Source organism: Desarmillaria tabescens (genome assembly GCF_030435595.1).
Source record: "Desarmillaria tabescens strain CCBAS 213 chromosome Unknown EV420scaffold_61, whole genome shotgun sequence".
In the NCBI taxonomy this organism is placed as follows: domain Eukaryota; kingdom Fungi; phylum Basidiomycota; class Agaricomycetes; order Agaricales; family Physalacriaceae; genus Desarmillaria; species Desarmillaria tabescens.
In genome coordinates this window covers 157,275-228,603 of record NW_026848360.1, presented here as the reverse complement: position 1 = coordinate 228,603, position 71,329 = coordinate 157,275, and the positions used below count along the sequence as shown (strand labels likewise).

Here is a 71,329-nt window from a genome sequence, read left to right as displayed (position 1 = left end):
GAGGATGATATGTGGTGGAGGGATTCCCCTGAACTCAGAGGAGGGCATAGAAGTCCTTCATAAATTTGGAGACGAATACTGATCCTCGATCTGAAATGACCTTCTCCGGCATTACCCTGTAGGGTATGTAGACATAATCCCTTAGGATCTTGGCGAAGCCCAAGGAAGTGAGTTCTTCAGTGCACGTGATGGGGATAATGGTTTTTGAAAAGTGATCCACAATAACCAGAATGGAATTGTATCCCCTGGAGTCTGGAAGTTTGGTGATCATATCAACCGAAATGTGGGTCCATGGACAAGTCAGGATTTCGTTGGGGTGGAGAGAAGCCTTTCTATGGCGATGATCTGCTTTAGTGCATTGGCAGGTCTCGCATCCTTTTACGTAGGCTTCGACATCTCTTCGCATTTGGGGCCACCAGTAATCACGAAGGATGAGCTCCTTGGTTTTCTCGATACCAGGATGCCCCGCCATGATATGGTCATGCTTGAGGGCAATGATTTCCCTGTGAAGTTGTCAGTCCTGGGGGATGTAGATGTGTCCATTGTACCAGAGCAACTCCTGCTCCTGTGAAACTCCTTTCTCGTGATTGAGGGAGTTGGAGATTCCGCGATCCCATTTTCAAGGATCATGAATGGCCAGTTTGATCCTTTCATGGAGTTCTTCCACAGTGGGCATTACCAACGCTCGGAAGTGTTCTGCCTTGAGGATGGTTACATCTCGATTATCTCCCTTTCCTTGGTCATGATCTGCCCACCTGGACAGAAGGTCCACCTTGCGATTTTGAGCCCCTGGCTTATAGTGTAGAGTGAATCGGTATTCTGCTAGTTCCATTACCCACCAGGCTTGTCTTTGATTGAGTTTCTGTGGCTTGCGAAAGTATTGCAGATTGGAATGGTCCGTCCAAATCTTGAAGTCCTCCCACGCCCCCATCAAATATTGATGCCATTCTTCCAAGGCGATCATAATAGCGAGGAGCTCTTTGTCATATATTTCATAGTTGTGCTCTGTCACGGATAGTGCCTTTGAGAGGAACGCTACTGGTCTCCATTTACCATCTTGCTCTCGTGACAGTACCGCTCCTACCGCCCCCTTGCTTGAGTCCGCTTCCACTCTGAACCTCCCTTCGTCGAGAGGGATAGCTAGCACCACATCTTTGCAGAATAACTCCTTCAACTTCTCGAATGCTTTCTGTTGTGCTTCTCCCCATTTCCACTCCTGTTTCCCTGTGAGGGAGGTCAAGGGTTTGACGTGTTTGCTATAGTCCTGAATGAATCGTCGGTAAAAGTTACAGAAGCCCAAGAAGGACTGCAACTCCTGTTTTCTTCGGGGGACTGGCCAGTCCAGTAACCCTGCGATTTTTACAGGGTCCATTCGAATCTTCCCTTCACTGATGATTACCCCTAGGTACTCGGTTTCTTCCACCTCAAATTCGCATTTTTCCACTTTGAGGAATAGCTTGTTTTCACATAATACCTGGAGCACTTTTCATACAATGCACTTGTGCTCGGCCTTCGTCTTGGAGGCAATTAGGATGTCGTCCAAATACACGGATACCTCCCCTGCTGCTATAAGATCTTTGAATATGTCGTTCATCATCCACTGGAATGTGGTGGGAGAGTTGGTAAGTCCGAAGAACATTACTAAAGGTTCATAGAGGCCGCGGTTAGTCCGAAATGCAGCCTTCCACTCATCCCCTTGTTTGATTCTGACATTGTTATAGCCCCATCATACATCCAGTTTAGTGAAGTACTTGGCTTTCTTTAGCCTGTCCATCAACTCCCTGATGAGCGGTAGCGGATAACGGTTTTTAATCGTCATCTCGTTCAGCTTGCGATAATCCTGCACTGGGCAGAGTTTCCCATCCTTCTTTTTGACAAAGAAAAAGGGGGAAGCCATAGGGGATTTCGAGGCTTGGATGTGACCGGTGGATAGATTCTCGTTGAGGAATTTATCCAACTCCTCCTGTTCCATCAGGTTGAGGGGGTAGACCTTACAGTCTAGATTGGCATTAGCATTGGGAGTTAGTTCGATAGCGTGGTCCCAGGGTTTTCTTGGAGGTAGTTCATCAAAATTCTCCTTGTCGAAGACATCTTTGAACTCCCGGTACTCTTCGGGTACTATCTCCTCAAAGGACTTTGCAGTCTTTTTAGCGTGAGCTTGGGCTGCCAGTTCGTTCGCTTTGGTTCCCATGGCTTGCACATGGAAGGCCTCTTCAAAATCTATTACCAGGATTGTGTCCCCTTCCTCGTATTCTTCCCATCAAGATGAGGGGTCAGTGTCTGGCAAGGAGAAGGGTATTTTCCTGCAGGTACACCGGGCTAACATCACTGCTCTGGTGTTCCAGTCGATCAAGGGATTATGTCACTGTAACCAGTCATGCCCCAAGAAAAGGGGGGTTGTGCCCAGGTCGACCACAGCTAACTTGATCCGTTCCACGTGGTCACCGATTCGTAGCTGTACCTCGGCATACTCCATGATATCTCCCCCCTTATTCCTAGTGCTGTCGGCATTATAGACCGGTATGGGTCAGGCCGCCTTTTTAAGGTTGAGGGCATGTTGGGCCGCCCAAGTACGGTCGATAGAACTACCCGTCGCCCCGCTATCCACTAGGGCCTTTACTGCATGTGTCTCTCGAGTATCCAGAGTTTCCAGCTGCACATTAATAGATACATTTCACCCCTTCCTTCCTCATATGTACATGGGAGGTTTCTTTAAGTCCTCCATCCATTCCCACCTATCCCTGGACTCCACAGCCATCTCTGGCTGTTCCTTCAGGGTGGCACACAGATCCTCAGTTACTTCCCCTTGTCAATGTGGGTGAACCCAACGATTTAGGATGGCACAGGCGGCAGACTCAGTGGTAGCTAGTCGCAACGCTCGTCGGGTCCAATGGGTTCCAAACAGCTCATAGTACATGTTGAGGACAGCCCACCTGGTTTTGGGGGTTATTTCAGGGTCAGGGGTTGCGACAGAGTTCTTCTTGGGGGTCATGATCGGAATGTCGGACCGTAAGTATGCTTCTTCATCTGGTACTTCTTTGACCGTGACCTTGGAACATTTTGCTTGTCCTCGTGGTGGCATTTGGTCACCGGGCTGAAAAGGGTCCTTGGGCGGCATTTGGTCGCTGTTCAACGAGGTGGTGGAGGAGGGCTCTCTGCCCCGTGTTCGGCCCTGGCCAAGGGCGCTTGTGCTTGGCGTTGTAACCTCCATGGTTAATCCTGGCTCATCCTCTCTGGACCTGACTGTACTCTCAGTAACCCTTCGCGGACGCACACATATCGGCTCGCCCGTAGGGTTGTCACCTTTTGCTGCTGCATTCTGCGTTCATGTGGCTACTGAGTGATGGTGGTCCTCTGGGTTCCCAGCCTCAGCTGCTTTTCCAATGCTGGCTGATAGAACAATTGGGGTAGGCCTATCAGTCTGGGTTGTCAGCCGATTCTCCTTGTCGGGGCAGCTGTGACCACGTCTGGCCCCAGCCTGAACTTGACATGAGGGCCTCTCCGGTACTGCCAGAACTTTCCCCATGCTGTCAAGCAGGGGTTCCTGAGGTAGGATGGCCCCTCAGGGTTCATTGCTAGACGCGGGCTGTGTGGAGCGGCGGAAATCCCCTCCTATGCCATACGTGCTGGGCGATTCTTCTTCCTTAGTTTCTTCTATTGGTAATGCGGCGAAAAAATTGGTATATTGATCATACAGAGTACCTACATACATAGTATAAGTCCGACCAGCAACAGGAGAGCGCGTACCGATAGAAACTAAGTCCAGGGCCGATGTTGTGGAATCGCTTAGTGCGATGCCGGCTCATCTTTTGATGACTTATCATCCTTCACCTCTTCGATCTTTGTATCCTTCTCATTTTCCTCTTTCTCTGCCTCAGCGAGCAACTGGCGTAGTCGTTGAGCGGGTATCTTCTTGCGTGGGGGGAGTTTGATGGGGATCCATTTCGATTTGTCCGTTGGACATTTATGGTCCCAGTTCCACCCGGTATTTCTGCACTTGAAGCATCTCTTCTCGCTTCGCAGCTTATCAATTTCCATCGGCTGCCTGGCACCCCCATAAGTCACCCCCATGGCATCCTTCTTGTCGCTAGAACCTCCCAAAGCTCCTGCCTTTGCGGAGGGTTGATTTTGATTGCCTCGACCAGAACTGCTATTCGGGTTCTGGGAGGACTTATTGCCCTGATTTTGGGCCATGCTATACCGATAATTGGCATCAATCCTCTTGATGCGCCACTTCCACTCCGCGTATGTGGTGGGACGCATATTGTCCCCGTGCATGATGGTATTGTGGACCGTCGGGTGTACAGCGGCTTCGACGGCCTTGAACATCTGCTTCTCATCTCCGAACTCCTCGCACTTGTGAGCCAGCCTTTCAAACTCTGCGAAGAACTCAATGGCCGACTTGAAGTTGGCTTGACGAAGCTTCTTCCACTGTTGCTTCCAGATTGCTAGTTCTGCCACTTCTCAGAACTGCTTCGTCAGATCGTCAGTAAATTCTTGCCACGAGAGCAACCTCCAGTGCCCATTGGCATCCCGATATCAATAGTATTGGTCATTCCACCACTTTTGGGCCTTCCCTCGCAAGTAGGATTGGGCGAACATAATCCGGTATGGGTTCTGCCCAGCCATGTTGAGGGTGTAGTACATAGGGAATACCTGGAAATACAACTTGCAATGGTGTAAGTAGCGAGTGATGTCTGAGGACTCCCCGACAAAGTACTCGGGCTGTGTGATCAACTTGGGCTTCATGTCATTCCAGGGATTATTCGTTGCTCCGGGGGCCAACTGCCATTCGGGAATGGGGGGCGAGGTTGGCAGCACTGGCAGGATTGGCAGATTTGGCGGCCGGGGTAGCGACCTTAGCCTTGGGTTGGACCCCGGAGAGGGATATCCTCCTGGCCTGGGTGGTATTGGGGGCAGCAGTCCTGCTGGCGGCCTCGGGGGGACCGTGGACCCTTTCCCCTTGTCTGTGGTCGACGGTCCTGCTCCTTCATCCTCCATAAATCCCTGGTCCGTGCCCCCACCTCCCATGATGATCCTCGTTGTTTCCAGTGGGTGTGGCATTGGTACCAGTCGTTGGTAGGCCGCGCACCCTTGTCATGGGTATTCCGGGTTGCAAATATTCCAGACGATGGCAGCCTGGTGCCAAGTGTCCACTTTGAGGATATTCCTCATTAGGTATTCATCTCCCGAGAGTCTCGCGTCGAGGTAGTCTTCGCCCGCTGAAGAGGCTGGCTGTGGGCACCTGTGGAATAGTGAGTGGGCTAAAGGGTGAACCTCAAAAACCCACACACACACTCACACAACTACACAAACTACAATCACCCTCGTAAGTTCTAGGGGGAGCGATTATTTCTAATGCGATCCAACTATACTTCAATATCTCGAAGAGTTTCTCTTGTTCTCAGTGCTCTTAGCAAAGCTAAGCTTTCTCTAATGACTTCCTAAGTCTAGGAACTTTTTACAGGAAGGTCGTTCACTGGTGCGACGCAACCTTCAAGGCAGATTTGAGTTATAATACACAAGGGACACTGATCCCAACAGAAACAGAGGCAATACACGCTGAAACTTTAGTGAGCTCACTAAAAGAACACCACAGGCAAGCACTGACTTAGCCTGCTTGCTACACAACTGTATGTAGGGGTTCTCCAACTAACTCCAGCAGGTTATCTCGACTCAAGAACACTTCAGAAGTGCTCGGAAAACAGATTCAGAAATGGAACTTCGAACAGAACTGACACGGAACAGACTGAAACAGAACAGAACAGAACAGAACAGATCTCAGATTTCCACTTCAACACATTCTCTGAACAGACTTATCACACTTAACAGAACAGAAACAGCGTCACTGATTCGTATTCACTCTGACTAAGTTCTCAAAAGTCTTATCAAAAGGGTATCTCGTATTTCTCTGAGTGAGCTCGCTAATTCTATGCACAGCTTGAAGTCACAAACTGATCCTTTGTTACAGTACCGCCTTCAACGCGTGCACGGGAACTCGGGGGCTCAAAACTTTCCTCTACCTACTGTAACCAGTCTACTTATACTACAGGGGAATTAGAATTACAAACATCGCGCAGTACCCAGACTCCTACATGCGTAGCACGTTGCCACCGCCACCTTACTGAGCATCCGAGTCAGACTTCCCAGTTTTAGTCTCATTTCTATAGCGAGCTCACTAAACACGTGCCAAGAGGTGCTCTCCCGACACCCGCAGGCTTGTTCTCTAGCGACCAACAGGTCTAGGTGCACGGAACTATCAGTTCTGGCATATGTCATTCAAGACTTCTTTCTTAGATTCACAGAGGCTTCTCATAGACACGGCAACAAGTGAGTCTTCGAACAATGGGACTCAGAACAATGGAACGTGGGCTCGCAGACTTCGGCTGAAGCCCATTGCCCAAGCTCGTGCCAGTGATATCTGTCATCTCGCATAAGGATTTCCCCGGATTTTCAGGTACGGCGCATCACAGTTAGCGAGCACGCTAAGTATTCTCAGTGTCAGTGCAATCTTCAAGGTTTTATCTAGCTCCCACGAGTGTGCTTGTAAGTTAGAGCCTAAGGCATTGGGTATAGGGTTTGGCCTTCTCATCATGCATGTCCGTCAGGTACAGTGCTGTGACTAAGTCCTGTTTAGAATCCTGTTGCTTCTTATGCCATAAGTTATATTCCATATCATTGCACCGCATAGCATTAGTGTCGACACGTAGTTTTAGTCTGCTCGCTCACTATATCTCAGTATGCATGTAAAACACATTAGATTGCAAAATTACACGCGTAAATAGGCTGCAGTCGCAACAACGGTCAACTGTTCGAACTCCTCAAAGGACTCGATAGTTGGTCTTCTGATTTTTAAAGGTTTTCTCCTTCCTTGTACGATCGTGACAAAGAGATTTATTGTCCACATTCGTATGACAAATTTGTCCATAGTGGTACCTACAGATACGATTTTAATATGACAATTCTTGGATAAATGTTTACTGAAGAATTTGCGAGTCTTGGTGTACAAGGGCAGATTGCCTAGTCCTTCGTTGACACCTTCCCCTCAGCATTCGTTGTTGAGGGGTTTTTGCTCTGCCCTTTAAGCAGAGCGCTCTTTGGACCTGTCTGATGGGCATTTGTCATCCCATCTGACATGTCCATTGAATCCACAGCAGGGACATCGCTCCTTTGTGAATTCTCGCTGCTCCCCTCCTCCCGATACAGTTTCTGGGCATTCATGAAATGGCGTCGATATCGGCCCTTGCCTTTTTATCTTATGCCATTTCCATTTGTCAGTGGGACACCTTTGGTCTCGACTGAAGTGCCCTGTGTTTCCGCATCAGAAGCACCTTCTCTCCTTCTTGAGACGATCCATATCCATCCCTTCAGGGCACGGCGCGTCCTTGTACTTGGAAAGAGAAGGAATTCTCTTTCCTAGTTCGGGGTCAAGCAACGTGGTCCAAAATACCTTAGTTGGTAGGCATGGTTTGGTCCAGTTTCCCCCAGGTTTCCTTGTGTCGAGGGCGTCTTCAGTGCTGAAATTCAGCACCAAAGATGCGGATGGTCTCGTCATTATCCGAGGAGGTGTTGGTAAGGGTATTGCTGCCTTTCTCTGTCTCTGGGACTGTTCGGTATTCTTCCCCCACGAATAAGGGGGTAGAGAGTGAGTCCCATAGGTTCTCATTGATGTGTGTCCTGGCCATTGGGTTGGGCCATATGGCCTCGTATGAGGTGTCCGGCCAGGGTGATTCCCAACCATCCCCAGCTGTGGAATGCCAGGTGTCGCTGGCGGTTGAGTCAGATGACATGAGGGGTAGATCCCAGGATCCCTCCTCGGGGGTGATCCAGGAATCCACTGGAATGAGCGATCCCCTATCCAGTATCCCTTTTTCCTCGGCCACTCCTCTTTCTTTCCTGGCCAACTGGTGGATCCTACATGCAAGTCTGAGAGCGACCTGGTGATACCATTGATATACCTGGCTACAGAGGTAGTCAGATCTTTTTGAGGCGACTTCGGATTCGAATCGGATGACTTCCATTTTGTAGGAGGAGTCGGTGCCTGGGCTCCACCTGGAGACTTCTCCCTTGAGGGATTGTTCCCATGAGGAGGTACTGGGTCCGGTGTGGACTCCCCATGCCTCTCTTGAAATCTCAGTGGGGGAGTGAATTCCCCCTCCGAGTTCTGAGGCCTGGAGCATTGGTCCAGCATTTCTGGTCAACCCTGGAGGTTCATCTCTTCGATGTCCTCCTGTGTCGGTTCTACCGACTGTGGTACATCCTCCCTTTTGACCGACTCCCTGGGTAAGGAGGAAAGGGTTGTTGATTCCTTCAAAGGTGGTTCCTCGCCATTCTGCTTTATTAGCGGCGTTTCCATCATCTTTCTCCAGAGTTCGTACACTGATGAGTCGGCTGTACTCGTCGGTGTAGAACTGTTGAACGTCGGTGGTGACGGAGGTATTGGGATCATCCCAGGATCCGCTGATATCTTCCCAGTATCCGGTCGTGAATTGCGAATTTCCGGAGTACTGGGTCTGAAGGTGGTCGCCTCCTGCGATGGGGTGAACGGGAGTTGATCCATCTTGTGGGTAGGGTCGGGCCTTGCGATACGAAGGGTACCTTACTAGAGATGTAAGGGTTTCCAGGATGTGAGTGATGGTGGCACTTGTAGGATTCATACGGTCACCGTCGTTTAAACAATGGGGAGCGTATAAAATATTTCTGTAGGGGTGAGCAACCCCAAGAATTCGTTGTATAATGACAAGGGTTCCTTATTTAAATGCTCCAGATACTGTGATCATTCTGTTAAGGAAAACGACGAGGGCAGTCAAGGTAGAGTCTGTTACTTGCCCACTGAATGGGGGTCGGTGCTCTCGAGGGATACGGGTAATATGGATAACTGCAACTGCAGTTCGTAGTGTCAAGGTACTGAAGGTACTTCTGAAGATAACGGTGATGTAGGGGGAGAGGCACAGAGCTCGTTGTGCTTCAACGAATATCTATGGCTTCGAGGTATGGTGGGTGTCGTTTTTCGAATAATGGGCTGAAGGTTTCTTTTTCTTTGGAAGTATAACAGTGACTGCCTTGAAGCGGTACAGTTACCATTGACGACGGTAAGGGTAGTGAGGGCAAGCTTCGGCTAATTGTTAAGCACTAACTCGAACCTTCGCCAAGGCTGGTCTCTATCCTGTCACTCGCATTCGGTGATTCAGTGTTAGAGAGGCATTGGTAGATTGTGAGAAGTTAGGCATCACTTTATAGCGAAAGCAAGGAGCTTGTAAGAGTTAGGAGTATATAACCTTAGCCGAAGCTGGGGTCTAAGGCCACAGCATAGGCTAGCTTAAATACATGTTGGACTCGTACTAAGAATAGTGTCTACAAGGGCACATGCAGCGAGAAGTACGTCTTTCAATGAATGAGGAGTGGGGATACTAAAAGAAGTGTACTCCTGATGAATGAGAGTAAAGAGCGCATATCACCTGCATCTGTGTGGGACTCCGTCTGAATAGGCTGCATCCCGTAGACCACCCTTGACTGGCGGTCGACTCTCGTCCAACTACTAAGAAGCATGATGCCATCAAGAGAAGCATGATGGTGCATGCGGGTCATTGGTCACCTGGGAGGCGGCAACATGAACTGGGGTGACAGCAGCCAGGTAACCGGGTAAGGAGTGTGCCAGCAGAATATCATGGGTCCGAGAGATAAGATAGGTAGGTCCAGGGTTCCGATGGATAAGGATAAGATAAGATAAGGAAAATAGGGGTAAAACCGTAATAAACACCTGGTCCTTGGAAATGCGAGAATCCAGTGAGCCATAGAAGTGTCATTGGTTATTGTCTTGGCTGATCTGTCTTTCCACAAATAAATCATTACCCTTTGATGGAAATGATACTTCTATGGGTACCTTTGTGCTTGATTCTTGGGGTATCACAACTCGTTCTCGTGCATGTACCTCTCCCTAAGTGATGGCCTGTTTCCTTCTTTATCAGATTTTCTGGGACCAGTGGTGCATTCTTTGCTTTGCAAGACAGGATGTTGCTTCTGGAAGTACTCGCACCTGGAAAGTTCTGCCTTGAAAATCTACAATAGATGGCACTGTTGAACTTTCAACTTCTAATTCTCTTCCTGTGTCTCCAAAGACAAGGTAACTCGAGCCATCCCTTCATAGAATTGAGATTGAATATTGATCTGCAAAGTCATTTCCTAGTATGAAGGGGGTTGTCATCCTGTTCACTACATATGCATCAACATTGATTTTGACAGGCCCTTCCTGAGTTTCAAAGAAAAGATTGATGTTGACATAACCAGATATCATTGAATTCCCTGTTACTTGTACAAGATTTATTTTCTGACCAACATGGATTTTAGGTTTCAATGATAGGGTTTGCAAGGCTTCCTTTGAAATCAGTGTGATGTCTGATCCAGAGTTGATAATGACCTTCAAGACATTTAGTTTCTCACTATTAATTCCTGTGTAAGTTGCTGTTACTTTACTTCCAAGGAAAGTGCAACCTGGTGGTCTTTCCATGCACTTCTTTAGCTCAACTAGGCTTGGCTTACCTGACAATTTGGAGAAATGGTGAGAAATATGGAAGGTGCATTTAAATCTTCTCTGCAACCTTTCTAGATGTCACCATTCCTTCCTAGCAAAAGGAGGAAATCTAGGGTGGTCCTCATAGGCTGTACAGGCTGTTTCAGTCTTTATGTTGAGGGTGGTGACACTTGGTGGAGTTGTGGTAGATGGAGAGTCCACCTCTATGCTGCCAATGTTGGATGATATTCCCTCCAGGGCTGAAAGGTCATCGGTATCATTTTTGCATGGAGTAATGAATCTGCATGAGCTGTCAGTAGTCTGGAGGGATGAGTCAAAATCCTGCTCATCACCAAGCTCATAGTACAGGTCCTCATATTCATCCTGGGCTTGGAGATCCACAATATCTGTCTCAGCTAGCCGGGTTCTTGCGGTGCACATTCCTTCATAACAATGTTTGCATTCTGCATCCCAGTGCTCCCCGCTTCCACAGTTCCTACATGGCTGGGCTCTGATGTCTTTAGGAGCTTTCTTACATCTTGTCTTGTTAGCATTGTCTTTAGGGAATGGAGGATTGAAGGGAGTGTTCATAGCACTGATTAGGCGAGCATGAGAAGTATGATAAGGTGAGTTATACTTGTCTTGACTCTGACGAAGCTCATACATGTTCAGAGTACATGCCCGGTAGTTGGGATCAAGTCGTAGGTGTTAATCCTCATGGAAACGTATGCTTGCCTGAAATTCCACTGCAGTCTCATACAATTGGACAGTCAGTACTGTGTTCCAGTTCAATGGTGCTCTATCCATTACTTGACTGATTAACTCAGAGTCAGTAAGAGTAAATGCCATATTCAGCAACTCAGATTTCCAAATGTAGTATTCACTCAGTGACTCATGTGTATGTCCTGGTTGTCGGTATGTTGTCTGTCTTGCTCAATCTTTCTGTCATTCCCACCAATGCCAATTCATGTAGTAGTCAGTTATTCCTTCATGCAGCATGGCCCAATTCATTTCAAGGTCTAAATGATAACAAAGAAGCAACAAATAATACTATTGGTCAGCATCTCCTTGAAGTCTCTTCGGTGCAATATGGCCAAAGTCTTTGAAGACTGAATCACTCAGAGAGGTGAGGTCATTGATCTTCAATATCCAGGCTACAATGGTGTCAGGGTTTCCATCCCAGGTAGGGACATTGCCCATCTTGAGTTTGGTGTCAAAATGAATCCCAGAATTTTCAGAACATGTTGATCAAGGAGTGGTCTGTGGATGATGCAGTGATTGACGAGGGTGACTGTGATGACTGCAGCAGCTATGATGACTGTTGCCACCATCGCTCAGATCTGGGTCTAGATCAATGTTGTTCAGATTCTGAGTCTCCTCTTCTGATGATTCTTTATTGCTTTCCATATCAGATTGGGGTTGGTATGATGAAGCATGCATGCTCTTGTGGGCTCGAGGACTGAAACCATGCAACTTATTGATCTTGGAATTAGTGCAAAGTGATGAATGTCCCAGAATTTCAGCAGCTCTGGTGGAGAGTTGGGATGCATGTCGGGTACCATGTTATGGTTCTTCCTCCCCCACAGCAGCATGTCATACTGATTCCCATTCCCAAGTTGTGGGCAAATTTTTGGTTGCAGATTTATGATGTTTAGATGAGGTGAGGTTTGCAGTCATCTCTTCCTCTTCTAAATTAATACAAGCCTAATCCACATCACACTGTGCTGCCATAAGATCTTTATGCAGAATCTGGCATACCCCTAGATTGACCCAGTCATGGCACTCATCCAGCATGCAGAGGAAGTTCTTGACACGAATACAGAGATGTAATGTGTAGATTTCAAAATCATTGATGGTCAAACCTTTTGTAATGTCCACACCTCAGATTGGAATCTTTAAGTTGGAATATCTGAATGAGGCAAGGGACTTAGAGGCCATCCCATGATGAGTTGTGAGCCTGGTACATAGGTCCCAATACAGATTATTCCTCAGCTTATAGTTGGTCTCCCCCTGTGTGGTGGTACACATCCAAACATATGTGAGAAGTGTATCCATCATTGCTGTTTCTTCATGGAAGGACTTTGTGTACTGATTATGTGTTAGCACATGGGCTGCACATAAGCTATTTCCTACATTTGTGCTAATTTTGAGAATATGAAGGGCATGATATCTGTGCTCCTTGAGGTTTGAATGCCTTGCAAAGGTGGACAATGGAACACAAGTCAGCCAAGGACAAATGACTTCATGTATGCTTTCATCATCTATATGCTCAGCATCTGTAGGCACTATTAGAGGGACAAGATTTTCTGGGAAGGTGAAATCTTCATCTTGTGAGGCATGGATTGGTGAGGATGCTCTAGAGTTGAGGAGTGAAGTATCATCAGCCATTCAGACAATGATCCACCAGGAGAAGGATGAGCAATAGGTTGTTGGAAGAGGTCAGAAGAGTAATACAATGAATTCCTTCTACAAGGTAAAGACAATGTGTCCACCAATGTTAAGAATGTGGCTAATTCTTTGAAGTACGATTGCATAGTACTTAATCAAAGTCTAAGCTGAGAGCAAGTGTAGAATGTCAATGGGTTCAATTTTACCAAGAAGGCTCTGACCAAGAGTTTAGCAAGCACTAGGCATAGCTAAGAAGATCTGAAAAGTGCTTGGTATAGTTGGTAAGTGAGACATTTGGCAAGTGCTTGGCATAACTGACCTCTTTCACTTAGGTTCACACTAGGTTGGGGAGTCAAGAAGGTAAAATTAAGATGCCCCTCAGGCGTACTACGATACTCAATATATATTGTACTAAGTGAAGGTTCTGGAAGAAGATGGTAAAGAGAATATACTAGAAGAGTATCAAAAGAAATGAAAAGGAAAAGGAAAGAAAACCGAGGAAAATTCTATAACATTTGCGATGATTAGCACAGTAAGCAGTTGGTGACTGTTGACTAATATTACCTGACTGACATTCATAACAGGTTGCAAGGTCTTGTTGGTACCAAAACTAGATCACAGTGCTTAGGAAGAATCAAAGAACAAATGATGGCAGCTTCAAAATTTGGATTTGGCTCCAAAACACTCTGACCATGCAACTTTCAATGCATCAATAATTGGAGAGTCACATTATCACTTTCAGGGCTTAGCATATGAGTATGATCTTCCCACTCACCACCTCTTCTTCTCCCAGATTGTGATTGCCAGCAAGATCAGCAATCAAATATTCACACTTTTTAGTCTGTCACAACATCCTCAAGTCTATAGGCACTTACAAGGGCATCCAAGAATCTCTAAATGGTGCTTTCAGATGGGAGAAAAGGTGACTCAAGTAGGGATGGGTCAAGCTGGACCATTCATACTGTTAGCAAAGACAGATTGGAGGTTCAATTTGCAGAAGGAATATTCCCAGTCCAATGGGCTGACATTTGCAAAGAGTTTGAAGCAGGACAGTACATTCAGATCACAGAGGGTGCATCTGCAGAAAGATGGTGTGGATGGATACACACATTTGAGGAGAGCCTCTTATAGTTGATTTCTGGCTTCAACAGTTGTGAAATCCAAGTACTTCATATATTGTGAGGTTGTCTATTCAAAACTGACAGCAATTGTAGATGTGCTGCATACACCCAAACACTGTCATTGCCAACAGTCTGCCCCACAGTGGAATGAGCTTCACTCCATCAACTCAATCTTCGATTCCCACATTGATGCCTGTCATGCCATGGAAAGGGACAAGAGTTTTGGTGATTGCACAAGGCCATCCCTGGCATACAAAGACCATAGATGTAATGGACATCAGCATTATGACAGATCCACATTATCCTGAACCAATCTTACAGGTATTGGTTTAGCTTGCTCACTATGATGCTAATGCTCCTTTCCTGTCTTGCTGGTTCCCCTACCTTGATATAATCAAAGCCAACTCATGGCTGCCTCTCAATGAGGTGCAACCATTATCAGATGCCCATAGTTTCTTTCATACCTGGGTGTTTTATACCAACATCTTGCAGAAGAAGGGGAGGTGTATTCCTTCAGAACCCATTATGGTAGAAGAACCTGGCAATGCTACTCTCAGGCCTGATCCCACCAAACAATGTCTCTCTCCAGCCTGGGATCCATCTTCTTCTGATCCCATCCACTGGTGCCTCGATTCACAGCTCTTCAGCACAAGGTTTCATGTGCAATACAACAGGTGCCAAATTGTCACCTTGGTGAAGCATGACAATGATAGAAAGATCAATTGCATCTGGGTCAATACACTATTGAAAGAAGTTTTCCACCCCACCAGAATGCTTCCAATTCATCCAAAGGCATGACATTATGATATGTTTCTGATAACCTTGGGTGAGCATCATGGAAAATGGGTTAGAAGCATCCAATTCACAAAGTGCTCACCTAGTGATAGCATGGATCTGGATTGGAATGTGGCTGTGGTGACACCATGAGCTCCCTTCCTTGAGGACAAAGTAATGGATGACAGGATTGTTTTGCATAGCTCCATGATGACCCTTGCAGCAGAGATGGACAATTCCAAGCAATTGAATTTGAATGTGAAAAAGCAGTGACAACAGCCTGTGTGAGACTATTAATATATCTATACTATCTTATATAATATCTGTTTTTACATTGCATCATGTGTAGTAATACCAATATAATACCACTGTATTTATCATTCACAATCAGATATACTTTTATTCAGAACATTTATGGGCAACAGTGAGGAAATCCATCATGATAATATCTACCACAGCCTGAGCACTTCACTATAAGCATAGAAAGCTCCTCTCCTGTTATCCCATGATGATCCAAAGATAAGTGATTCCAGAGAATGACTTTCTGCCCTACCAGAGTGGTCTGTCACATAAGAGATGGTGCACCTGGTATTATAACCTTACTCTTATTTATCTTATCTTATCTTATCCTTATCTCCATCTTATCTTATCTAAAACATCATCAACCCTATCTCATCTCCTGGATCTACAATGTTCCCCTGGCACATTCTCTACCCATTTACCCAGTTGCCACATCCTGGATGACCAACATTCCTCATGTGCCATTATGCTTCTCTTGATGGCATTGTGCTTCTTAGTGGTTTGACAGTATAGACTGCTAGTCAAGGGTGGTCTACAGAATAAGGACTATTCAGATGGAGTCCTGCTGCCATGCAGGAGACATGCATTCTTTACACTTATTCACTGAAGGCTGCACTTCTCCATGCAAGAATCGTGGCCAGGACTTATTATTAGTAGAAGCAAATGTGTATTTAAGCTAGCCTATACTGTGGCCTTAAGCCTCAGCTTTGGCTAAGGTTATATACTCCCAACTCTTACTGATCTCCCTGTTTTGTGACTCAATTGTCTCTCACCACCATTCATGAGAACTGGCAAAACTGTCCTCACTATGAATCACTGAACATGAGTGAGACATAGGACTCACATCTTGCATAGTTTTGAGTTGGTGCATTAACAATTAGCTGAAGCTTATAACCACTTGCCCTTACCATTGTTTTACAATGGTAACTGCATTATTCAGAGCTTCATAAACACTCATTGTTGCATGATGAGCTTTATACTGCTTAGCCCTGAAGAAACACTGCAATCTTTCTCAGCACCTTTGGCTCCTTCATTCTTCTGTTAGGAGCAGTTGCTGTTCATTACACCTAACCTCACTAACACCAATGCCATAGAGTATCAACCTCCAGAAGAGGGCAAGTAAATGGACTCGATGGCTTCTCCACAGGAATATCCTGAGCAAGCAGTATCATCAGGCTCAGGACTAGCATATTATGGCCCAACAGAAGAACAGGGCTTTGAACTCCCTTACCCAATGGCTCAGACCACACCATCCCACTCAAGCCTCAGATTGAGGATCAGCCAGACCATGAAGGTGGGTCTTCCCTTCAGGAAGAAGACCTTGGATGACTCAGCATCTCTCCAGACAATAGAGATGCCTCAAGCAACCTCTGGTCAGCTAAGTACTGGACTGACACTAGGGGATCCTAGGATGACAATGACAGCTCCAGGAAGCTGTCAGTCTCTTCCATGGAGCTATCAGCTACTATACCAAGAGTTAACTCTAATGGAGAGTGGCTCTATTGTAGAGAAACCCAAAGATTCTACATTGATGTATTCAATCAATTCATCAATGAACAAACTGGAGGGAACTACACAAATGACTGGAGGGTGGCAGATAGAGCATGGCAGTGAAGAGCCACCTTCAAAGTGGTCGAAGACCTGTTCCTCCCTATCTGGGAACAAGGACTGGGAGGAGACATACAAATAATGGCTGGAGAGAACAAGGCAGAAGAAGAATGGCAGGATCCTATCCAGAGTGGGACGATGATTCCCTCTATGAGTTGGAGTTCATCCGGCCCTCTCCCTGACCCAAATCTGAAATTCTCCCTCAGAACATTGTCACCATTGCTGACCTCAGAAATTCTGCCAAGCTTCAGTTTGTCCACATCTCTGACACATCCACCATCGATGGGTCCAATGACATCATCACAACCAACTGTTGGATAACATGTGCACCATGTGCTCAGGCACATTTACCTAGCAAGTAGATCATGTTTGCTTAGAAGGCAAACAAGCACAGAATACTATGAAAATTAGCTACTTAAATGCCTTTCTGTATCTTCTAGTAATTTCTATCTCTTAGTAAACCTTTACTCAGCAAGACTCAGGCTAACTGGACATTGCGCCAGCTCACACAGCCACAGGATCACCATTATTCCACACCAACTACTCTGACTCCAATAGTGAGAAGCTCTTCAAGTACTACACCTACCCTGACTTCCCAAACAATAATGTACAGTAGGTTGTCTTCCTAAGAGATACCTCCAAAGGAGACAGAATTCTCAAGTGGTTCATGAGAGACCAACCCTTTCTGAGTCCTATTATTCTCCCAAACTGCATTCCAGAGAAGCTCAATATGACAGTACACCCCTACCTCTACTGCAATTGTGCCATCTGTCAGTGACTAAGGATCCTAGCCAGTGCCAGGTTCAATGGAGCAAGACATTCTCCAGAGCTTGAACCCTTCCTCTCTCCAGAGAGAGGGTTCCTACCCAATGGATATGACAGAGGCTTTGTTTCCCTCCGAGGGTTATAGCCCTGAGTCTGAGAATGAGCAGACATTGTTGAGATCTGAAAAGAGTACTGCTGATACTTCACAGATGTGTGGGACTGGAATGAGACCTGGTATGCTAGAGACATGATTTCTCCTGATACCAGGTCATTGGTTACCCAGTTAACTATGACAATCAGTCTGACTCCTGGACCCAAGCCGGGATGGCCATCGATCAGCAAACCCAGGAGAGAGAATACAATAGACCACCTGACAGCAAACCCTCCATTGATGAGTGAGACAAGTTTGTCCAGGGCTCCAGTACTGGGGCTCACAGACTAAGAAATCTATAATCTAACATGGCAGCAAATGTTAGATTGAATGTGGAGGTGTCTACCATATGAGATGACCTGGACCACATCCTACCAAGGACAGGCCTATCAGAAAGCACCTATAGGCTCAAATATGGAGGACAAGATCCTCCATATCAAAACATTGTATCACACCACCAGACATTGAAACATGATACACCCCAACCATCCTGTAGCACCAAGAAAGTAATACTACAGACCTACTGACATGCACTCCTCTGACATGGAGTCCCCAACAATCATGAGCCAGGAAAACCTGATCGGCAACCCTGCTTAGGTACCTTTGGGTGCCCTGGAGCTTGAGGCTGAGGGAGGAGGTGGTGATTTCCATGCTCAAAATCTGAGTGGAGGCCCCATAGAGGGCAGACCCACACCTGCTGCATCTGGCAGCAGAGGTGGTGGACCAGGTGCACCCAGAGGTGGAGGCAGAGGTGGAGGAGGTGGTAGCAGACCCCCACCAGGACCCCCTCCAGTTCCAGCAGGACTACCCTCACCTTGCAGTGATTCAAATCTATGATCACTGCCTTGCTCTGAAAATTCCCCTTTGCTACCTGATCCACTGGGTTCTTGGAAAATTGCCACCAGGGATTCCAACTCTTGGGAAGATGTGAAGCCCACATTGATACAGGTTCCCACCAAAGTTTTATAGGAAGGCCAGCAACCTCAATCGCTTCTTCATGAACTGTGAATACTACTTTGAGACATTTGGCAGATACTTCATGCTCAATGAAGCACACAGGTATAGCCCAAGTCAGGTAGTCTTTGCAGCCTCTTTATTCAAAGGGAATGTGATGCAATGGTAGATCCACCAGCAGCATCACTACTGGGATGAGCACAACCAGAGGCATTGTGTTCCCATCTGGAAGGAATTCCAGAAGAGCATTTGGCAATGATTCCGAGAGGTAGCAGAGGTCCAGATTAAGCATGTCCAGTGAAAGAACCTGTAACAATTGCAGTTCAAGATGGCTGTAGAATTCTTCAAAAAGTTTGAAGAAATAGCAGTGGAAGCTGAATGCTTCCACAACAACAAGGAAATGGAGGAAGTCATTGCCCTCACAATTCAATGACACATGCACAATGTGTTCATGTATGTAATTTTGCGAATTCTACAAATGCAAGCATGTGTCAACCCATTAAGTAATTTTATAATGCATACCTAGCATAGAGCAGCACATACTGAGGCAGAGGCAGCATACAATAAAATAATCCAAGTGGAGTGCATGGCTTAGACTTAGAGCAGCACACTGGTGTCATTTAAGTGTGAAGTCACAGTGTTCTAACTCACACCCTATGCATCTCTCAGCAGTGCGTTGCTCAACTAAATACACTGAGAAGATAATATATTAATGGAGCTTCACACAACACTGATCTATGATACACAAACCCTGCTAATCCAGCAATCACTGGGAGATGTCATTCAGAACTGAGGACCACCCAGTCTGAGCCTCCTGAGAGGGTTTCAGCTGACACAAGAGAAACCCTGTACCTAGAATGAAATATTGAACTAAGAAAAGATGGTGCAGCAACCAAATAAAAATACCAACTTGCTAGTGATGTGCACGACAGAGGAATTAAAAACAAGGAGCCAATTAGGAGAAATATTCCGCATGATGTGGCAACTCTAGACCTTGCCAAGAAGAAAGAGCAGCATGTTACTGAGCACTAACTCAGATGACTGATTCAGAATATTAATTAGTGACCATGCATTTGACGTGTCATGGAGGGGAAATGACTCTATGGGATGGGGCATATCTATTCTTGATTATTTCTATTTATACATTTAGCTGTAAATAAAAGTGTGGTAGTTAGGAGTAGGTAGCAAGCTTTCAGACCCCCACAGTTGTGACACAAAGCAGAGAGCCTAGTGTGCAACCAAAGGACTTGTGTTTATAGCTTTGAGTGAGAGAATATTATTGGATCTAGAATTATCTTGAAATGCTTGAGAGGTCATGAGGCATGCCTTGCTCATGTGTGACCACATAGCTTGATTCTGAACAGTAATTGATTGTGCTCAATTCAGAGAAATATTGTGTTGTGATAACTTGAGTGTGCATTCATATTTGTGGAATGTGTTTGTGAATTCTGAGTTGTTGCAAGTGGCAGAGGTTCAAACCCTTTGACTTGTTAATACTCTTTGAGGGTTTTTGGTTTATCCCCAAGTGGCATAGGTTCAAATCCTGTGGCTTGTGGACATGTTTCTGTGTTTCTGTGTCTCTGGATCACATAGGTTTGAACCATGTAGGTCTACAAAAAGTTTCTGAAGTGTTTCTGCTTAGAGTGCAAGGCTTTAAATCATGTTTAGTTTGTTTGATGGGTTGTGGCCACCTGTGTGTCACATGCAACATCATTTGAGGGTTGTACATTCTTGTGAAACATTTGTGGACTTGCAGAGTATTACTTTTGCCTTGAGACCAAGTGATACATATTGCTCACCTCCTGTCCTAAAAGCATTTAGACTTAGAGAATTCTTTTGAGCTAGCACACTATTATATCTTGACAAGTGCAAGAGATCTTTTAATTCTATTGTTATTGTGTGCTTGTATCACACATCTCTCCTGAACTACTGAGATTTTGTATATGTGTGAGTGTGTGAGTGTGAGAGTGGGTGTGTTTAGTGTTTCTATACTATCACATTTCTAGCTTGGCATACACAGAGCCTCTTCATTGGCCTAATGTCAAGCAGGTCATTATGGCCAGAGATAATATGCACCCTACCATCTACTGGGAGTGGAAGCACAGAGTCGGCCAGATGGATGAGAACTATCAAGTTCATATTGCACAAGGTGGCAGATATCCTAGCAGTATCACAGGCTCCAGGCCTGGAGCAATGGGAGGCTTCTCGACAAGTTTGAGGAGCAATAGAAGGGATGTCACTGGAACCACATATGGCAGTGAAGGCAAGCTCATGTCTATTGACCATCTCAGGAAAGAGAGATGATGCTTCTAATGTGGACACATCAGACACCTTGGACAGGATAATAAGTGCCTGTCCAACAAGTTAAAATGGTTAATCAAGCTGAGAAAACCATTGACATGACCCCTTATAGCTTGCCTCAGAGCTATCCTGGCTAAGGTGGAAGAGGAAGACCTCGCTGACTCAACAGGAGTCAAAGAGGTAAAAGAGATGCTGGCATAGGAATAAGTGATTCTACTTCGCTGGCTAGGATTTATCATGGTGTGCTTCATGTTACAAATAATGATGCTTATGCTGTATCTGTAGGTACTTGTAACAATATATTGCTTTTGTCTCATACCATGATGGAATTGCAAGAACATGGCATAGAAGGGGATTTTCACTGCTCAACAACAAGCACTGAACCCTACCCACCAAGTCCTAGTGTGGGTGGCACTGTTGGAGGCACACACTCCCAGCAAGTACCAACTATCTGCCTCTCTACTGCCAGTTCAACAGGCATTCTAGAAGACAAAAATGTGTCCTCACATGAATTTATCTTTGAGGAACCAATCTCAGTGAAACAAGGACATCTAGGTGAGTCGAGGGCTAATCAGCACAAGAAGGATGGGATACAACAGGCCAAGGAATTTAGGATGAGCATTCCCAGTCCAGGCTAGAGAGGCAAGGAGGGCCCCATATTGAACCATTTTAAAGCAGAAGAGAGACCCACAATACTGACCATGGATGCCCAAGGAGTAAACCAGGAAAAGCTCAGTCTTCCCCTGATAGAAGGAAACTCAATTGACCCTGAGAAACCAAGGACTCAAGAAAGGCATGGCACAGGTGGGTTAAGAAAAGCAGGTGAGCTCATGAACCAAAGAGATTCAAGACTGAGAGATGGCCCCAACTCTAATCCCAGAGGAGAGGCAAGATCTATGCACTGTCCCATTCTGGCCAGACCTTCTGAGTCAGGAGCAGCCACCTCCATAGAGGACACTGGCCAAAAAGCTCAATCACCCACAAGGATCAAGAGGGCCAAACAGGGGACAGCAAGTCCCCATTAAAGATACATGTCACATTAGAGGAAGTCACTGATAAGGAAGATGACTTTAGTTATTTAAAGAGTTTACAGAACTCTCCAAAATCCAGTAAAGTCCTGACTAACCTGAGTGGGTGTCTGCACTGAGGTGAAAGGGCAAATGGCTCAGTAACTGTGGAGGCAGGGGTCTTGGGACCCATGGCAAATGGTGACAAGAGGAAGATCTCAACACCAAAGGTATCAGTGGAGTACCCTTACAACTCCATATAGCTGAAGCCCTTTAGAGCTGCCTGGACTCAGTGAGCAATTAGGCTTGCCAAGACCCCAGAAGAGAAAGTATCTCTTCTCAAACAGTGGGTTCACCCTCAATGAAGAACAGAGGTTGACACCGAACTAGTTGCTGACTTGGAAAACTAAGTCAGGGAGTCCTATCTGGATGAATATAACAAGCTGGAGCATATGGACCAGCTTACCAAACCACTCCAGTATGTCCATAGAGGACAAGGACAAAATGTCACCATCACCCTACAGTTGGAGACCTTCAACACTATAGCCCATCACTCTGTGAAGGCCCTGATTGACAGTGGCTGTACAAGAAGCACTATTGATCAGCAGTGGACCCATGATCACAGTATTACTGTACATAAAGCAGCTCATCCCACTCTGGTTTATAATATGGATGGTACTCATAACAAAGAGGGTGACATCATCGAGTTTGCTGAAGTCTGACTTAAAATCAAGGACCACAGTGAATGAATTGAGTTAGCTGTTGTTGATCTAAGAATGATGCCTATCTTTCTGGGCCATGACTGGCTACAAAGGCATAACTCACTCATCAACTGGAATACTGGTTCAGCAACCCTCACATGCTGTGACTGTCAGAAAGTATCCTTCCAACTTCCAGACATGAATCTTGAACAGCAGTGAGGGGCTGAAGTCAAAGACAGACACCATTCTTGTCATAGATTTTGAAAAAGCCTTTCACCTGTGGACTATAGGACATAAAGCCAATGAACTGGCAACCAAGGCCAGTGAGGAAAAAAAAGTAAAGTCATTCAAGGAAATTGTCCTCAAACACTATCGAGATTTCATCAACATTTTCACCAAGAAAAACTTCAATGAACTCCCCTCTCACAAGCTTTGAGATCATGCTATTGAGCTTATCCCAAATGCCAATGCCAGTCTGGATTGCAAGGTATATTCCTTGAATTCCAAGGAACAGGAGGAACTGGACAAATTCCTCAATGAAAATTTGAAGACTGGATGAATCTGACCTTCAGAGTCACCCATAGCATCTCCCTTTTTCTTCATCAAGAAAAAGGATGGCAAGCTGCAACCCATCCAGGACTACTGAAAGCTCAATGAAATGACCATCAAGAACTACTACCCCTTACTGCTTATCTCAGACCTTATAGATAAGCTCAAGGGCACAAAGTATTTCACTAAGCTTGACATCTGGTGGGGATATAATAACATCTGTATCAAGGATGGGGACAAGTTCAAAGCAGCATTCTGCACTAACCAGAGTCTCTATGAGCTCTTGGTTATGTTCTTCAGCCTCACCAATTCACCCATCACTTTCCAATGGATGATGAATGATATCTTTAAAAATCTCATCACCTAAGGAAAGGTCACTGTTTACTATCTACCTTGATGACATCCTTATCTTTACTAAGAATAAGACTGAACATTGAAGAATTGTGTGGGAGGTTCTGAAGATCCTGTGAAAGAACAAATTGTTCTTGAAAGTAGAAAAGTGTGAGTTCGAGGTACTTGAAATGGAGTATCTCAGAGTCATCATTAGCAAAGGCTTCATTAAGATGGACTCCGTCAAAATCACAGAGATCATGGGCTGGCTGAAACCCACCAAGAAACAAGAACTACAATCATTCTTTGGGTTCACAAATTTCTACTGACGATTTATCTGGCACTACAGCACAATCATCAAACTAATGACAAAACTCACAGAGAAGGTCCCATGGACCTGGGGAGAGGAGCAAAGGAAGATGTTTGAGGAACTCAAATGCCAATTTACAATAGGAGTCATACTGGCAATGCCAGATGACAACAACCCATTTTGCATGGAGGGAGACTCTAGCAAAGGAGTGATTAGCACTGTCCTGTTGCAGGAGCAGGAAGGAAAATGGTGTCCAGTTGCATTCCTGTCAAAATCTCTTTCTGTGATGAAACAGAATTATGAGATTTATAACAAGGAATTACTCACAATAATGATCACCCTGGAAGAATGATGATATTATCTCATGAGTGCCTATCAAGATTTCAAAATCTGGACAGATCACTTGAATCTACAATACTTCCACAAACCTCAGAAACTCAACTGCAGACAAGCACAGTGAGTTACTGAGTTGGCAGAGTACCACTTTATGCTCCATCATAAACTGGGAGCATCCAATAGGAAAGCCAACCATGACTAAGGCAAGCAGGACAATGATGACATTATCCTCTTGAAACCAGAGTTTTTCTGAGCCCTGATAATGCCAGCAGAGGAAGAAATTCATGGCAAAATCAGAAGGGCAACAGGAGACCAACAATGCTAAGACTGGGAAATTGCAACAAGTTTCAACTATGAAAAGAGGGTCACCAAAAGGGATCACCTACTACTCTATAATGGACATATCTACATCCCCTGTGACCATGCATTACAGGGAGAACTCATCTTCCACTACCATGATCATGTCTCTGCAGGACATCTAGGTATTGAAAAGACCAAAGAGTTGGTTTTAAGAGAATACTGGTGGCCCAGGCTGTGAAGGGATGTGGAAACCTACATACAAGGATGTGAAGTGTGTCAAAGGATGAAGACTGACATGCAGCAGAAGGCAGCACCGTTACATCTAGTGTTACTGCAGCTCAGCTTAAAGTTGCTTGAGCTGGTGAGCCAAGTCTTAATAAGCCGAGCTTGAGCCTCTATTGGCTCAGACTCATTCTAGGCTCAAGCCCACCTAGGAGATGGCTAAAGCTGGGCTTGAGTCACTTTAGCCAGATGATGATGCCTGATTTGGCCAGTGTTTTCTTGACTTTTATTATCCCCTAAGACACATAAAATCATGCCCTGTGGTGCATACAATAAGTTTCCAACATGAATCAAGTTGACTACACATACAAGATGCTGATTTAACTGTAAAACAGAGAGTTGAAGTTTGAGCCATCAATGCCCTTACAGATGCTGAGGTAAAGGTGAAGATTTTCCTAAAAAAGTGAAGTGGCTGGAATTTATAGCAGTATTGAAGATATTTTACATAGCTGCAAGCTGAGTACCTATGTATCACCAGATATTGATTCTATAGGATTTACAAGCCCTCTCATCCTTGGAAAGTGCATCTTAACCCAATGACTTCCTTTTTAGATCATTAGTCTGAGCTCAAGCTGACTTAAGCCAAAGTCTAGCTTAGCTGACAAATGGTTATACACTCAAGCTAACTTGGCTCATGATAATTACCAAAGTTGGCATAAGTCTAGCTGAGCTGAATCTAGCCAAGTTGCAGCAACACTAGTTACATCCCAACACTATACCATCTTGACCGTGAAAACACATTTCAGTCAATATGATCACTGGATTTCCAGAATCCAAAGGCTATGATGCTATATTAGTCATCATAGACTGATTCTCAAAATACATCATGATGATTCCATGCATGAAGGAACTCTTGTCAAGTGGGTGGGCTAAAATCCTATGCAATGAGATCATTTGCTGATTTGGGGTCACCCCCTCCAAAGTCATCTTTGACCAAGGATCCCAATTCATTTCGAAATTCATCACCAAATTATATGCAATGATGAACATCCAAGGAAATCCATCAATGGCTTATCACCCACAGATGGATGGACAAACAGAATGGGTTAACCAAGAACTCAAAAAATATCTTTGAGTCTTTGTTAACCACAAACAGGATGATTGGAGCAAATGGCTGCAGTAGGCAGCCTTTGCTCACAATGACTGCCAACACTCTGCAATGGGTTTTTCCCTCATCAAACTCATCTTTGGATGAGATGGGGAGATATGCTCAACTGCAGTGAGGCCATCAGAAACACCATTGGTAACTGACTTCATCACAAGCCTTCAGGAGATCCATAAAATAGCAGAAAAGTCTCTGCACAAGGCTGCCAAAGTTATGAGAAAGGCTTACAACAAACACACTTGTCCTGCACAGGAGTACCAACCAGGCAATAAAGTCTGGTTGGACTCAACTAACCTTCACCTCCCATGACCAGAAAAAAAGCTAGACAACAAGCATGTCAGACCCTTTGAGATAATCACTAAGAAGGGACCCTCTGCCTATGAACTAAAGCTGCTGTCAGGTTGGAGAATCCACAACAAGTTCAACAAATGATACCTAACTCCATATGTCCCTCTAGAGTTTCCAAACCAGGAGAAACCACTGCCACCCAAGCCAGAGCTTGTGGATGGTGAAGAAGAATACAAAGTAGAGAAACTACCTCAGGACCACAACCAGATTATTGGCTGAGGACGCAGCCAGAGGACTATAATGGAATACTTGGTCAAATGGAAGGGGTATCCAGTGGAGGAAACCACCTGGGTCAAGAAAAGTGACCTCACCAATGCTGAAGAACTTGTCAATCACTATAAGAACAAGGAAGACCACATAGGGACTCACAATTTGTGACACTTAAAGAATCAATCAGAGAACTCCATATCATCTCCTGGCTCTTCAATAACTGAGAGCTCAACAGTCTTTCCAGTCTCAAATGGTGGCAAAGGTTTATTTACTCTAGAACCTCAATACACTACATCTCTGGATGACCAAGAAATGTCTGAATGTGGCTTCACTTCAGAATCTACTAACTCCCTTGACTCGGGGAGTGAGTATGTCTAATGACTGTCAGGATGACAGTCTTAGTCAGAGAGTATTATTATGACCTTATCTCTATTTATCTTATCTTATCTTATCCTTATCTCCATCTTATCTTATCTAAAACATCATCAACCCTATCTCATCTCCTGGATCTACAATGTTCCCCTGGCATATTCTCTACCCATTTACCTAGTTGCCACATCCTAGATGACCAACATTCCTCATGTGCCATCATGCTTCTCTTGATGACATTGTGCTTCTTAGTGGTTTAACAGCATAGACCACTAGTCGAGGGCAGTCTACAGAATAAAGACTAATCAGATGGAGTCCCACTGTCATGTGAGAGACATGCATTCTTTACACTCATTTGCTGAAAGCTACACTTCTCCATGCAAGAATTGCAGCCAGGACTTATTATTAATAGAAGCAAATGTGTATTTAAGCTCACCTACACTGACCGACAAAAATAAAGAAACACATGGTTTTTTTGATTGGAGTCACAATAGCTCCTCAATGCTGCGATATTTTTTCAGACTTTCAGTGAGAGAAATGTAGCTTAATTGATGTAGTTTATTGTTAGAAAAAGAATGAGGTACATACATGAAAAAAATGATGAGATATAAATATATTAGCCGAGAGTGTCATTTTTAGCAGTGTAAGTAAAATGAGAAAACAAGATAATTGACCTGACGAAAAGTCCAACAACCTAATATCTAGTATGCCTGCCCTTTGCCAATATCAAGGACCTCACCCGTGATGGGATACTACCATATAACGCATTGCAATACTCTTTTCCAAGTGCAGCCCACTCCTCCTGCAGAATGGCAAATAATGTGGCAGTCATTGTCGGGTGATGTGGTCTGTTGTTCAGACAATGTTCGAGAGTAGCCCAAGCATTCTCTATGATGCTTTGGTCAGGGCTGTTTGGTGGCCAGTCCATTACAGAGATGTTTTGGTTGGCGAGCCACTTTTTCGTAAGCCAAGCTGTGTGCTTGGGGTCATTATCCTGCTGAAAAAGGACATCGTCGACTGAGAGTTCATAGTCCTGGAGGGTGCCGAGAAGTCCTTCATTAAGTATCTGGCAGTACTGGACAGCATTCATAGTGCCTTCCACCAAAATCAGCCGTCCGAAGCCCAAACTCATCATGCATCTCCAGACCATCACCCCCCCACCTCCATGCTTCAACCGGGGCAACACGTTATGCACATCTAGTGCCTCACCAGGACCCCTACGACACCACTGCACTCCATCTGACCCAAAGAAGTTGAATTTGGACTCATCTGAGTAGAGCACAGTACCCCATTTTTCTGCTCCCCATTCTGCATGTGCCTCTGCCCACACCCTTCGCTTTCTAACATGAGCCTTTGTGAGCATTGGTACCTTCCACCTCTTGTAACCCTTCAGGCCCTCATCTGAAAGCCTGTGCTGCACAGTGCGCTCCGAAAGATGGTCGAAATACCCCTGTTGAACGTCAACTGCTGTCTGGCAGTCATGACTACAGATTTTTCGCACGGCAAATTTAATATCTGCATCATCCATCTTGCACGGGCGGCCTCACCCTTCAATGTGAGCATAGTAGTTCTCCTTCCCTTCATATTTGTGGCCAGTTTTGCAGACGGTAGAGCGCGAACATCCAATGACATTGCTGATTTCAGTGCAGGTGTGGCCTTCATTGAGGAGAGTGCAAATACAGACTGCTTTCATAGGGGTAATAGGCACATTTGGTTTGCGAGGAGGAGGTGAATACATGATAGGAATTTCAGTGCAATTGGCCCAGGTGGTGGTTCAGATTCAAGTTGGTTCTGACATTGATGTGATGCCATTACATCATCAAAATTGGCATGTGGTTTTGCAGCCCTCTTACTTTGCTCACTGACTGGTATTTTTGCCTCATTCTTTTCATAATATTAAACTACAGATATCAAGCTACATTACACTCACTGGAAGTCCAAAAAAATATCACAGTGTTGAGGAGCTATTGCGACTCTGATCAAAAAAACCATGTGTTTCTTTATTTTTGTCGGTCAGTGTATGCTGTGGCCTTAAGCCCCAGCTTTGGCTAAGATTATATACTCCCAACTCTTACTGATCTCCCTGTTTTATGACTCAATTGTCTCTCACCACCATCCATGAGAACTGGCAACACTGTCCTCACAGTGAATCACTAAACATGAGTGCCACATAGGACTCATATCTTGCATAGTTTTGAGTTGGTGCATTAACACCTCACCCATTCTTGTCAATCTCAGCTGAATGAGTAGGAGGGAACTGATGTCACTCACCAGTACTCATGACTGCTGCCATCTGCATGCTCACCTCTTGGCATGTGGAACCTTGAGTACTAGCAGGACCTTGAGTAGTGAGAGCCATTGTCAAGGCTTTGACTTGGACTGACATCTCTGGGGCTGGAGGTGCCAGCAATGGCTTGGCTTTGATGATCCTACCTAAAAGTTTCTAGACTTAGGAATTTATTTGAGAAAACTTAGTTTGCTAAGAGCATTGAGAATACAAAGAAACTCTACTTGATATTGAAGTACTATTGGGTTGCATTAGAAATAATTGCTCCTCCTAGAACTTACAAGTGTGATTGTATTTTGTATAGTTTGTGTGAGTATGTGTGTGGGTTTTGAGGTTTGTCTCTTAGCCTGCCCACTATTCCACAGGTGCCCACAGCCAGTCTCTTCAGTGGATTTACTTGTTGGAGGTGTGCCATTTTCTGATCCACTTGTTGCTTAAGGAGTGTGTGCAATTTTTAGTACAGATTATCACAAGCAATCACACTCACCAGATTTACTATCAGAATTGATAAGTATTACTCAACTATGTTTCTTTTCTCTGCACAAAATTTCTAATAGTTTCTTTTACAAGTAGTATAAAAGTCTGTATGTAAAGCTGGACACTCTTGTGTGTTTGCCTTCAAGGGTTCCCTGTCACTTGGTAATCTACCCCCTTATCCAACATACCTCTTGAATGATCTCTCTGAGTTCATTGAGGACAGTGTTAGATCAATAGATGTGGATGGAGATCCAGATTTTAATCACAGAAAAGACATTAACACCAACAAGGATGGTTTGCTTTACTATGTTGATACAGAAGATGAAAAAACAGACACAAATAGAGATTCCACTATAAAGACCATAAAAATTTGATTTTGTGATGTTCCTTTTACTTTATACATCCTTTCATTAACTTTTCTTTTTTTATTCAAAGATATTACACTCATTTATTTCTTACTCTACCTATAGTGCCCAACTTTGTTGGATAGAAGGGTATATATAATGAGCTAGCCTTTGGCCCAGTCCTCCTCCTTCATTCCTTCCCCTCATTGTCACTCCACATGCTCCACTATTCTTGACATTTTCAATAGTACCTATTGAATGTTAGTTAGTAGTATATAAAGAGCTACATACTGCTGTAGTAGCTTGGTTTTTTATAATAACCAGCCTTTATACCTGTCACACGTTGCATTAAACTTTTTTATAAGAGTACATGACTTTCACCACCCTCTCACAGGTGCAGGTGAACTTGATCACACAGGCATTGGAAAGGCAATTGTGAATATTGCTCTTCCAATTCTAGAGCTGGCTCAGACCTTCTAATTTTAGTCTCTTTTCCTTAGTGAGCTCATTAAACTCATATCAAGGGATGCTTATCATAAGTCCATAAGCTTTTGGCCTAATAATCAACAGGCCTAAACACCCAGAACTGTCAATTTTGTCATATGTTTCTAAAGGCTTCTTATAAATATGGCAACAAATGAGTCTTCAGGATGATAGTATTCAGGCTTACAGGTTTTTGCCAAATCCCACTGCCAAAGGCTGTATCTCTTATAAATATTATCTTGTGTAAGAAATTCTCTGGATTTTCAGATATGATACATCATAGTTAGTGAGCTTACTACATATTATTAATATTAATGTAATCTTCATAGTTTTATTTAACTCCCATGAGTGCTAGTGTAAGTTATAGCATATAGCATTGGGGTTTAGGGTTTGGCCTTCTCATCAAGCATGCCTATTAGATACAGTGCTATGACTAAGTCCTGTTTAATGTTCCACTGCTTCTTATACCATAAGTCAGTTTCATGTCAGTGCATCATGCAGTATTGGTGTTGACATGTAGTTTTAGTCCACTTGCCCACTATATCTCAGTATGCATATAAAATACATCAGATTGCAAAATTACATATGTAAACAGGTTGTAGACACAACATTGGATAACCTTTCCACTTCATGAGATACTCAATGATTTCCTTGTGCCTTTAACTGCAACCAACAGTACAAGTATGACCATCTAAAATTTTCTCAACCTTGTATTCTTTTTGTCCATTAACAAGATTGGGTTTGGGCAGTGGTGGTTGCTGCTGATTGGGGAACTTGGGTGGATAGCATAAGGTAAGAAGAACTTCATTGAAAGTGTTATGGATTTTTCACCTAGTTGGCAGTTTAAGCTTGTAGGCAGATCATCCATTCTTGGTGATTACTTCAAAGGGTCCAACTTACCTGTTATTAAGCTATTTCATGCATTGCAAAAGATGTAGATTGGTAGCATCAAGCCAAATCTTATCACTGGAGAAGTACTTGATGGCTTCTTGTCTGTACTTATTATAGTTTTTCTTTATAGTTTCAGCAGCTTGTTCCAAGGCACATTTTGCTTGTTCATAGATGCGTTTCATGTTGTCAATGAATGTAGTGATCACATGCACTCTTTTGTGCTTGACTATCATCAGAGCAACTAGGATTAGAAGTGCAGATAAAATCAAGAAAGGGTTTAGAAGGCTTGAGTAATATAGGTTATATTATATAACATATGCATCTTGTGATCAGGTATGTTTGCTTAAAAAAAGGCAATCAAGTACAGAATATTATGAAAGCTAGCAATTTAAATATCTTTATGTATTTTTTAGTACTTTTTTTCTCTTAATAAACTTTTACTCAGCAAAACTCAGACTAACTAGACACTACATCAGCTTCTACAGCCACAGGCTAATTAACATTCCACAGCTTGATTATTCTTAAGCTTAAGTTGTGTTACTTCTAGTCTGGCACAGATCTAAATTTTAAGGTTACAGAGTATAAGCAGAAGAGAAGATATTCTATTCATAGTTAGGCTTTCTTATGTACTAACTAATTACTTGTACATGAGTCATAATGAATACCAGCTAACTTATACTTAGTCCATAGTAGTCATGTATGCTAAGAATACAAGGTTCTGAACTGAGTTAGCATTCTAAATAAATGCTTTAATAAGTTCTTAATAGTCTTTTTACAAGAACTTTTGACAATGATGAAGAATTTTCACACACTGTGCAGCTTCAAGAGAGTCACCAATAGTCTTAAACATTTGCATGGCTTTCTCTAGCTTACTTACTGCTTCTGGATATTGATCTGTCATCCACAAGATATCTCCCAAGCTTTGCAAACACTGTGCTGCTCCAAGAGAATTACCAATAGTCTCAAACATTTGCATGGCTTCCTCTAGCTTGATAGTTGCTTCTGGATATTAATGCATCATCTGCAAGATATTTCCTAAGCTTTGCAAACACTGTGCTGTTCCAAGAGAATCACTAATAGTCTCAAACATTTGCATGGCTTTCTCTAGCTTGCTTGTTGCTTCTGGATATTGATTCATCATCCGCAAGATGTCTCCCAAGCTTTTCAAACACTGTGCTGCTCCAAGAGAATTATCAATAGTCTCAAACATTTGCATAGCCTTTTCTAGCTTGCTTGTTGCTTCTGGATATTGATCTGTCATATACAAGATATCTCCTAAGCTTTGCAAACACTGTGCTGTTCCAAGAGAATCACTAATAGTCTCAAACATTTGCATGGCTTTCTCTAGCTTGATAGTTGCTTCTGGATATTGATGCATCATCTGCAAGATATTTCCCAAGCTTTGCAAACACTGTGCTGCTCCAAGAGAACTACTAATTGTCTCAAATATTTGCTTTGCTTCATTTATTTTCTCTTGTGCTGCTTGTTGTTGATTAAATATACATAATTTTTTGCCTAATAATAATATTGCTTCAGCATACAAACATAGCATATTTAGATCTTTTGTTATAGCTATAACTTTTTTTAATAAAATATCTGATCCTGTAGTCAAATATTGAAAGTAGCAAAAATTATATATTATTTTTAGTTTTTTTTCATCATTACAACTATTCAAAATCTCAACAAATATCCATTCAAAATTGTTTAAATGAGCTAAACCAAACTTTGTGTTTTCTTGTGAAATCAAGGATTTCAATTGTTTATCTTTAGTTTCATTTAAATAAAAAGTGCAAAACTGCTGTTTTATATGTATATCTGGCTGCTGAAAATATGCCTTCAAATATGCCTGAATTGGTTGCAATATTTTCAATCCACCTTTACTATCTTCATATATAATTCCAGATTGTAATAAATTTGACACAATTCCAGTTCTTTCTGAAAGATTTGGTAGTATTTTGCTCAATATTTTTGACCATGTAGGAATACCATCAGGGAGATAGCATATTACACTCAACAACTTGAAAATGTTTGGTTTTGAAAGCAATGATGACTGAAGAGTTATTTTGATTGAAATATTAACACTAGTTAACCGAGATTGAGCTCCTGGTTTTTCTAATAATAAGGTTCTTTCCTTATCCCAGCTCTCTAGAAGCACTTCTGGATGAATGATCTTGGCCTGGTAAGCCATTAACATAATAGCTAATGGCCATCCATCTAGTTTTTCAAGTAGCTTTATAACAATTTTCATATCACCATTATATTTTGAAATAGTAATAAACACATCTGATGATGGAGATTCAGCTAATGGTGATAGACCATTATATGGTAGTTCTAGCCAATCAATATTGTCTATTGGAGGAACACTTCCTCTCATAGTAATCATCAGAGTAATATGTGTTATAGCATTCAACTGCTCTAAAAATCTTTGAACACTTTAATTATTACTTTTATCCCAAACAGTCTCAAAATTGTCAAAAAATAGAACTACTGGCTTTGATATAGCATGTAGCTGTTTGATAGAATCACTGGTAGTTTGCAACCTCATCAACCTCATTATAGCATGTATTAATATCTCAACAGTAGACTCAACACTGCAGACTTCATCACAAGGAATAAAGTATCTGCATTCTCTATATTTGCTTTTTACAGCTGCATCATCTAGCAATTTCAATGCTAATGATGTTTTTCCCATACCTCCGAATCCCATAATAATAATAGAATGAGGAGAATCAGCAAGAAGATTAGCTGTGCCTTTTTGGACTAAATCATCTCGACCCTTGAATACAAGAGGTGGTGGTGATGGAATAGCAGAGAGCATAGTGCTACTAATCAGTGGACTAATATAAGACCTATTATACCTTAGAAAATATACAGAGACATACTTGATAGATTGAGTTATTCTTGAAGAACTTATCTATGAGAATATTAGTATGCATCAATGCAATAATCAACAAGATTTACCAGATGATCTTGAATATTAGTTACTATTGCCTTCACCTCTCCAACTTGTCTGGTACCTGAAAGCACAGCAGTTGTCTAGAAAAGGATTAGCATTCTTCTAACATGTTATAGCAGAAAAGAACACACAAGAAGCTTATCTCGAGCTTCCTTGACATATTCCTTGTGTTGATTAACATGATCTAAGATAGTCTTGCTCTGAAATGACTTCTTTATCTTTGCTTGAAACCCAGTCTTTCCATAGACCTTGTTCAAATCATCTTTCAAAACCTTGAGCTGACTGAACAGCAGACATCAATCCCTGACTCTTAATGAGATCAAAGAGAGGCACACCTGATGAATTCATCCCCCATTTGCTGTAAGCGTGCCAGAGGGTGGGTTGAAGCATCTGTCAAGGATTGACCATCTTGAAGGAGTTTGGTCTCCTCAGAGACATAGTGGAGCATCTCATCAAGGTACTTGATAGTATCCTTGAGATCATTCTGTGCTTTCTTATTATTCTAATAACAGGTGGTCCCTTTCAGTATGTAATATTTCCCAAGAGTCATAGATTCACACCTGAACCAGTTCCAGGATCGGGAGAGCAATATTCGCGATCGCCTTTGCGATGCCCGTGCGATCAATTTCGCCTGCACCAGCAAGTAGCTTGAAAGTGACACTGGCATTCGACATCCAGTCGGTATCATCCGGAGCGAGATTCGGAGGCGGGAGAATTGCAGATCGACCAGGTGCCGCTGCACTTGGAGACTGAGTAAAAAGTTGAGAAGGAGCTTGCATTCTTTGAATTGCGCTGTACGGTCGATGGTGAGAGTACGAGTGGAAGAAACACGTTGCGGTGATATGTATCTGATGGGGGCGATGTGAGTTTCCCCACGCCTCATAGCTTTCCACCGCCACCATCATCTATCTGGCACTGCGTGAAGCCGTTTCACTGCCGTGTGCTGTCTTGCTCTTTTTTTTCGATGAAGGCGCTACTTGTTTTGGTGGATTCGTAGACCAATGATTGGCAGGAGTTTAAAAACCGAGGCGATGGCAAGGGTGGTTGAACGTAGCAACTCTGTCGGGCAATTTCTTACCGTGAAGGGTGGCATGCCATCGTGCGTCCTTCTTTCTTTCTTGTTTTCTCTGCGTTGCGTTCTCATTATGTGGCAGAATCGCTCCTGCAATGACTGCAACCTCATTTTCCAAGTCCTCGCTCCTGAAGCATTTATGGCTTGGCTCTACCTTTTACTCCTTCCATCGACAACAGGCAATACATGCACCTCTCTAACGACTATGCCTGGCCCTCGAAGAGGCCAAGGGGTCAGAAGATCATCAGTAGCGGGGACGGATGGCGTTGTTTTCCTTTTGTTGGACGCCCCGTGCTCGAGCCACAAATCTCTGAACTCGCTCTAGCTCGGTCCATCAGCCGCTCCCAGCCGCTTGCATCGTCCTCTATCGCCGGGTTTCCTATATCGACAACCATCACGACAAGCCTTGGACGAGCCCATGGCACGCAGCCCGCGACATCCAGCAAAGCTCAGTTGAAGAGAAAAGGCGCGTTGGTATGGGGGGGGTCGAGAGATAGCGGCTTTCCTTTCGGATGTCGCGCAATGACGAGATGGAGATGATTGTCGGGATATCCCTTCCCACGTCGTGGTGCTGCAGCCCATGTAAACTTTCTATCTTACCTCGTCGATTTCCTATTGATTACCAACCGAATAGGCGTATTCCTATGGTACCTGTGTTCATAAGTACGAGCCCCACCTCCACCGTGACCAAATAATGATGCATAAATCCCCGCCCTTCGAGTATGTCCTTTGCATATCATTCGTTGCCAGTCGATGACCTCAGGTGACGAGATTTAGCTCGCCGGGCTCGTGTCGCGTATAACTATCGACTACCTATCAAAGGCGTTCTCTGAACAGGTCGTCCGGAGTTCGAATGGAACAGCGTCAACACGATGAAAGGACCCTGAGACCATGCATTCGTGTATTCGTATGCTAGGACGGAAATGCTACGATCCCACAATCACCCCGTCGCTCACATCCCCGACGTTTTGATGGGATGGCGAGCTTCTATCCAGCCAAGGATACACCGTGTAGCGAAGAGATGAAGAAGATGTTGTCTTTTGCTGAAGGTGCGTGCATTATCGCTCTGACTCCCATGTCCATATCTGATGTGTCGTTCCACTAGGCTCACTACACATAGAACTTTTGTTGGAGGAGCCCCGCGTCACCCTTTATACATGTCTCGCAGGCTTAGGATACCCTTGTTCAACCTCCCAACCTCGGAACACATTTTCATTGTCAAGGACCTGAACCTGTTCACTGGCTTCACCCTTTTAATCCCTCGCACGCATCCCTCCGAAAGAGCAGACACCGCCGCTTCTGCTGTTAGAGCATGTGCTATCTGCACCGTAATCGTCGAGACCTGGGGATCGCCGTCTGTGTCGAAGAGCATGCTCCAACGTGGCCGAAAGAAGAGAAAGGATTATGGCACGAGGATTTGACAGATAGGAATTTCGAGGCTGGTCATACGTGGCTCAGTCTCAGTCCATTACCACTCGTTTCTACGATATAGTGCCATCACGAGGTGCATTACGCGTGCAGATGGGGAAGACGGCTCTCTCGTCAGTCCCTGCATGCTCCTATGATGCCGAAGTGACGATTTACCGAACTCCATCGTCAGCAGCCTTCGAGTGTTCGCTGGGATCATATTCCTCACAAGCTTAGCAAGTGCTTGCCAAAGCTCCGTGTACCAGCTAGTCTAAAGCCCGTGCAGAGGTCCGGCTGGCGACCTGCCTGTGACGTTGTTCTGTTCCTTCCGCACCATCATCAGCGAATCGATACATGATACATCTCGGCTAGATTGGACGGACGGAAGGACTGCAAAGCTGTATCAAGCATATTGCTCTACATCACTGGCGTTTCGAAGGAATTCGTCTTGTTTACTTGACCGGTATCCGCCGTAAGTGTCTTATTCGTTTGACATCTTGGCTATATCTGACACTTTACTCTGGTAGGCATTGTCTGTGTCTTCCTAAACTGAGGAAAGAAACGTTTCTATTCTCAAACAAGCCCTCTTACGAATATCGACGATATACCTCACCGCAAGAGAGGGAAGCACGTCGTATCATACCCTTCGCCCATCCTCACACAGCTCCGAATATGATGCCTACACGCTTTCCTGTATCCGTTGTACTGCTCCCCAGACCACGTTCACCCTTACAAAGCACTTGGATGAGCATAGATTAATTCCGTGGCGAGAGAAACCACAGCTTACTGCACCTGGAGTAGTTTCCTCCTCCTCGACGGCTCCACGACATTGCAACCCACCCTCTGGAACACTCACTCTATTACGCCAACCCACCTCTCCATCCCCAACTTGTCAATCTCTCGCCCTGATGTTACTCTTCGCCTTCGCCATTCTCCATCCACGACGAAATCGTGCCTGTTTCTTCTGCGAAAGAGAGAGATTGCCGGTCATATTCCCTTCTGCACCGATCGGGCTGTGTTCGCCACTATGAACACTTTGAAGGGTGTTCGAAGTAGGGGGAACAGAGCGTATTAACACACTTGGGATTGCTTCTCTGTGATGTCGTCCTCGATGATTCGCCGATTACGCTCATGCCTCCGTCCATCCCAACGCGTCACTCTCGCTGTTGTACCCTGATGTTGATCTTCTCGATCTCCACCCACTGCGGAATCGTACCTCAGTCCTCGTCGTTTCTTCCTTGAGAGACGTATTCGTGGAAACGTCGTTCGGGCGTGGGACTAGAAGAGACATCGATTCTTGACCGAGTGTCAGTTGGGCTTGAAGACTATAACATTTACCGAAACCTGGTGTTCTGTGTAACAGCAGATGGGTTTGGCTTGTAGGAAGGACGGAGGCGAAGAAGGTGCGGATAGTCGAGAAGGGCATCGATGGTTACCGGTCACGTTGTGAGCAGTACGAGTATTTTGTCAGTTCAATGTGTGTCATTGGTTTCGTAGAACGTGTCTCCTTGTTACTTCTAGGAGAGGAAGCAATAAAAGACGTATATATTCCTACCTTGTTTAAGCAGACGTAAAGCGAGTTATACGGAGTCCAGAGCGTTCTCACGCCACCCTTCTTTCTCTTCGACCTCCATGGCACCTTGACTTTCACCGGCCCTCGACGCGAATGCAAGGACCGTGAATTCGGATGGCTAGTCTCAGCAAATTATTGGACTCTTCGAGTGCGTTCAATCCTGATCCTGTCATCCGGCGATTCATGGTGCATCCAGACACGGCTGATAATAGCTACTGCGAATCTACGTCAAAATAGCCCGTTTTGACCTCAGCACATCAGTATGGATTAGGAATGTGACGTTGGAGTCTGGTGTGAGGGGGCTCAGCGGCTTGATAGTATGGTTTTGGTCCAGTGCGTCAGCTTGATCACTCTTTCTGAATGTTGTACTCATTCTTATTCATAGGTCGACGCATCGATGTGTGCCCACTTCTCCACCGATTCTCTACAGATCCCCTCCCCATTCGCTGAAGTAGTATCCCTGTCTTCCGCCGAGGATAAGGAGCAGCTAATGCCATCAAGCGCGTCAGTCACCACCACATCACGTCTGACAACGGCGTCACCGACATCGACTTTGATTGGTGCACATTCTACGACAATTATCACGATCATTCCTTCTTTCAACAATCCACCCGCACACTAGTCCCATCTGCACCCTATTCCACTTCTTGACCTCAGCTTTTTCAATCTGCCAAGCGACGTCACAGACTCGCTATCAGCAGCTCAGAACTTCACAGTTCACGATAATCGACGCCCATATACATCTTCTCTCCACGTTTACTTTGTATCGCTCAACATACCCAGAAAGGGGGTATGAGACCACGTTTGACTTTGTCAAGGGCGTGTATGTGGATAACGGAGGGAGGCATAGTCGACGCGTGGTACGAGCCGGAAGTGTTCCGAGAGATGTGAAAAGGCCCAAGGGCTGGTGGGAGGGCATTCACTATCGATTCGTTATTACATAGTACGTTCATCCCTTTTCCTCTCTGACTTTCTTGCTAACTCGCAAGCAAGCATTCACCCGTACATTCTACCACGGCTCTCGTCCAGACAGGAATCCGAGATTCTCACTACACTATCACATTCATAGTGCGTCCGCCTGGGCGAGATCGGACTCGACTACCACTGCACGCTGTCGCCGCCAGATGTTCTACAAGGGTAGGATAGCTGTGGAACGCATACCTATTATGGTGCTTACACGCACGGGAGGCTGGAGAAAAGAGCGAGAATCATGAAGGACATCGTGCCCAAGGATCATCGAGTACGTCTGCTTTCACTGTATGCATTCTTGCTAAATCTACCGTACAGGTCCATACTCACTGCTTCACCGACACCGCCGCATCCGGCCGCAGTTTCCTGGAGTACTTCACATCGATGTGACAGGCGTCCTCTGCTACAGGCCAGGCCCTCTGCTACGCAGCAAACCTCATCGCTGCCGAACAATGCCGGCCACCGATTGCAAGTAGATCCTGCTGGAGACCAACGCGTCGTCCATGGTTCCGGCAGACGTGTATGGCGCGTTAGAGCCCAAACAGTCGGGGCTTCCGTTTTCGCTGGATGTAGCAAGGGAAGGTGCCAGGACGGTGTATGGGGTGTAATGTAAGTAATTCTTGTCAAGTATAAATCCATGTCGGAAGCTAATTTAAATGAGCAGGACCAGATATGAGAACGAAAAGATATCATTAGATGCGATACAATGCATCTAGATTTCCAGCTCATGCAAACTTTTGCCTCTCGTCATAACAGATCACTCGGATCTCCCAAACCGGTGATAACCGCCTAAAGATTGGACGATATCGTGACCCGCCCGGCCTCGAACTGTAACTTGCTATGCAAAGCACTGGGCTCGCTCTACTTTTGCCCTGATGCTGCGCCCGGTTGGTCCAGCAATAGTCGTGATCCAAAGTCAGGTCGCCGTCACCAGTACTTAAGGATGATGAGGCACTTGTTTAGATCGTGGAAATTCTGTTTCCCTCTCCGCAAGGACTTGTTCACTAGGCCGGTGCATGAGATCCCCGCATTGAAGCGAGATAGCTACACTTCTCCGCTTCCGGTGCTGTTGTTGTCAGAGCCAGCGGAGTGTTTTCGGAAGAATACAGCACGGTGCAAGCCGCCGGTCGATAGGACCGATCAAGTTATCATATCGATCGCGACGGACAGACGACGAAATCCCATCTCACCCCGCTTAGTGGGGTAAATGGACATCCGCTCAATTACTATAGTCTTTCTTCCTACCCACCACCGAACGTCACTACACCATCGAATTGATGTCTATCTCTGTCGTTAGTTTGGGAGTCACGTTCAGGGCTCTCGAAAGCCCTCTCGGCCTGTGCTGTTATCCGCTGTATCCCCCGAGATATTGCTCACCACTCCCACCCACGCCATCCTCTACCGCATATGGCTCGACCAGTCGTCTCGGGAAAGAGGCATGCCAACATTATGCTCTATGCCATATCAGAGCAACTTCTTACTGCACTGGTCGCGTCCGTGGAGACGGTGTATATTGAAGGCATGTCGATGTGGGAGCGTTTGTTCTTCTGACGAAAACGTGCAAGACGGGAGACGTACGCCTAACAAATCAGAACCCCAGCAAGCAAGCAGCTTATCTCGCGATGATTTGTTCTGCCTCCCGAAGACTTGATGGGGTGCTCTTGTTTCTGGGGTATCTCAGAGACGACTGAACGTCAGAAACAGGAGCAGGACGAAATGTATGGGCTGTTCATTTATTTCTTAGACTCTGCCTATATCATCGCGAGATCGGGTGTCACATCATACGCGCCTCACCCTCAACGGAACTTTTGCGCCCTCTTTGCCAACGACTTTCGGTCGAGGCAAAACACTCCCGGTATACTTGCCGATAGCTGTATCACTTCCACCAGGAAATTCGAATGCAAAGTTCCGTACAATAACAAAGAGCGCCGCCTAAAGAGTCCAATCCTCAGCAAAAACAAGCACATACCCTCCCTCAAGAATTTTACTCACCTTGAACTCGGTCAAAGCGAACGTCTTCCCGAGACATGTCTTGGGTCCATCTACGAACGTCAACAGGTGTCGATGACCCTGGATCTCCTTCGCTCGCGGTGTAAAGTCCTCCAGCCACCTCTCCGGTCTGAACTCCTTTGCATCAGGGCCCCAGAATTCCTCGGATATGTTCAGCGTTTGAATGGGAACGGTGAAGACCGTCTTTTTGGCCACTAAGAGACTGTTAACGGTCTCTCCGGATTTGGTCACTACTGGTGTAGTGAGAGGAAGAACGTCGTCTTCTGTTGCCTGCTAGGAAGTGAGAGATAATCGATACGCTAGAGGATAGGATGCGCACCACCCTTACGGCCTCTGATACGGGTGGGTGCAATCGTAGGGTTTCGTGTACGACTGCGTCAAGATACGGAAGACTCGAGTTGAGTTGCTCCCATGTCGGGTCGGTGTTGCCGAATTGCACCAGTTCTGCGCGGAGCTTGTTCTGGATGTCCGCGTTCTTGCACATTTCGATAAGGGCCCACTGCGAGATTATCAATTTTATTTAATGATCGGTCGCTGATAGCTCACATACCGTGAGACTGACTATACGAAAGCAATTCAGAGCAGAGTCTTGGAAAGAATTGAGACTTACTGCTTGTCATTTCATAGCCTGTAAAATGATTAGCTTTCAAAATAAGGGAGTAAATCTGCGACGCTCACCTGCTATCAACAACATGTTCTAAAGTTCCGAAATTGTAAGCACGAAAACAAAAGTAAAAATTTCTGTACCATCTGTTGTAAGCAATCGTTAGCAAAGAATCAGTAGTGCGGGGTCGGTATCAGATACCTGTGCAATGATCTCTTCCCTAGACATGTGAACGTCTGCATCATGCATCTCTGATTTGACTGTATATAAACGCTATCAGCTTCCCACAGGAACCAGTATTGGTCATACTCACGAAGCAGACCCATTACAGATTTATCCTCCTCGTTCCCATGCTCCTTGGCCTTTGACAAGAGCTGGTCGGCCACACCAGAGAATACACGGTTCATATCAGTTAAAGCCTCTTTCCTCTTCGAAGGCAACCGAAGAACGGCAGGGAAGACCATACCCGTGATGATCGTGAAAGCAAAGAAGGCGGCGCCACTGCTCAGGTCAAGGCCGTCGAAAATTTGCGGTTTCCCGTCGATGGCGCCAAAGTCATGAGAAAAACCTGCTCTACCGATGCTGTCCATCCTAGGTGGGACAAGTGGATTGGCTGCTGAGTGTTATGTAGTGGAATGATAGCCTCGCAAGATGCTGTTGGAAAATGGGGTATTGGTTCATTCCCAGTGTCACATGCGCAGTAGCAAGCCAATAGTATTGCACTTGGCTGAGCTCTGCAAATGCATGAGGATCTACACTAAAGTACCTACTTTTATACTAAATGTACTTTTACTAGAACTTTCCATGCTTTTCCTAAGACTTCTACCTTAATAAGCATCTTTGGCATGATGCCGGATTGCCAAATCCCAACAGATGCGGTTCATCCTAGGAGATGGCTAGCAGCTAGCAATCATTATCGCCGGACTTCACAGACCAGTTCTGCACATCAATCGTGGAAGTCCTGTCACTTGCTTTGAGAATAGCATCTCAAGCAGAAGATGCAAACCACTGCACTGAGAGTCCCTCATGATGACCAGTAACCACAGCACACACATCAGGAAAAACCCTTTTGCTACGTATCTGCCACTCAGATATATGTAGCTTATGTATCGCCAGTAGTGATGGTAGAGGGTGCACAGCACTAGGTAGCAGTAGGTAGCATTCTGTATATACTGCCAGTAGCTACATACACAATCTGTATACTTCAGTGAAACCTACTGAATGCTACAACATTGGTCAGCATTATCTCTTTTTTTGGGTCTACGATAGTGGCTGATGGTACAAGTTGAGTGTCAGCTAAAAGAGAATATTGAGTCTGACTGAAATATGGACTTGAATAAGGATAGGAAAGTAACGCAAAGACAAAATCAGCACATCAGAAGGTAATTAGAACGATATATGCCTTGTGAAGTATGGACAGCTACAATGGCAGTGCCAAGGACAAGTAGCTGGGGGGGAGTTCTAATAAGTTCATTTGAAACTCCGACACAGAGTCCATCCATCACGTGCATAATCAACCAAGATCATGCCATCAGATCCCAACCAAATCCAACCACCCTTGCTTTCTTTCCTCCATCAACATTTCAGCACCTACCTCTCTCGTTCCTCTTCACGTGTCGCCGTTTATGGTTTTATCTTCCTTCTGGCTTACTGGTGCAGGCAACCTATGTTCCCTTCAGATGGTCCTCTTCACCATTTGTGCGCTCCTTGGATATGTGTCTCTTATGCTTTGAATGCTAAATTCACTGTTCATTGTGCATGTTCATGCTGTCTCTTTCACTTGATCTCACACAGCCTTGTTTCACAGCACTTGGATGAGATGTCTTGTACTCAAGGCTGCCGGTGAGTACCCCAACTGCAACCCCATGCTTTTTTACTGACTCGTCTCGTGCTTTTCATAGGAATAGTGTTCTAAGGGTACCTGTCCTGGAATGTATGTAACTTGAATTGTTTTGACATTCATCATATTTATGCCATAGCACTTAGGACTTGGAACAACCCATGAACTGTAATGGTGCCAAAGACCAGGTGCGACAACTGCGGTTATTGCACTGTCCCTATATTTCCCATTTTTCATAGCAATGCAATCAGTTGTAAGTGCTGTAGCCTTGTTCCTATCAGCTACTACTGATCTCACTGCTGTTCTGCTAGGATTTCAATCTGTTTTGGTGTACTTTGTGATGACAGGGTGGATCGCGATGCTACTCAGAGTTCAGATGTTGGAGGTGGTCTAGTGCATGTGATGTCATACAGCTATATTGGTGTAGTAGCTAGTAGTAATATATTGATTTCATTCATTTCATGGTCTGCCCTCTTCTGTGTTTGTCAGAATATGTCTTCGTAGGTATCGATACAATGCTGCTACTGTAGCAATACAATAGTTTGGGTGGGGTGCTATCACTTGATACAGCTACTACGTACTCTTAGTGGTGTGCTACAAGCTGCTACATATGGGGGACTGTGCTATGGCACTACAAGTGCTACATAGACTACATATTGCAATGTAGCAAAGTAGTTTTTTCCTGATGCAATCCAATCGCTATGGATTTACATCGTCCCCAACTGTGAGCTACCATTGAAGGGTCAGCCACCACCTCTGGCTTCCTACACATCGTCCTGCTCCCTGCAGAACTTGGAGAGCATTTTTAGACCATACACCATTCATCTACCTCACCTTTGAATTCCCACATATTTCTCCGAATGCATATCGCAATCGTTGAGATATCGGGACACACGTCGAAGAATCTGGTCAGACGAGCCAATCAGGAAGGGAGGATTGACAAGAATCTGGTTGTATAGTCTGTTATTCATCATCTGCCTCTACATGGCACATGTTTGATCTGGATGCCACACAAGATGATGCTTTCATGTTCTTCCCCAACAACTCCCTCGGCAAAAACTTCGATCATCCATGGACATCATTCACCTGCCTCAACAAGCTCAGCTTGTCACATCTGTCTCTGCTATCAGCTCTGATATTGGTTCTGTGTGCAGCTAGTCAGCTTAGAAGCACCCAAAAAGAATTTGTCCCATTCCTTCTTCAGAACCTTCATGCCAAACAAAGAGGATGAGAGACATCCACTAAAAGTTCTGAGCCCGGTGAATGCAGAAGCAGCGCTATCAATTATAGACATCTGGCTATTGACCTGTCAGTTTGAGGACATCATGCCTACACAACCGTTTCATATATACTCAGCTCTCAGCCAAAATAGGTCTGACCACTGCACTGTTCAGCTTTGCCACCGTTTCAAAGGAATGTCTGAATAAGATATCGGCTTTTTGCTAAGAAGAGAACTGCAGTGCATATCACGTCTTTCTAATCTCCTTGCTTAGGTCTGACATGCCATTTTCGTAAGAAGGAGCTGACTGCAAATGAGAAAGTCAAGGTTGAAGGCAAGATTAAGTCATCTTGTTTGCTTTGTCAGCACCTTATGAGCATTGCCTCACATGTTCAGCTGATGCTCAATGACCATGTTCCAGAGACAGAAACGACCCTTCAGAATCAATATAGGAGTATTTCTTTTACTCTATACTGGGCTCTGTTTTATGGACATGATAATATATATATATGGTTGCGAGAGAGGAACATAGTGCTTCATAAGTAGCCTTCATGACATTCTCTGATCGTAACACCTCACAATATACTCTCCCAAGACTGATGTTTCCCGCCTCGTTGCGACCTAGCGGTGGAAGATACCAGAATTGCACATTCTTGAACAACTGTAGCACCTGCATAAGTATGGAAAAGGTGGTGCAAACTAAAAGAAAACATACTGTTTCACTTTCTATCAGTAAATATCCATCCATCTGTACCTCTTGCTGCTGTAAGGTGTACATGCCATACCATGGCTTGCGATGTTACGGTGCCATGTCCTTCCAGCATGCTTTACCCTGAGTATCCGCATGTCACAATGATTAGGTTCGATCATGTCATCATTTCGAGCTGCAATTCCTGGATGCATGCATGTACACCTCTTCAATCGGAGAATCGGGCATCTCTCCCGGTCCAACTGAGCTAGACAGTTCTTTCCACTCCTCCCAGATGTTAATGGCTTGGATAAGTCATGCCAGGTCATTGCAGAATGTAGGTTCTGCTGCAAAGACAGGGATAGAACAAATGGTAACAACCCACAGCGATGGACAACACTCCATGGGAGATGGCACACTGAGTGCTGTATGACCCTTCTTGTGGTTGTCCGGAAAATTTGGCGATATTGCAGGGGCTGAAGCTGAAGCTCAAAGCTTGGAGAGGTTAGTGTTGGGTGTGAGTACTAGTATGGTGCTGCCATGTCCAGTGATGCTTCATGGGCAGTAGGGCTGTGCACCGTCACTGTATTGTATGGTGATACAGCTTCCATGTACGGTATACGTGCCAAAGCCATGAGTCCTCCAAACAACACCATACAGTATGGCCATTGATGGCCATATATGTGTGGCTTGTATGTGGCAGTGCAACCAGATGGGAGGAGGCACTTTTGAACCCTGTTTTTGTTTTCTGACATGAATTCAAGCATCTAAAAATCATTTTCATTTATCTCACTGTCTATCACAGCCCTTGACGACTCAAACATTTGCCTTGAAGGAAGTATGACATCATAGCATGCTTCTTAAACTGACTGAAAATGGCATTTTCCTGGCAAGGATTCCCATGTAGCATCTCGAAATATTTAGTATATCAGTCTAACATCCATTGCACACCATACTGATGCATATCGGTAAGACGAAATCTTGACAACAAATACAGCTGTAATTATATGGACTGACACCATCAGCAGCCTTGCTCATACAGTATACGGTATGGATACAGACAGTGCACATCCCTAACATTGGGCAGGCGAGGGCGTTGCTGGAGGTTGAGGAGTTGGAAAGCGATCATGGATGGAGGCGTGAAGATAATTGAATTGTTGATGGAGTCCGTGGATGATGTCTCTTGAAGCAGGGTGAAGCAGTGCTACAAGGTAGAGATAGATGGGGCCACGTTGGTGAATCTGTCTCGTTGGAGGAACTGGAGGTATTACTGGTGGGTTATGGCATGTTTTTGATTTCTCGTTCCGAGTAAGCATTGACTAGTATCAAAGTCAATCAATGTCCACTGCTAGACATGCATGCATCATTTTGTGTGAGGTTATTCTCGGTGACACTCTCACCGGATTGTTCCTAAGGGCCCATGTGTGGGTGGATCAGGGCACTGATGGATAGGAGGCAACGTTGAAGAATTAACACAATGCTGACAGTATTACCAGTGGGTTCTTGATCACAGAGTTGTCATGGGTGCTGGATTAGGCTCTGGAACATAAGTGGACAGCACCCACAAGACACAATGCATTGTGAAGAACATCAGCCCAAATTGAACCTCCCTAGACATGCGCGCTCTCCATTGGAGGAACCTCTCATGCGTGGCATTGTATGAGAAAAAAATTGTTGCTATAACGTCCCAAATAACCTCTCTTTGTTTAGAATATGTGCACGTCAATACCCTCTCAGGGTTCTTGGGTATTTTGGCGATGTTTTTGGGGCTAAAGAGGTCGATGCTGGAATGATGTGGAAGCACCATGGTTACGTAGCATCCAATCGATATTCAGCAGATGTAGCGAAACACTGTTTGCAAGTGGGGAGGGAACATGTAGAGAATTGGTGTAGGACAAAAGTGTTGTCTTTCGTGGGCACAAATCAATGAGACCTGAGCAAGATGAACTACATCTAAAATAATGAGTATGAGACTTAGAAAAAGGTAAGAAGAGCACTGATGCACCAGACTAAAATAGCACCATCATCAGTTGATATGCAGTCGAATCCCCTCACACCAGACTCCAACACTGATAGTCACACTCCTGCATATCTGAGCCCATACTGAGATTGAGGGATGGGAAATTTCAATGTAGAATCACAGTAGCTTTTGTCAGCCATGTCTGAATGTACTATGAATCACCATTCAATGTGAATAGTACTGGACTCACTTGAAGAAACTCATCATCTGCTAAGACCAGCTATTCAAATTGCTGATCCTTGCAATCACATCATATCTCGATGAGGGTTCAGAAGGTTTGGGAGAATGGTGCTGGTACCATGAAGGTTGTTGAAGGGAAATAAGTGTGGTGTGAGAACACCCGATGTTCTTCTGGACTCGATAGCTCGCTTTACATATGCTTAAATGAGGTAGGAATTTATTGCTTCCTCATGGCATATCTCCTAGAAGTAATAAGGAGAAATGTAGTCTATGACACCAGTAGCATGTGAACACGTTGAACTGACAAAATAATCGTACCCAGATGAGCGAGTCAGTCCTCGAGCTCATCAACATCTGCCCTACATCACAGAAGGGAACTTTGAGTTTCATCATATGGCTTATCGATGTCCTTCTTGAGGATCTGCACCTTCATCGCCTCCGTACTTCTTTCCTCACAGACAAGCCATACCCTTGCGTTCTTACACAGAACACAGGCTCTTGGCCTCGGATGGTCTACAAGCACCACTGACAATCAGTCAAGGAATGACAATGAAAGATGCATGATTTTGTAGCAGATTGAGATTTCAGAGATCAGGCGGGGCAGCCAGAGGGTGACAAGTTGGGATGGAGAGACTGCGAGCATAATAGATGAGCAAATAGGTTGCAAGCTGCTGAGGATGACCTCGCAGGAGGAAAGCAGTCCAAAGTGCGGTAAGCCAGATGTGTGTTGGCTATACCTAGGCAATGTTGATTCAAATCCCTGAACCAAATTCAGATGTGCACAAATAGTAAATAGTAAGGTTGCCATGCTTCTCTGGGTGATAGAATACATGATGTTCTCATCAGTTGCTCAGTGCACCCTGTAAAGAAGTTAGAACAAGGCAAGACAAGGCAAGCATAGAGATATATACCAATCATCTCAGGGGTCAGGTCACCACTTGTGCTCTCCACCCTTGTCCTCCAAATATCATATATCCTTTCTTGCCATGTCCAACATCTGCTCCACATCCCACCTATCATTGATTATCCTTAAATGTATCCTTGGGCACAATTTCCTTCATAACACACTCTGTTTCCTCCTCTGCTTCTCGTGTATGCACCCTTATTGGAATATGACAATCTATGGCTATCCATAGTTGCTGGGTGAATACTGTTTGTTGGACATCTGGCGGTGAGAGTGTGTCAAGTCCGATCTCACCTCACCTAGCCCGAAGCATTGATAATCTCGAATTCCACAGCCGAGGTAAATGATTTTGCATCGTATTTTCATCGTGATGAGAGCCAGGTTTGATCTCGAAGGACATGTGGATGAACACCTGTCTATGAGTTAGCAAGGAAGTAGAAGTGAAAAAGAAAGGAATGCACTGATAACAAATTGATACCGGACACCCTCCCATTTCTCATCCGCCAGCTCTTTCCACATTCCTTGCATGATCACCTCCAGGCTCACATCACACATTGACTATTGTCTTCACCCCGTTACCCCCCAACAAAGTCAATTGCAGTCTCATATACCACCCTTCAGGGTGCTTTGAGTGATACAATGCAAGCGTGAAGAGAAGATGTGTATGAGTGTTGATTATTGTAGGTCGACACATGCTGAGGGAAGCCAAGAGTCAACAGGTCATGAGGAGAGAGAGAGAGTGCTCTTTTCCTTGTTGCTCCTGCCTGTGGTGATAGAGGTGGTTGCAAAGGATTATATGTAGGGTATGGTGGGGCGAGAAAGAAGTCGAAGAGTGGATCAGAAATGGAGTTTCAGAAGAAAAACTCCAATTTCATACTACAAGCCTGCAGTGACTTGCCCTCTTTACTTCGAGGCCAACATCTGACTTTTGAATCTTTCCCATCAATGCTGACACTAGCAGCCCTCGATATCATTATATTTCCCAACAACTTTTATGAACGCAGTTTTTTTTGAATCAGAGAGAGCAGATTGTGTGTGTTAGGATGGAAACAAGCACAGAGAAATGCAACTGGAGGAAGGGTACATGATATGATACTCTTCCAGGTTCTCGGATGATGTTTTTGGGGCTAAAGAGGTTGTCGCTGCAGTGATTATGGAGGGTCTGATGATGCTTTCAGAGCAAGTGATAGTGCCGCTAGAGGCTGAGTTGGAGGTGAGCATGGAGAGATGCATGGAGGCGGTCAAACTGCTAATAGCGAGCCTGTGGACGATGTTGCTCAGCAAGTTGAAGAAGCTGAGGGTCAGGAAGTGCAGATGAAATTGTAGAGGTGATTTGGTGGTGGGGTTGGGGAACTGTAAAGTGCATAGACATCGTGGTAGTATCAGGATGGCAGACAACTTTGATGGCCCTATGCGGTGATGGCTCCTCCTTATCCTTGAACAGAACTGCCATCTTGAGTGGGATCAACCTACACTATATAGGAATGAGTAGAAGATTCAGAACAAGGTAAGAAGTTCATGCACTAGACCAGAACAATACTAGTCGAAGAGTCCCTGAGCACCCTCCTGTGGCACTGTTTGCCCATAGTTTATCATAAGTGATATTGATAAAGTCCCTTGCTGAACTGATGCTGATGTAGCTGAAATCAGAGCAGGCAATTTTGACATATGTCTGTGGTATCTGGATACATGTTGAATCACCGGTCAACATGGATAGTATTGGACACACAGTTGAATCATCTACTAACACCAGCCATCCGAATTCTCAATCTTTGCAATTGTGTCTTGATGAAGGTTCAAAAACAGTGGTTGTTATGAATATACGTAGTACTATTCTTGATAGAAGTTTGTTCATAACTATATTTATGAAGCCCTATTTCTGTCTGACTTGTAAGGTGGCTGAAGCATCTTAGTAACTTTGGGTGGGCCTTTGATCCCTGTCTACTTAAGGTAGGTGTCACTTGGATCTGGCATTCTTATGTAAGCATTACATAAGTGCCAAATTTGATGGTCTGAATATAAAAGTAGTGAGATTTTGCATGATTTTGAACTGAATGGCCTCTTACATTGGTTTGTTCATTGCTCATGACATAACAATCATGCTAGATATTCTTTCAGAGCCATGCTGAGGCAAGTGCCTGCTATTAATTATAGGCATGTGACATGCTGAATGACTAATAGATGACTAAGCTGCCAAATTCGACAAGATCAAAAACTCTTTTTTGCTCTAAATGCATAGAAAATCATTGTAGAGTAGTCAGAAATAGGCCTCAAAATTTTTTACTAAAAGCTAAATATCTCCTCAAACTGGGAGTAATAAAATATTTTGTTTGCATAGAAATCATCCTTGAAGCATGTAGATACTATTGTTGAAGCTGTATTGACCATCTGTGCCTAGAGGATGTAAGAATAAAGGCACCAAGTTGGGACTTGTTCTGCTTATATAAGGGAGTGCCAGATCTGGACAATGCCTACCTTATGTACTTGGATATTTGCCTTCTCAAACTTAAATTTTTTTTTTGGCTAAATGTTCTCACAGGCCATCCAGCTCGATACCCAATGGCCAGAAAAGAAAACCTAGCAAAGTCTGATTGTCTTGAAGATTGATTATTCTGTTTTGAAATTGTCAATAGTTACCATGTTTGCTTTGAAATATTGCCTTTTCCATCAGGCACAGTTTTATTGTGTTTTTGACACAACATTTATATAAGTATAAGAATGAACCATGTTGCTGATTCTTAAACAACTCATAAAATCCATCCTGTAGTGCAGCTGCTCTCCTCTGAAGACATTTTCAGTATGAAGAGCCTAGTACCTTTGGGCAGGCCTTTGATCCCTGTTTACTTATTACATGGATATTTGCATTCCCAAACCTAAATAGTTTTTTTTGGCTAAATGTTCTCATGGGCCATCCAGCTCAATGCTCAATGGCCAGAAAAGGAAACAGAACTTAGCAAAGTCCAATTGTCTTGAAGATCGACTGTTCTGTTTCGAAATTATCATTAGTTATCATATTTGCTTGAAACATCATTTCAAACTGGCATGGTTTTAATGTAATGTCTCTTCACATGAAAAATGTCTCCAGAGAACACCTGCACCACAGGATGGATTTTATGAGTTATTTAAGAACCAGTGATGTGGTTCATTCTTATACTTATATAAATGTTGTGTCAAAAACACAATAAAACTGTGCCTGATGGAAAAGGCAATATTTCAAAGCAAACATGGTAACTATTGACAATTTCAAAACAGAATAATCAGTCTTCAAGACAATCAGACTTTGCTAGGTTTTCTTTTCTGGCCATTGGGTATCGAGCTGGATGGCCTGTGAGAACATTTAGCCAAAAAAAATTTAAGTTTAGAAAGGCAAATATCCAAGTACATAAGTAGACAGAGATCAAAGGCCTGCCCAAAGTTACTAAGGTGCTTTAGCATTATAGGTTTCCATCTTGGAAGCCCCTTCTTCAAGATGAGCATGATGCGAGTAGAATGTGACATAAGAACCCAGGTGGTACTTATGAAACAGAAGAATTCAAAGAATATATGCACAACTTCATGGTAACGATGCCAACACAAAAATAAAAACTTTAGGATTTTCTTCCCTTATTTCAGGCAGAATTCTGGCCATATTTCATTTTCCAAGAATCACCCCATCTTAAAAAAACATAGTCTGATGCATTATCAATCCTTTTCACTTGTGATGGTCTGGACAATACTATGGTGCACTGTTCTTTCTCCTCCTAATGTATCCAGTGTCAGTCTGGAAGTCTATGAGAACCAACTGTAAGTCATTCACTTTCTTAAGTGGAACTGCATTAAATGATCTGGAAGGGTGTGGATTCTGAATGATATTACTGGCGCTAAGTGGCCAGTCACAGTTTACTGCAAAAGAAAGGATCAGGCATTGACATTGAACACACATTTGAATTCATTCCTGGTGTATCATGGCCAAGAGGATGATGTAACTTTTAGAGTGTCTTTGCATGAGTGGCAAGAATGGCCCAGGATCACTGCAATGTTCAACAATGATGGGGCCACCTTCTGGGCCATCATATATGGCACAAAGGCAGGCATCTTCTATCACTGGTGTGTCTTTTGATCTTTTTCAGAATCAAACTCACTATACTTTTGATATAGAGAACACGCTGTGAACCAAGTCAATCAGTCAAACCCAATATATTGCAGGGCCTATGGCTTTGATAAGATTGAAAATGCACTAATCTGTCAAATGAGTTGCAGTGCAACTGTATATAAATGTGTAGATCAATATCTGGCCAACACAACAACTTCACCATTTCATGCTGGCAGTTGAGTTCTCCACCCTACATCCACCATTGCTTCACCCACAGCATCTCCAGTGGGGGCCCTTCAAAGCAGAAAGAGAAGGCATACATTCTTGACCCATCACCAAGGAAAACTCATAAGTAATTTATCAAGGATTTTCCTTCAACTTTACTTATTCAAATGAGATCATAGCAACTACCTCACTTCAGGTGTGACCATCAATAGTGTTGGCAATGGGGACATATTTTCATCTCCCAGTGAGTGTTGTTCTAAAATTAACTCATACCCTCCCTGAATTCCATAGCATCACACAACTCACCAAGGACTCCAGTAAGCCTCAGCCAAGCAGAGCCCTCCAGGCCAAGATCCATGTCACCACTACATCTTCCCAAGTTACTTGCAAGATATCTGGAGGTATACCAGTACCTAAAGTGATACATATCAAGACATCTTGAAGAGGCTGATACAAGGGATGACTTTATTGAAGCCATGGAGGAGAGTATTCCAGAAGAGGTGGCTGGGTTCATTTGGGACCTGTATTTTGGGTTGATGGACATAGCCTTTTGAGTTCTCATAGTTAGCCTTTATAAATATGTTTTTCTGAATTTATACATATTCTTGTGTTCACAAACAGGGGTGGTACATATTTCAGCTCAAGTTTCCTAATTGAAGTGAGACATAGCTAAGAAATGCACAATTTTTTTATGGAGGGAAGGGGGGACTTTGGTGGTGATGCAGAATTGAGAACATCCATCATGGATTTTAGCCTGGTGTTAGCATCTTTTGACATGAAAGACAGGAGAAAGAGATATATTTATTTCACTACTACAATTATTGCTAGGGGATATCGGCAGAAGAAATGTACTATAAGGCGGCAGAAGCACTGGTACACAGAGGTCAAAGTCGCTGGTCATGCAGATATAGTAGTCTGAGACTAATTTGTCTGGTTTGTCAGTGTGACCAGCATAGGCACCATGACCTTGAGATTCCAGTCACTGGGGCGAAAGTCAAAGTCATCCAATAACCCTGACTGATGACTTCAGTGATGGTCACATGACCTGCATAACACCGGTTCAGAAGTCAAACAAGCACAGTCATGTCAAAAGCAAAGTGTCAAGACCGCAGAAACTAGGGCCAGTTGAGATGCTGATGTAAGATCATGCAATGCGTCGAGAAAGCATCAGCCGAGTCAATGTAACTTAGGCAGAGTATGAAAAACCCAAAAATGACATAGTAGTAGAAATCCTAGCTGTCTGAAAGGATAGGTAAACAAAGCTCAAATGAATGATACTATTCATGTCCATTACAATCAGTGCACCAGAAAGACCAAAATTCTTTGGCAAACCTGAATTTTGAGCAAGAATGTAACATTTTACGAATTCATTGGGGGTTCGGCTAACTTCTCATTTTGGAGGATGATGACCAGTGAACCTAACAAGTATGGACACAGTCAGTCTACACAGTAATCTGAAAGTGTATGTTTGTAGGTAGTGAAAAAAAAAGGCATACTTCCTCAGTGTCAAGGGAATGTAAAAGATAACTAAGGAAGGAGAAAGATACACAACGTATAAGTGGATATAATGGAGCCATGGCCAAACACTGAGTTGACAAACAAGAGGTATAGGTGTACCGATTGACAGAGGATCTAAATCCCATGCCGCTTGCTAGAGATCAAGGAATATGCAAATTTTATGTAAATTTTCTGCCAAGATCTTAGATCGATCTCCCAAAATGTAACCCTTTTGTGGGCATTCAGATATCCCTCAAATTCTCATCTGTCCTGTGTACTTTTGCCATCAATGTATCAAACTTGATAGGTCAAGCTGAACAACAATTGATCTCACAGCCACACAGGGGGTGTCCCAGTCAACCATCATCACGTTAATACAAGGATGAAAAACCACTATTGGCTACCACAAAAAATCCAGGACTTGGTAAAATGAAAATATAGTATATAAAGGGGTGGTATGTATATTCTGAAGAGGAACGGCTGAAGATTGATGAAAGCACAACAGGTCAATGTTTTCAGTTGCACTTTCAATTGATCACTCCAGTGGCTGATCAGCAATACCTGTGCTTGCTAGAAAAAATACTGATCCTCACAGGCTCAAGTGATGAAACTGAGACATAGCAGAGTTAGTTCTGCCTTGGGTGAAGTGGAAATGATAATTCATTAACACACCAAATTTTTATTCCTTCAATGTCCATGTCATTATGATGTCAGTGGCTTTGTTTCAACTTCTTTGGAACAGGAGCATCGAAATCAACCTCCATAATTACCCGTTGCTGCCACCTTTCACTTGGCTCGGAATCCTCGGCATTGGGTTCCCCAGTGGTACCAGTATTTTTGTAGGACTCCATATCACTTTTTAGCACTCCTGTTACTTCTTTACATTTCAACAGGGCTTTCCACAATTCATCAGCAGGGATAGTCAGAGCAGGAGCATCATAGTCCTTATAAGCACGCTTATAATACCCCTCCTGGATAATGATATCTTGCTCAGGGCCATGCCCATCCTCTGTAATCTAGGAGAACTCAGTAATTAACTCATGCCAGCAAATATATGGAACTTACTATCCAGGAATCCTTTTTCACACAATAGTAGACTGGTTTGCCATGTTTCCCATTTTTTTCAATTGTCTCTGGCCCGATGGCTAAGAAATGATTGTAGCATCTGTGATCTTGATATGCGACCGGTACCCAATGCCCCTCATATCGGCCATACACTCGACCGGATTCAATCCTTGCCTCCTCAACCTCATCTTCTGACATCAAGCCTGGTGCAAACACAAAGATGGTGACGGTGAGGACAGGGATTTGGCCTTTGCCAATATTGAGGGCAATGCCAAGCCACAGCCTCCCTTCCGTCAAGCAGAGAGCTCATGCAATGTCGAAATCTAAATCCGCAGCAGATTCAGAGAAACTGACTTCAATTACAACAGTGGGGTACAAGTAAGCCTTTTGGATGGCCGCGCTGGCGCTGTCAGGTGGAGGCCCTAAGTCATAGATTTGGATGTCGCACTGCTTCCAATGCTTGTCGAGAAGGGGGATATCAGCAGATTCCATAATTGTGATGTCCTGGGTGCCAGATTTATATCTGGAGTTGATAGCTTCCTTGATGACCTGACCGGCAAACTGATGGATCTGTGATGGGATTTGTAGAATTATATTGTTTTCATAGGTTTCAAGTCTAAGAAGCCATAGTCAATACTCCAGATAAAGTGGATCCTCATGGTAACACACCGAACAGGCATGGCCTCAATTACTTCTTCACGATGCTCTTGGATCCAGGTTTTGGCCTCCTCATCAATTTCTGTCATATAAATTTTATCATGATCACGGCTACTCATGTCCATGAGCCACTTTCTTAGGTGGTCGGGAGCAGTGCGAAGCACAGGGGCCAGCCAACGGTCGGTATCATCAGGAGCGAGATTCGGAGGCGCGAGGATTGCAGATCGACCAAGCACTGCTGCACTTGGAGACTGAGTATGAGGTTGAGATGGAGCTTGCATTGTTTGAATTACGCTGTACGGTCAACGGTGATGGTACGGGTGGAAGAAACAAGATGTAGTGGCATGTATCTGATGGGCATGGGGCTAATTTCCCCACGTCCGATCACTCGACCAATTTCCACCACCACCACCGCTTCAATGACATCTCTGTCGCGTGCTGCCCTATTCTTTCTTCGACGAAGGAGCCGTTTGTCTTGACGAATTCGTGGGGGGAAACCTGGCACAAGTGGCGAGAATGTGCAGGGAGTGGTGGCGATGGCGACGGTGGTACAATGCGAGTGATTGGTATGCGTACACGTCGTATCCTGGAATCTGCATAGGAATTGTGCGTCCTTGTTTCTTGTTGTCCCCTGCTTTTCGTTCTTATTATGCAGCAGAATCGCTGCTGCAATGACTGCAGTTTCGTTTTCTAAGCCCCCCCACCTTTTGCCATTATGGATTGGCTTTACCTCTTACTCCTTCCATCGGCAACAGGCAATACATGCACTCTTCAACGACTGTGCCTGGCCCTCAACGGAGGCCAAGGGGTCAGAAGATCATCAGTAGCGGGGGCGAATGGCGTCGTTTTCCTCTTGTCAAACTCGACCCACAAATCTCTGAACTCGCTATAGCTTGGTCCATCAGCCGCTCCCAGTCGCATCGTCCTCTATCTCCAGGTTTCCTACATCAACAACCATCACGATATGCCCATGCACACTGCCTGCGACATCATCGGCCTCAGAGAATTCAGTCAGCAGAGCTCAATTGAAGAGGAAAGGCGGGTTGGTATGGGGGGTCGAGAGATAGCGGCTTTCCTTTCGGATGTCGCGCAATGATGAGACAGAGAGATCTCTCTTTCCACGTCGTAGTGCTGCAAAACATGTAAGCTTTCTATCCTACCTCGTCGATTTTCTATTGATTACTGGCTGAATAGGCTATGGTACCTGTGTTAACAAGTACGACTCGGAGCCCCACCCCCACCGTGACCAAATAACGATGCATCAATCCCCGCCCTTCGAGTATGTCTTTTGCTTGTCATTCTTTGCCAGTCGATGACCTCAAATGACGAAATTTAGCTCGCCAGGCTCGTGTCGCGTATAACTGTCGACTGCTTATCAAAGGCGTTCTCTGAACAGGTCGTCCGGAGCTCGAATGGAACAGCGCCAACACGATGAAAGGACCCCGAGACCATGCATCCATGTATTCGCGTGCAGATGCTTGGACGGAAATACTGCGATCCCACAATCACCCCATCTCTCACATCCCCAACGTTTTGAAGGGATGGCGAGCTTCTATCCAGCGAAGGATGCGCCGTGCAGCCAAGAGTTGAAGAAGAAGTTGTTTTTTGCTGAAGAATTATACGGTGCATATCTGCTCACTTTGACTCTCATGTCCATATCTGACGTGTCGTTCCGTTAGGCTTACCTTTGCATTGGAGCCCCGCATCTCCCTTTATACACGTCCTGGAGGCTCGGCATACCCTGCCAGCCTGCCAACCTCGGAACACATTTTCATCGTCAAGGACCCGACTCTGTTCACTTCGCTTCAACTTTCTAACCTCTCCTCGACACCCATCCCTCCGAATGAGCGGACACCACCACCTTTGCTGTTAGAGCATGTGCTATCTGCACCGTAATCGTTGAGATATGGGGATCGCCGTCTGCGTCCAAGAGTATGCTCCAACGTGGTCGAAAGAAGGGAAAAAGAAGTTATGGCCCGAGGATTTGACAGAGAGGCTGGCGTACGTGGCTCGATTTACAGTCGATCGCCCCTCCTTTCTACGGTATACCGTCACGAGGTGCATGCTTCGTGTGAGTGGGGAAGACCGGTCGTCGTCGTCTAGGTGCATGGCTCCTGACTCGTTGGCCACCTTTGAGCGCTTGCCGAGATCGTATACCCCCCTCGCCTTGCATAAACCAATCAAAAGCTCGCAACGATTCCCTATGCAGCCGGTCTGGAGCTCAATGATCAGAGGTCCGGCTAGCGACCAGTATGTGATGCTCCTCTGTTCCTTCCGCACCATCGTCAACCGAATCGATACACGTATAAATATCAGCCAGATTGGACGGACGCATTGCAAGACTAGGTGTATCAAGTGTATCGCTTTACCTCGCGAGCATTTCGGAGGAATCAATATCACCCATCTAGCTATTGGTGAAGGAGAGGTTGTGTTACTTTGCTAGATAGATATCTTCGGTACGTGTTGCATTCATTGCACGTCTTGCCTAAATCTGATGTCTCGTTCCGGTAGGCATTTTCCATGTCTTCCTAAACCCAGGAAAGAGACGTCTCTATTCTCAAACAAACCTTCTTTTACGAACATCGACGATATACCTCATTACAAGAGAGAGAAGCACATCGTTTCATAGCCTCCGTGGCATCCTTACAAAGCTCCGAATACGATGTCTACACGCTTTCATACACCTGTTGTAGTTCCCTCTTGCACCAACGTACTGTGCCCTATACCACGTTTGCCCCTACGAAGCACTTGATGAGCATGGATTAATTTCGTGGCAAAGAACCCCAGAACTCACCGCACCTGACACCGCCTTCCACCTTCTCGACGGCTCTATGACATTGCGACCCTCCCTCGCTCGATTACGTTAACGCTTTACTACATTCCCTGATGTTGATCTTTGTCCTCTTCATCTGTGACAAACTCGTCCCTCTTTCTTCCACGGAGAAAGCGTGCTAATTGTGATTCCCTTGTGCACCGATGCTCTGCGACCCAGACTGTGTTGGCCACTACGAAGCACTTTGATGAGTATTCGAGGCAAGGGAAACCAGAGCGTACCATACTTGGGATTGCTTTCCTCCTGCGACGTTGTCCTCGACAGGTCGCTACTCACTTGCTCGTCGATATGCTCGCGTATTCCTCGATCCCCAACTTGTCGCTCTGCACCTGTGCTACCCTTCTCCATCTCCACCCACTATGGAATTGGAATTGCGTCTAGCTCAACATTGTTTCGTTGACGAGAGCCGTTTTCGAGCATTTGGTAATAAACGTCGTTCGATGCGGAAGCAGAAGAGACGTCGTTTCTTGACCGGGTGTCGGCGGTGCTTGTAGACTCTAACAGTTCCTGATACCAAGAGTGTTCTATGTAATAGCAGATGGACACGGCTTGCTCTTGGAGGAAAAAGGATGGAGGCGAGGAAGATGTGGAGTCTCGAGAAGAGGTTGTGAGTGAGGCTAGATATTTGGCAGTGGGTGGGCTGGTGTAGCCCGCATCTTCTTCCGCTGAAGCCATCAGGCCAACCTCGAAAGTCCCCTCTGTGGCTACGTCTTTGATGTACGGTAGATGTCGATGCATTTTATCAGTTCAACGTGGTTGTCTCGTGCACTATTAATGTCGTAGACTACCACTAGTGTTTCGTGTGTTTTAGCAAGGAGCGTCATGAGAAAGAAATAAAAGGTAGGACCTTATGCAAGCGGATAAGAATGAGAAGCTGATGCCCGGAAGGACGTGTTCTCACGCCACACATCTCTTCAACCTTCACGCGCACGGTACTAGCATCATCCTAAGCCTTCGCCGAGACACGATGGGATCGCAAGGATGAAGGATTTGGATAGCTGGTGTCAGTAGATCATTCGATTATTCGAGTGCGTCCAATACTATTCGTGTTGACCGTTAATTCAACGTGCACGGCAGACATCAACATCAACATTGCCTGCTTCAATCTCAGCTATGTCGGTATCACCTGCGATAATATGGGCGAACGATGATGCAGGAGGGTGACTATTAGTTGGTGCGGTGACTAGTATTGATTTGTGCGTCAGCTTCTTACCTCGTTCTTAGTCTTATATTCATTCCTATCTAGATATGGTTGCGTAGGTTGACCCCATTCAAGACGGTTCTTCTATTCGAGAGCCAAGGCGCGTAGGATCCTCAAAGTTGTCTATCGTCCCGATGATACCACGACACCTACGCACTTCAACGCGCCTATCCAGCTCGCACCACGACTCCGTGGCAAATGACACGCTGGATCTTCGGTGTTCCTTCCTTCCCATTACCTTGGGACAACAGTCCGAGAACGGCGTTACTGATATCGACTTTGATTGGTGCGCATCCAAAGGCAGACATCGATTGACTGTGATACCGATTATCACGACCCTTCCTTCCCTCAATGGATTCACCCACACGCTATCCAGTTCTAAATCCTACGTCCTATTGCGCCTCTTGACCCTCAGCTTCTTCAACGCGACATCACCCACAGATTCACTATCAGCAACTTGACCATCCTCACTGTCTCTCCATACTCACCTACAACTCGGAACTATCACCTTCTCTGAGATCATCACCAGACCCCGCGGCGCCATAATCACCACCACCAGCGTCGATCTCTTTGGCCCCGTAAACGTCATCAAAACACCCAAGAATCCTGGGAGCGTACCGAAGTGCACTTAATCCAGATGGAGAGAGGGTTATCTGGGATGCTATGCAGCGAATCTTTGCTTGAACGATCCCACGCATGAGACGATCGTTCAGCGGAAGGCGTGCATGTCTAAGTTACATTCGGCACCGAGACGAGGATGGTAGTGATCGATGTCCTTTATCATGTCTTGCGGACGCTGTCGTGCTTCAACCACAATGTTTATGCGCTGAACTGCACGCGCAGGGCCAGATCCAGCGCGCGCGCCACGACTCTGTATCCAAGGACCCGTTTGGAATACCACGATGCTACATTGCCCGCACAGCGTTGTCGCATCCGATCGGACTGGAATACTATCACACGTTTTTACCAGCAGCTATGCATGGCTGTCGATGCATATACGATGAGAAGAAGAGGCTGCAGTGATAATCATGAAGGAAATCGTGTACGAGGAACACCGGACACGTCCTTTTTCTCTGTCGATGTCGACAATGCTAACTCAACACGCCGAGCTCCCCAAGCAGATGCAAATGTCGGTCAATGACAACAGGCCGATCCTCCTGGAAACCAACGTGCTAAATGAAGGTGTACAGCGCGTTGGAGCGCAAACCATCCAAGTCGAAATTGTTCTCATTCGCTGTTGATATCTCGGATGGCAGAGTTCGCGGCGAATATTCTGGCGAGAGGTGGGATGCGAAGCAGGTGTTGGACGTGCCGAGAAAGGATATATGACATTTAGAGGCTGAGACAAGGGCGGAGAGCACAAGCGGTGACCTGACCTCTGAAATGGTATATATCTCCATTATCACCTTGTCTTGCTTTGTTCTAACTTCTTTTTTACAGGGTGCAGCGACTGATTGTGCTGGTGGAGCATATCGCCCGGAGAAGCATGACAAACCCACCATTTACTATCCATACGTGTCTGAATTTGGTCCAGAGATTCGAGTCGACTTTGCCTAGGTATAGCCAACACACGTCTGGCTTGCTGCACTTTGGACTGCTCTCCTCCTGTGTCGTCGTCCTCGACAGCTTGCAACCCATTTGCTCATTTATTACGTTTTCGGTCCCTCCATCTCTATCTTGTCACCCTCTGGCTCAATCTCCGACGTTTTCTCCCATCCTAACACCCCGACGCGTTTGCCACACTCTATCTCAGAGATACCCTCCAGGAATTACAATATTCAAGCCCTTAGACGTGTGTGTGGTCTCACAACCTGACTCGACAATTCATCATCTCTAAAACACCTGCCGTCTCATGGCAACTCGGTTCTTCATCAGTACCCTCCATCCTTTTATCAACCATCTGCGTGTCCGGATCATCCTCTGAGCTCCTGGGCTTGATCGCGGTGCTTACCCCGGGGTTTTTTTCACAGGACGTTGGGGGGGGGCAGAGGTCGGAGAGCTAACGTGATCCCTTTCTGGCAATCTGTATCCGGCGGAAACAAAGCAGCATGGTCTACCACATTTGCGCCCCGCGAAGCATCGAGATACTCCCTTATGAATAGTAAATTGCTCGGCAGCAGTCCTCGTCAGCATCATGGAATCGACGCTTCTTCCTACGCCTCCACCAACTTGGACGCCGCTGCCTTTACGATCCATACACAACGGAGGTTGGTATGGAACAACAGTGGGATGAATATCCTGGACACTGAGGCTTTGATACGTCCGCGGGTTCTAATAGGGAGTTAAAACCTGAACATCTGGACAGATGTAGACTGACGCAGCTCTAGTGGATTTTGAAGGGACTGACGAAATGATCAGGGCCTGAACAGGGTAAAGCTCGCATGCTAGTACAATAGGCCGCCCTCACATTGCGACAGAGCTCGCCCGATCTGATTGCGGTACTGCTCTCTTCACTCTGCTTACGTCGCCAATCGTCCAGGCGCCGCTTCTTGACCCACTCGTTAATAGAGGTCTGGCGAGCGTTACAAATTTTCCCCTCATCTTCAAGCATCGGGTGTTGGTTTTCCGGGATACCTGCGCCAGGCTAAAGAGGATGATATATCCGATAAGCTCGTAAGACGTCGTGGTATACAGGTTAGTCACCTTCAGAATCTCCTTGTAAACTAAGTCTCAATTTTGATAGACAGTGACCGCATCGACGACGCACGTACGAACAGACTGCATGTCGAATGTCGGGAATGATTCCTTATACCGCCATGCTCGCTATACCTACACATTGGTGCATGCACGAAATGATGACGCTGTGGTGTTTGGGTTTATAGCTTTCCTAGGTGGGAAGGACGAGACGGAGAGAGAAACCTCTGAACATCACAATCACTGTCAGCTGGTTTGCTGCCGGCTCTCGTACCCTTGCCCATGCTTAAGTTTCCGTCTCAGTCTTGCCACCAACAATCTTCTCGCTTAACCGTAATGCGACACAAATCTTTTCTGAGCTAAAGATGCTGCTGTTGGTATCGGCGTCATCAGTTCCAGTAACGATTCAGCTTTACCATTCTTTTCAAGCCCGAAGCAACCACTGGTCTATGTACAAGACGATAAGGATACCAAACCAGTCACTCGTGTTTACGCCCGTCATTCTCTTGTCCACTACCGATGCACGTAGGCCACAAAAACTCCAACGAGTTGGATTGATATGCTACGTAGCATATCGCTCTACTTTGCCGATGTATTGGTCATCGATACTGTAAGAGATAAGAGAAGGAGACAACATTGATTCCACTGAGAGGAGACTTGAGGTTCGTTTCGTCATCCTCCTAATTTGTCTGTCTAAACTGGAAGCCTGATATGTCGTTCCGGTAGGCATTACTGGGTCTCGGATAGGGATTGGAATATTCCTTACGTCGATAATACCCCGGGTTGAGAGAAGAACGATGCCTATCGCCATGACGACGTCCTTTACAGCACCGCGAGGGTTCCAAAACAACGACTATGCGCTTCCTTATGTCCATTATCTCCTCCCGGACTAGCATCGAATACCGCGGAGTATTACCTGGAGAATCAGCAGACAGGCAGGCATGACTGCATGCTCGAGCGCTGCTGATCTCTTATCTGCCATTGTACGCCCACTCGATGTGTTGCGTTGCGAAGCTTTTGCGCCTACAACAAGATGATCTTTCGTTGACTAGTACTCACACCAAAACCAAACCGTGGTTCTTCTCCGTCTTCGAAATGCTTCTGAGACTAAGGTGATCTTGTGGGTATCATCATCGGACTATCAACTTCGAGTCGGCACCGACGTAGCCGGGTGTACATTGCTTCCCTCGAGCGACCACGCATGTAGCACGGCTATTCAGATCTCTATTCGCACTTCTCATGTACAGTCGTCACCGAGCCGATGCATGTACAAGCTCGCATGGATATCTTTCATGGTCGTAGCTCAACGATATTTTGAAGGATTGCCGGATATCAACTCTTCAGCCAGACAAAGAGGGAAGAGTGTATTGTGTCATCGTGGACCTCGTCTCGGTCTGAGATCGTCCTAGCAGATGTTCCTGAGCGACAGCGACGATATAAAGGAATCTCGAATTGCCGTCCTGCAGTGACGAAGGCTTTTGCTTTTGCGGTCACCATGGTGCACAGGGGCGAAGGAACGATTTCCAGATCCAAAACGCTGTCCATGCCTTCTTTCGTATCTCTGGAGGTGCACTGTACTCACAAGCTTTGCCGCGACACTCAGCTCCATCGTATCCTCAGCCTCGGAAACCACTACGCCCAAATGCATAATTCGCGCTCAAGAACGCAGCTCTTCACCCTCTCAATTCAAGAGAGAAGCATCTATCGCTGATCATGCTGTCTATCTTCTCCCAGTGGTTTGATGTGATAATGAGCGGGGCCCAGGAGAGGTGTAGATCTGTTGGTGGTGCTTGTGGTCGAGAGAAGGCTGTGACGCTGGTCGGCTCATTATGGTGTTTTGTGCAAACAGGAGAAAGGTATGACGTGGCCTCGAGAGGTTAGTATACGGAGACGAGGACCTCTGACGGCCGTATTGATTGGTACGAAGAGAAGCCATCTCAGGACCTAATCAGGCTTATTATTGAACGAGTAGTCAGTGTGGGATAAGCGCTAGCACTTGTATATTCATATCAGTGCCAATACAGTTGACGTTCTCTACCAAAAGCAATAAACCAAAGTCGAGGTTCCCATCGACGTTTGGTCCTCGATGAGATCGTTGAGGGCATCCTGATCCAGTACGAGCATGTTGTCGATTTGGCATCGTTGGGTACCGTCGATGGCGTAGACGATGCGTTCTCCGACTACGTTATCCTGAGAGAGACGGGCATGAGAAAGAAGTGAAAGGAAGGATATGTTCTTACCTCGTGCGACAAAGCAAGGTGTTGGTTTCCAGGCACCGGCATACGTCCACGCCTTCCAATCGAGCAGTGTATCTCTTCAATCCCACGGCCTTTCTCTAGAACGCGCGACTCGAATCTGTTATGGATCTCGTGTATTTTTCAGCCTGTACATGAGTCAACACATGCCTACTCTCGGCCTTCTCGGTCTTGACCTCGGCTTACTGATACTTTCTACTATTTTCTCTTACTTTCTCTGTTCTTCTTGCTGATACTAGAATACTACGGAATATTGTAGAATTATAATGACTCAATGCCTTACTAGTAGCATATAAATATTGTCTTTACTGTTGTATTAGGATCTCTTAAGCTAATTTTACTCATCTTCGAAGTCCACTTAATTGTGTGAACTAAGCATCTCTGATCGGTTACGCCAAGCGCTTGCCAATCAATTGCTTTCCGACTACGCCTAGCGCCTTTCGGAGACCCAGTCAGTTACGCCTAGCGCTTGCTGACGCCCTCGTTAACTACGCCTAGCGCTTGTTAGCACCCTTACGGATCCCTCTTGGTGGTTGGAACTCGGCTTTTGGACATCCTCGCTCTCAACTTAGGTTTTACTCGAGTATTCAGTAACTCGTGTATTAGCCAAATTACCCTGATTCTTAACATTGGTGGACACATTGGGACCACCTTGTAGAGGGAATCAAATTATCCATTATCTCCTGCTCACTTCAGCACTTCATCACGGCAACTCGCAATGGATTCAAATACTGCACCTAGACCCATTCCAACAATCCATTTACCTGCTTTGCAATCTTCTCCCCCAACTCAGCATTTGCCTGGTGACTTGCTCGGCTTTCCAGATCCTCCAGCACCGCTTGTGTTTCCAGTCGACCCAGCTGACATTTCCAACACTGATAGCCGGAAGGTTACTCGCTTGTGGCCATCCTGCATTCCCCTCTTTACCTTCACAGAACATTCATGTTTGCAGGAGCGTAAGGATCGGATTATACAGGTACTTAAGCTCAGCAAGAACAAGAGACTCAGGAATAACCTACGAACCACCAGTGACCGTGTATTGAAGTATAACCAGTACACAGAGACCTTCTCGGAAGAAACAGGCATGCTAGATCGCCTTCTCACGTCCGTTTTTGCCTGCACCACGTTCACGAAAGATGTCGTCTACAAGATGGATGAGAACATCTATCAGAGACTTCACACCAGGTTAACGACTCGCCGTGCAATAGCTTCCTCGTCTCTCAATTCATTTGGTTATTCAGATTTTAAAGTACCTACATGGGCCATCAACACCGCGAAAGGTTTGACAGCCAACGACTTTGAGATATATGCCTTGCAGTATCGCATTCGTGTTGAGCACTTCCTTCATATGCTTGACTTTGTCCATGACTGGAGTAAGCTTCGGACACGCGTATACCTAGACGAAAATCTCCTGGAAACCGTTCAGCGTAGTGCTGACAGAGCCCGTCTCGAGAAAAGGGATTATTACCTTCCTGTTGTTCCTCCCATAACATATTCTAACCCTATCAAGTCGAAGACCTCTTGTCAGGCCTCAGCCTCCGACTTGAGTGGGGAGGGAGTACACTATGCTGCTACAAGAGACACGGAAAGGCATCCAAGTAACTTGCAGGCCGCTGAAAGACGAGGGAGACACGAGAATTTGCATACGGCAGACTATCGAGGTCAGATCCCTGCAGACTTGTATAAAAGAAATCCTTCTTTGGACAAGGCGCTAGTAGGCAAGAGCGTTTATCACGGATGCTCTCCTAGCAATCCTGATTCAGGTCAAGGTGGAGACAATGGAGACCGACTTGTATCTTGTCGATCTTCATATAACCAACGAATCCCTGCATGCTACGTTCACTCGGAGCGTACTAGCGTTCGTTTTGACACCACATTCAAACCAATGAATGTACCTCCTTGCAGCAGCAACCCGGACACGAGAGTTAGTTGCGAGAACAAATTCAACAATACTCCAACCCTTAATCATAACACCGGTATTCCAATCCTTCACTCACCGACCAAAAATGAGGTTCGCACCTTCCGAATTGCTTCGAATACACCATGTATACCATTTTCCAAGAAGGGGTTACCACGTAAAGTGAGACGTCACATTGACAAGGTGGAGAGACAGCGACAGAGAGAAAATCGTCGGCGCCCAAATTTACCGCTAGAAGAAACACGGCCACTATTCTGCTATACCTCCTTCCGAAAGAAAACCATGACGGTTGAAGCCAGGGTATATTACTTTCATCTCGACATCCCAAGAGTCATCATGGATTCAGGATTGGATATGGCTTTCGCATTCCATAAGGCGTTTAAGATGGTTTTTATATGGCCAAAGGTTCGCAAGAAGATCAACCTCAATAGGCAGGTTATAGAACGGACCAGGCAAACTGAAAGTCGGTCGCACAAGCAACATCTCGGAAGACACGGAATGGAAGTTGAAACACCTATTGCATCGGCTATTGATGGGGAGCATCGAAACGAAGTTTATGTCCTATTTGACACAAGTCAGTTCACCAAGCTCCAGTCACACCGCCGGACCCAGAAAGCTTATTGCCGTTCGAAACATCGAAGTGTACCAGGGGATATCCGAGCCAAAAAATACATTGTGATACTTGCGAAACCAAAGCCGGCTGCCGGTCGTGATAACCGATTTCTTAGTGTATCCTTTGCATCCTCGACAAACGCTCCCACGATTCCTATCATGCTGGAAGCCACGGCGACTGAACGAGATTCAAAGCGACTACTCACAAATTGTCCACAGAGTGTCGAGTTCAATGCAACGTCTTTGAGGGCCATGCCAGAGAAGACGGAGTGCGACCAATTACATCGGAGTGTTCAGCTCAACACTAGTTCAAACGGCGTACCCTTCCACATTTTTATCATGCGTATTGGAGTATCTCGCATCTCTCCTTTCGGAAATTCCCAAACTGGCCTTCTAATGTGTTCGACAGACGTAGCGCCGACCGTGGCACAAACGGAAGTTCATACGAGCCTGAGTATCGCTCAACATAGACGACGCATCATTCACGCATCAGGAAGCGACCATGAAGCCATAAGCATACCATTAGAATTCCCGACCAATAGAAAACGACACCATCAGAAAAGAAATCAGCTCACCGGGCCCATGAGGCAACTTGATGACCAGATTCGGGATCCGGGTATCAACATACAAGGCATGGTCGAAATCAACATTATCCTGGACAATGAGGCAGGATACTCTTATGTATGGTGGAAGGACTCAAAGCCGGGCACAGTCTCGAGGGTGAACGAACCAATATTGGTATTGATAACACAGCGAAAGGAGGGCCGCGGCGATCAACATCATCAATATCATTCCCATTTTGGAAACAACTCCGAACCGGGAACTACGAAAGCCGATTCCCCTTGCTATCACCGCACGATGGAACCGTCTTCCATGCATGCATCTCCCAAACGACCTTCTGGCACATCTTGTGACAGAAAATATTTTGAATCTAGTATAAACGTTAAACCAGAGACATGTCATTGGGCTCAAATGTTTCGTCGATATTTGAAACATTATCCAGTACAAGGAGAGGTCCGATATCTAAGATACCGCGCTAGATTATCGACCCGTGTTCACTCCCTGATGAGGCAATGTGTCCTATTTCTCGAACAACACGCCAGCCGAGAAACTCGTTGGCAGCAAGGAGAAGACTTACCCTGTCGCCTCATCTACCGGCTCTCTGTCTTTCATATTTCAAACATCTGCTGTTCTCTAACAGCAATAGGAAACTGGAATACAACCAGTCCTGTTCGTATTCCTGGTAAAGGGTTGTACAGGATTTGTAGGGGAAGCCGAAAAATGAAACGACGACCACACATCACACCAAAGAGTTGGGGTATTAGGACAGTGCGTAATCCGCATCGAATTGCTATCCGAATTAAGGCGCAGACATTTCCAAATGCCACCTCCAAAGAGTTCAACATCACCACCAGACACGAACTCATCATGGCATTCCTCCATTGCCTTCCCAGCTTCACTTTCATTCTTGCAGACAAGGAACTTGGAGAATTCCTGGACTGTCGAGACTTGCGTAAATTCCAGAAACCTCAATTTCCGGCAATTCCTACTGTCCTATGGGACTGGGACTTTACAACTGGGCTCGGGGATCGACAGCAGCATGTCTCAAGGATTCGGTGCTCGCCTCGATTGGAATTCCTTTGTCCGCTTATTCCGGAATCAATCAGTTTCCCTAGGTTTTCAGTTTACCCCCACTTGTCAATGATAGCAGAAGTCGCAGCGATTAAACAAGAGTTAAGGCGACTACTCACAGAGCGTCCACAGAGTGTCGCACTCAATACAGTATCATGGAAACCCAATTTGACAGAGAACACTGAAAACAAACAATTAAAACATCGTGTTCGGCTCATCACTAGTTCAAACGACGTACCCGGTGACAATTTTATCATGCATATTGCATTCTCTCCCATCGTTCCTTCTGGACATAAAGAAGCCAGTCTTCTAGCGCATTTAACAGGCCTAGCACCGACTGCGCAACTACCAGAGGTTGATACAGAAGTCATTGGGCGAAGGCGATGCCTACATACATCAGGGAATGAAGTGAATGATACTGAGACCTCAAGGCAATGCATAAAGGTGGACACAATCTCGAGCGTGAATGGAACGATGGTGGAATGGATTAGACGGCAAAATGATGGGGCCCATCATCAATATCATTCCCGTTTTGGAAACTGCTCCGAGGAACCGGCTCTTGCCGATTCTCCGCTTCATCGCACGAAGCTTTCCTCTATTCGCGTATCGTCCGGGCTTTGTTTGTACCTATCCAGGCATCAAATAAGGTTTAATCCATTGCAAATGTTCCCCTTAGGTATTTACCCATATACATGCTTGTTATTGCGGAACAAGTTTGTCATTTACCCAATCTTCGACTCATCGGCTCATGTAACAGCAAAAGGCCTGTCGGTAATGCCATTTCCGAAGGCGATTAACCTTGTGCTCCTATGTGAAGAGTGTAGAATCGCTTTGATATCAGGATTCATGAAGTTATGGCCACAATCAGCAGAACCATTCAAATCTATGATATTTACTTGTTCTAATTCTTTTCATCCACTTGGGGTGCCCCTCGTTCCAGCATATGTAGACTGGGGGGGCCATGTTATGGATCTCGTGTATTTTTCAGCCTGTACATGAGTCAACACATGCCTACTCTCGGCCTTCTCGGTCTTGACCTCGGCTTACTGATACTTTCTACTATTTTCTCTTACTTTCTCTGTTCTTCTTGCTGATACTAGAATACTACGGAATATTGTAGAATTATAATGACTCAATGCCTTACTAGTAGCATATAAATATTGTCTTTACTGTTGTATTAGGATCTCTTAAGCTAATTTTACTCATCTTCGAAGTCCACTTAATTGTGTGAACTAAGCATCTCTGATCGGTTACGCCAAGCGCTTGCCAATCAATTGCTTTCCGACTACGCCTAGCGCCTTTCGGAGACCCAGTCAGTTACGCCTAGCGCTTGCTGACGCCCTCGTTAACTACGCCTAGCGCTTGTTAGCACCCTTACGGATCCCTCTTGGTGGTTGGAACTCGGCTTTTGGACATCCTCGCTCTCAACTTAGGTTTTACTCGAGTATTCAGTAACTCGTGTATTAGCCAAATTACCCTGATTCTTAACAGAATCCAAGGTGAACGTCTTTTCAAGCAGGTGCGAGAGACATGTTGAGAGGGAGATTTACTGCTGCCAAGGGAATTCAATCAACACATGACTGCGGTACCAGACTCTTGACTAGGCTACGCGTCGCCGTTCTCGTGGGTAGATAACACGGATCTGGGAACACCGGGGTTAAGGCCAAGGCCGTTAAGAAATGTCGACGAATTTGTCACGTGCTGGAGGAGCTGGCTCTAGTCGAGCTGGTACCCAAGTGGGAGGTGATACTGGCATAGACGTCCCTCCAGAGGCTGCAGATGCTTCAGTTCTGATTTCTCGGGGAAAAGTTAGAAAGTGGGATCAGATTTGGAGATGACGTCAAAGCATTCCCACGCTACGCTTCTTCTTTCCGAGTCATCTCCTGCCTCTCCTTACAGGTCGGCTTGATTATTCGCATACTGTGGTACCGTTCCCAAGCTTTTACCGTTCGCGAGTGCTACACCATGGCGTGTATTTACGACTTGGACAATACCGGAGTGTGACCGTTTTTCTTGAGTGCGTACACTCATACATGCGTGTGCCGCATGAGCATAATTCGCAGACCTAGCTGACGGATCCGAGCA

The 71,329-nt window shown here is 45.2% G+C and overlaps 9 protein-coding genes across 9 annotated transcripts; 3 read left to right on the top strand and 6 right to left on the bottom strand.

Moving 5' to 3' along the window:
* Nucleotides 1-7,511: 7,511 nt before the first annotated feature.
* Nucleotides 7,512-8,657, bottom strand: EV420DRAFT_1649471 (uncharacterized protein; the record flags this gene model as incomplete). The annotated part of the gene is made up of 1 exon (XM_060478318.1): nucleotides 7,512-8,657. One exon carries the CDS (start codon nucleotides 8,655-8,657, stop codon nucleotides 7,512-7,514), a length of 1,146 nt encoding a protein of 381 aa, XP_060324541.1.
* A 22,860-nt stretch (nucleotides 8,658-31,517) lies between these two features.
* Nucleotides 31,518-32,246, bottom strand: EV420DRAFT_1577278 (uncharacterized protein). The gene has a single exon (XM_060474528.1). The coding sequence runs from the start codon at nucleotides 32,175-32,177 to the stop codon at nucleotides 31,974-31,976; it is 204 nt and encodes a 67-aa protein (XP_060324540.1). The 5' UTR covers nucleotides 32,178-32,246; the 3' UTR covers nucleotides 31,518-31,973.
* A 1,539-nt stretch (nucleotides 32,247-33,785) lies between these two features.
* EV420DRAFT_1768699 (uncharacterized protein) lies at nucleotides 33,786-35,169 on the bottom strand (the record flags this gene model as incomplete). The annotated part of the gene is made up of 6 exons (XM_060480983.1): nucleotides 34,718-35,169; nucleotides 34,493-34,659; nucleotides 34,289-34,439; nucleotides 34,163-34,237; nucleotides 34,084-34,115; nucleotides 33,786-34,023 (listed from the first exon to the last, which is right to left on the bottom strand). Coding segments are annotated over exons 1-6 (1,008 nt in total), but the record flags the coding sequence as incomplete, so codon positions are not given.
* A 3,154-nt stretch (nucleotides 35,170-38,323) lies between these two features.
* EV420DRAFT_1485156 (uncharacterized protein) lies at nucleotides 38,324-40,385 on the top strand (the record flags this gene model as incomplete). Its single annotated transcript, XM_060470175.1, has 10 exons — nucleotides 38,324-38,357; nucleotides 38,447-38,542; nucleotides 38,595-38,608; nucleotides 38,640-38,769; nucleotides 38,993-39,152; nucleotides 39,199-39,277; nucleotides 39,351-39,449; nucleotides 39,497-39,549; nucleotides 39,572-39,787; nucleotides 40,142-40,385. The coding sequence occupies 10 exons, from the start codon at nucleotides 38,324-38,326 to the stop codon at nucleotides 40,383-40,385; spliced, it is 1,125 nt and encodes a 374-aa protein (XP_060324538.1).
* Nucleotides 40,386-40,500: 115 nt separating this feature from the next.
* On the bottom strand, nucleotides 40,501-42,382 carry EV420DRAFT_1726730 (cytochrome P450; the record flags this gene model as incomplete). The annotated part of the gene is made up of 8 exons (XM_060479836.1): nucleotides 40,501-41,110; nucleotides 41,171-41,458; nucleotides 41,508-41,687; nucleotides 41,739-41,749; nucleotides 41,799-41,816; nucleotides 41,867-41,885; nucleotides 41,994-42,052; nucleotides 42,106-42,382. The coding sequence occupies 8 exons, from the start codon at nucleotides 42,380-42,382 to the stop codon at nucleotides 40,958-40,960; spliced, it is 1,005 nt and encodes a 334-aa protein (XP_060324537.1). The 3' UTR covers nucleotides 40,501-40,957.
* A 935-nt stretch (nucleotides 42,383-43,317) lies between these two features.
* Nucleotides 43,318-44,162, top strand: EV420DRAFT_1485154 (uncharacterized protein; the record flags this gene model as incomplete). The annotated part of the gene is made up of 7 exons (XM_060470174.1): nucleotides 43,318-43,490; nucleotides 43,587-43,634; nucleotides 43,694-43,709; nucleotides 43,779-43,820; nucleotides 43,872-43,885; nucleotides 43,944-44,068; nucleotides 44,122-44,162. The coding sequence occupies 7 exons, from the start codon at nucleotides 43,318-43,320 to the stop codon at nucleotides 44,160-44,162; spliced, it is 459 nt and encodes a 152-aa protein (XP_060324536.1).
* Nucleotides 44,163-48,776: 4,614 nt separating this feature from the next.
* EV420DRAFT_1220490 (uncharacterized protein) lies at nucleotides 48,777-48,938 on the bottom strand (the record flags this gene model as incomplete). Its single annotated transcript, XM_060466452.1, has 1 exon — nucleotides 48,777-48,938. A coding segment is annotated over one exon (162 nt), but the record flags the coding sequence as incomplete, so codon positions are not given.
* A 5,924-nt stretch (nucleotides 48,939-54,862) lies between these two features.
* EV420DRAFT_1726722 (uncharacterized protein) lies at nucleotides 54,863-56,440 on the bottom strand (the record flags this gene model as incomplete). The annotated part of the gene is made up of 4 exons (XM_060479835.1): nucleotides 54,863-55,453; nucleotides 55,503-55,789; nucleotides 55,853-56,118; nucleotides 56,172-56,440. 4 exons carry the CDS (start codon nucleotides 56,438-56,440, stop codon nucleotides 55,148-55,150), a joined length of 1,128 nt encoding a protein of 375 aa, XP_060324534.1. The 3' UTR covers nucleotides 54,863-55,147.
* Nucleotides 56,441-65,800: 9,360 nt separating this feature from the next.
* On the top strand, nucleotides 65,801-70,041 carry EV420DRAFT_1649464 (uncharacterized protein; the record flags this gene model as incomplete). Its single annotated transcript, XM_060478317.1, has 2 exons — nucleotides 65,801-69,867; nucleotides 69,921-70,041. The coding sequence occupies 2 exons, from the start codon at nucleotides 65,801-65,803 to the stop codon at nucleotides 70,039-70,041; spliced, it is 4,188 nt and encodes a 1,395-aa protein (XP_060324533.1).
* Between the last annotated feature and the right edge of the window lie 1,288 nt (nucleotides 70,042-71,329).

Bases quoted from the DNA above. Each gene is read 5' to 3' on its own strand.
- EV420DRAFT_1577278 (XM_060474528.1), bottom strand. From the start codon at position 32,177: ATGCAAATGTTTGAGACTATTGGTAATTCTCTTGGAGCAGCACAGTGT.